General features: G+C 35.8%; 1 protein-coding gene across 1 annotated transcript; it reads left to right on the top strand.

Moving 5' to 3' along the window:
• The first annotated feature begins 34,944 nt into the window (after nucleotides 1-34,944).
• On the top strand, nucleotides 34,945-59,035 carry LOC129265089 (inositol-tetrakisphosphate 1-kinase-like). Its single transcript, XM_064101759.1, has 9 exons — nucleotides 34,945-34,964; nucleotides 38,032-38,157; nucleotides 44,349-44,466; nucleotides 45,232-45,336; nucleotides 50,406-50,449; nucleotides 52,259-52,418; nucleotides 52,873-52,946; nucleotides 53,733-53,901; nucleotides 54,460-59,035. Exons 2-9 carry the CDS (start codon nucleotides 38,140-38,142, stop codon nucleotides 54,774-54,776), a joined length of 1,005 nt encoding a protein of 334 aa, XP_063957829.1. The 5' UTR covers nucleotides 34,945-34,964; nucleotides 38,032-38,139; the 3' UTR covers nucleotides 54,777-59,035.
• The last annotated feature ends 13,054 nt before the right edge of the window (nucleotides 59,036-72,089 follow it).

The raw sequence follows: 72,089 nt of genomic DNA, 5'->3' as shown, positions 1-72,089 counted from the left end.
CACGCCTACTTGCCGAGGTAACCAACGTTGATTGACGGCCCATTTAGTTTTTTGAGTAGTATGAAAAAGTACAGGCATGTATAAACTTCATTTTAGTTTGAATTCATTAAAAAAACACATTTTTCTTCTAATATAGATGTTTCAAACATATTCCATATGGAAAACATAATTTTTAAAACATTTATTGCTATATTTTTATCATGAAAAAAGGATTTCTTACGCAACAACAAGTATGATATGTGTGGGCAAGAGAACTACCGTTTTAGCCATAAAGCATATTTTTTATGATTTTATTGTGAGCCTACTCAAGGATTTTTGTTTATTTTTTATGAATTTCCAGACCAAGTTCAACAGCGCCGTCTCGAGCTTGCAATAACGCATGCGATCGCACGCATTTTTCTCCATAGCGAATACACGCGACGAAACTCTGTGGATTTCTCGTGGATTTAACCTCCAAACGTCACTTTCGATACCACATGAAGGTAAGACACTTCATCCCACATAAGTAAATTTAAATATAAAAAACACAGGGCCTAATTTTTTTCACTAAGATGAACTAATTTGCTGAGGAAAAGCATTTCAATGCTCATTTTTGCCGTCGAGAACAGACGATGGTGGCAATGCACACTGTTTACGCACTTGCAATTGACTTTTCATTTGCCCATAGCAATGTAGTAAATTTGCCATGTACCTGTACATGTATATGTATTAGTCTGTGTATTAGTCTATGTATTGACCTATGTTCATGTATGTTAAGTCTGTGTGTGTGCTGTGTGCATGCGAGGAGCGTCCTGATTGGAGGAGCCTTTGTATGCTCCTACGCATGCTACGTGTGTGCGTTGCACAGCACGTACACAAGCTGGTGCAAGAGATCCAGACAAGACACCATAGGGAGAAGACCCCGAGACGCCAACGAGTGTGGACGCACGCAACCCAGCTGCATCCCCACCCGGCGCCGTGGTCTGTTATTAGAAGTCTTATAAGAAACCTGTTATCTGTATCTACCGTGTGGCATCGTCAGTACAAGAGTCAGGTAAGTATTAGTTGTTGTCACTGTTTCGTACCGTCGGTAACCCACTCGTGTATTCGTGAGTCCTAATCCTTGTCAGTGTTGTACTTGTCATTAATAACCACTCGCCATCGTTTATCGCATCGTGTCTGTGCCATCGTTAACCAACATCTCATTTTTACAACATTGGCGATTGCGAGTTTTCGGATCGTCCTGTGCGCCTGTCATATTTATTTTCATCATTTCATGTCCGTTCATACTTCATATTTGCTCATGAAAGTCATTTGTGAGTGATTTTGAAGAGTACAACGAACGGAGAGTGAGTGAGAAGTTTTCCGCTCTACCGAGAATTGGAAATTTGCGTGCCGTGATTGCGTGGATTCGCATGCATCTCGCACACACCTTGTTTTAGTTCTACCATTTTTCCGTACATGATATAATTTCTTGTTTGTTACAAGTGGATTTTGATATATATTTGCCATATCTAGGGAATTTCATGTCCACTACGTTCATTTTTATTGCAACGCACGTGGTATTCTCTGTGCACACGCCCTACATTGTTTAGTTGCACTTGCATTTTTTATCGCATTCTTCGCGAGTCTCTTCTATTGTTTGGCTCGCCGTCGCGGGGAATTTCGTTCCTTGCATATTTTTGCGTCGCTTACCATCTTGTTGCTTTTGTTTGTGAATTCTTTTGAAATCTGCATCTAGGCTTGGATATTTTTAGTCCGCCATTGTCTTTAAAGATTTCTTCCGAATTCGGAACATTCACACCACACCACTTCCAAAAAAAAAAAAAGTCGGGTGTGAGTATTTGGTGGATTTATTGGATTGGAAAAGTTAATTTGAACTTGAAATTTTCTCTCGATCCTCAGTAATTATTCCAGATGGTATAAGTTTCCTAGAATTTCATACTCTTGCATATCGGGCAGTGCACCAATATTTTGAGGGCGTAGAGTTGCTGTTCATATATTTCTATAAAATTTCCAGTATATATTTTCTATCGACATTCGGCAAGTGTTTTTTACAGCCAGTTCTGTACACATTGAGTGGCAGAAAGAGTGTTAGAAGTTCTAATACTCCTGGTTGCCGAGTTGAGTAATAGTCTGAATTTACTTCAAATTTTTACCCAGCTCGAAATTACACTTGTGTCGGTGGTACGTTAGAGGTGGGTTTTTCTGAATTTCAGATCTTACCTGTTACTAGAAAATAGGTGGGTTTTCTGAGCTTCGGATCTTACCTGTAACTTGAAAATATACTCTTGAATTTTGTTCTTAATCAATACACATCTTGTGAATTTTCTTTAAAGCATTTCATTCATCACATCTGATATTGTGATTGTTTCTCTTTAATAACTGTGATTGTCATTGTCTTAAATTCAATCTAAAAGTTATTGTTACTCATTGTTGCTAATTGTTCACCCACTCGGTAGATTTGTGTGTGAATATAATAGACTTCTATAAATAATTCCAGTGTGACCCGTTGGGACTGGAGAAAATAGACGTCTGAATTATTTGTGTGATAAGACGTCTTCTGTATAATAATTCCAGTGTCAGACCCGTTGGGACTGGAAAAAGAGAAGTCTGAAATATTTGTGTGAATAGACTTTTGTCAATACCAGTGTCAGACCCGTTGGGACTGGGAAAGAGAAGTCTGAATAATTTTATCTTCCATATCAAATAATTGGTAGTTTGGGCTGGTTGGGTGTAGGCTCCATAATTTTTTGAAATTGTGTAGTTTGCAGAGAAACCGGTAGGCTATTAATTTCTTGATAATCTAGATAAATTGTTCTCTATGTTCTTCATGTTTACATGTTTATATGTCGTTTGATTCGAAGTAAATTGAATCATCACTATTTATAAATATAAGTGCTTATTTTGATTTTCATTGATTTGCAAGTCAAAAAGTAATAAGATTGTTTTGACCAAAAATTGACAATCTACCTTCGCCTAGCTCGCTCGGCGAAAGACTGCTGAGCCGAATCACGTGACTTGTATATTTTTTTCACTTGATCGAGACTCTCGTATAAAACACAGTCGATCAGAGTTAGAAGTTGCTAAACTCTGATTTTATACGATTATCGCGATTGAACGTTGATTTATTCTAAAGAGTAGTTCCAAGCAGGAACTCGTAGAAGTTGTTTTTGTAATTTGATCATTCTTTATTAGTTAATTTTAGGTCTAACGTCGCGCAGTTTCCAAACCAACCCCAGCGCAACGCACCTCTCTATCTGGCCCGTAGCTCCAGGCAGGGATAACGTTCACGAGCCGGCTATCGTCGCAGCTTCGTGGAGGCTGATTCTGAACGAGTTTTCATTTCGTCAATTTTTAATGATAATTTGCTGGATTTAGCTGCCAATTGTCTCTTGACTTAATGTTTACGCGAACTGAGCTAAATTCATTGATTTCATACTGCCATATTTCGTGTTTGTTAAATTTAACTCCCCAAGCTTGGGCCTCAACGTTAGATTTGTATGGTGTACCGTACCGGTACCTCGAGTTTATATTACCTGTGAGGTACGTGCAGTAGCACTTTGCAGTTTTGTATCTTTGAGATACAGTCAGTTCGTGTCTTACTGGAAACTCAAAAGAATTTATTTAATTAATCTTATGAGCTTACCTTCAGATTTAACGTTAACAATATAGAGGTTAAAATTAACGTTAGTCTTTTTGGATCTTTAATTTACTTAGTGGATCAGTAAATAAGCACTTGTCCTGATTACTAAAAATCTTGGAAGTTCAATTTCTAACCCTAACGCTAAAATACTTAATTTAGTCCAGGTTAGAAAAATTCAATTGTCTTAATTTTATATCAAATCCCATTATTACTTAGGATTTTTAAGGATCTTTGCAGCCGATAATCTTGTTTAATCTCTCAGGTGTTTGTAGTTTCCTGACAGTGTATACCTGGAGCCAACAAGTGCAATTGTTTTGCTTTGCCTTTTGACTCGGTGTTAACTTGTTTGAACGAGGACTTGGAATTTAATTTCAGGCCCTTAGTTCTTTGTAGGAAATTTTTCTTGGAGGTTATCCTGGATTGTCTTTCTGTCTGTTTGAAATTTAGGTTTTCTTAGTTGATTAATTCTATCAAGCATTGTTAGATCAGGAATTTTTCTTTGGAATAATTCTTGCTTGTAAATTTAACTTCTAGATTTTAAGGAGAGATAGATCTCACTGAAGGTACAAGAAGTACTGAATTAAATTTTAATAAGGCTCTTGAAGATACTTATTTTTAATCAAACCAACTCTTTACTCTGATTTTAAGTGAAAGTACAGATACTATCAATCTTTGATATCAGAATCAATGTTTGATATCAACATTCTTTAAAAAAAAAAAAAAATACAAAAAAAAAATCAATTTATTCATTCGGTTTGCTCTGTTGTATTTTTGGAGCATCATTCTTGCGCTGAAAATTTGCAAATTTCTGTTAAAGCTCAAGAATTCAATCCTTCAGTGAAATACAGAATTCACTGCTGTCATTTTGCGCAAGTGAATTTCAAAACAGAGTCACTTTTAGGCTCGTTACCATTCACCTTCATTTTTTTAATTGGTGACTTATCCCCATTCTAAAAAAAAAGAAAAAAAAAAAAAAAAATCGGATGTGGGATAAATGTGTGTTTGACATTTATATATTGTATTCATCAGGAATAGACAATTGTCATGATATTCCTGTAATCGTTGAGGTTTCAATAAGTTGAATCCTTGTTAGGTTCTTTTAATAGTTGTAGAGTAAGTAGGGCCTAAGAGTAAGTAAAACTTATTGACACTTCTGCGATTACTCAGAGTAGTAGATGTTTGATATTCTATTCTACAAGTGTAGTTTCTGAAACTGGAAGCTGCACTGTAATTTGTAAATATACTTTCACTGAATACATCCATTGCTACAGGAGTGTGTACATACATTTATTATTCAAATATTCAGATGCTTGTTCTTGGCAGTACAAGTATTGCAATACTTCACTCTTTCCTTGGCAGTAAGTGTATTCAGTGACACAGGATTAAAGAAGTATATCAAACCTACCGGTAGTTAAGTTCTTTCACTGATCTGCAAGTTTTATTCTGTTAAGTTTAATACACTGTAGATCGTTGAATTTGGATTTATGACAGTTAATAAATATGTTTAAGAATATGCCTTTGAATCACCAGGGTGATCATCAATAATACTTTTCTGAATTTATTTGGAATGCATAATGATGCAAAGTGATATCGCTAGAGCAAAACAAAGATTAGTTGAAGACATTTTACACCTTCGTACGAGAAACAGATACTTAACTGAGGGTTTACTGGCAAGGAATCTATACAAGCTAGATTATCCTGACAATTTTGTAGTTGAGTTTGGTACTACGTTTGATTATTCACAGGCATATGGTATATCCGATTTCCATCTAGCAGATCTTGTACTTAAATGTGCCAATAAATGCCGTTATGATTGTGCAAAGCCTCCCCCCTTCAATCGAGGTTGTGGTGCCCACAGTTCTTATTCTCGTGGGAGTACTTCTGGTGCGGGGGTTTCCTCGTTGCCCAAGTTCTTGACCTTCGATGGCAGAGGGAGTTGGCAGTCTTTCTTATGTAAATTCCAACTGTATTCTGAGACAAATGGTTGGGATCAAGCCCAAGAGCGCAATCAGTTTTGCTACTGTTTAGAGGGAAGTGCAAGTGAATTTCTGGCATTAGTTCTTGGTCGTGAACAAAACATTTCCTATACAAATTTGATCAAGAAGTTTGAACAAAGATATGTTTCCCAGGAGACTCCTGAAGACGAATTGATATTCAATTCGTCAAAACAGGCTACAACTGAATCTGAAATAGATTGGGCACGTTGTGTCTTATCTCTTGCCGCACGTGCATTTGAAGGACAGCCTGAGGAGATTGTTGGGAAGAAAATCATTTATAAATTTTGCCAGGGTTCCTTAGACCACGAAGCGGGACAATATGCTCTTAATTCACATCCGCAGACTCTTGAGGAAGCCATTTACAGAGTTCAGTTGTTTCAGTGTAAGCAGAAGTATGCAAGACAAATGCCGTACGATACTGTTGAGGAGGATCCCAGAATCAACCGTATGGGTGTTTCCGGGCGCGTTTCTAATGCTCAGCTGCCCTCTCGTCTGGACAGGCTGGAGGACCGTTTGTCAAGTATTGAGAAGAAGGTCGACAACCTTCAATCTCTAGACACACAGATGAAGTCCTTACAGTCTACAGTCCAGGCATTGGTCACGGCTGTTCAAGACCTGAATGAGCTTACATGTTCTCCTTCGACAGAAGACACTGAATCCAAGGTGTCTTGTCGTGATGTTTGTTTTGCATGTAACAAGTCTGGACACTTTAAGAGAAACTGTCCAGAACGTTTAGCAGTAAAACATGTAGATATCTTAAGTGTAGATGATATAACTGTAAATACCACATGTGTAGACGATGTAACTGTCAATACCACATGTGTAAGTGATGTTACAGTTAATACCATAGGTGTAGATAATATAAGTCTTGTAACTGTATCAGAGGACAGTCGAGCCTCTACTGAGGATGCCAAGCACGGGCAGAGTTACCTTGTGCAATTACTTTGGGGAATTACCCCTCCTAAGTTATCTATCCTTGATTTCCTCAGTTCTCTCCTCTGGTGGAACCAGAAATATGTCTGTAGTGTAAGTAATGGCCAATTCCATTTATCTTGTCCATGGCTCCTTCCTCCCTGGCCACCACCCCAAGAATGGAGTAGTATCTCCTTGATCGATTGCTGAAAGTCCTGCAATTGAAATTTCTGTTAGGCATTATAATTCATTTTATAGTCACTGAAGGTGAAGGCACACCTCTTATTTTTCAATAGTTTTTACCTCTTCAGGTGACATATGAAGTAATAGGTGCAAACACTGGTTATGCAATAGATAATTCTTTTTATCATATTTGTATATTTTATACTACATAAAGATATAGATATTTCAACCATAGATCTTTTTACTTTGTTTGCAAAAGCTTTATAAACAATCCTGGAAATATTGTCATACAGGATGTTGAAATAGTAGTAGTTTTTTCTCAAGGGAAAATACTATGTATGTATGTCAAGTCCAGGCTGTTATATCTATTTGCACCAGATCTGGTTGAATTATCCTTACATTTTTATATGTTTTTAAGAGCTCAAACATATGACCAATTATATATCATATCTGTAAAGGTCACATTGTACAGGCCTATATTAATTGGTAATAGAGCTCCAGCCAAATTGGCTTTATTCCATTGTCATTATTTTAATAGTACAATATACAATTTAATATAAAGCACTGACCAAGAGTCAACTTTAAGAATCTTTGTCAAGTAGTGCACTTTGAAGGATGAACATATCTTCTTTCAGTCATTCAGACTTGCACTAAATGAGAAGATAACCTTTGTATCAATACATAGACAAGACTGGGCCAGAATGGCCGGATTAATACTTACCATTAACCTGCTCTTGTTTCTCCAAGTGTATATTTGCTGGTCTCAAGTGATGATATGTTTAATTTTGCTGGACCAGCAATGTTTTTAATGAACAAGTTGTTTAGTATAGTTTATGTCCTCAGATTACATTTTCAATGTATTTGAGGTATTTTATTGATGTTATGTATTTAATCAGTTTTAATCATATAGGCATATATTACATTCTTCTGTCAGAGTTCCTCATATCTGTTTATATATCTATTGAGATTGCACAATATAGCCAATTCATGGATTTGTCAATATATGTCGCAATCTGATGGAACCGGGAGGAATGTAGTAAATTTGCCATGTACCTGTACATGTATATGTATTAGTCTGTGTATTAGTCTATGTATTGACCTATGTTCATGTATGTTAAGTCTGTGTGTGTGCTGTGTGCATGCGAGGAGCGTCCTGATTGGAGGAGCCTTTGTATGCTCCTACGCATGCTACGTGTGTGCGTTGCACAGCACGTACACAAGCTGGTGCAAGAGATCCAGACAAGACACCATAGGGAGAAGACCCCGAGACGCCAACGAGTGTGGACGCACGCAACCCAGCTGCATCCCCACCCGGCGCCGTGGTCTGTTATTAGAAGTCTTATAAGAAACCTGTTATCTGTATCTACCGTGTGGCATCGTCAGTACAAGAGTCAGGTAAGTATTAGTTGTTGTCACTGTTTCGTACCGTCGGTAACCCACTCGTGTATTCGTGAGTCCTAATCCTTGTCAGTGTTGTACTTGTCATTAATAACCACTCGCCATCGTTTATCGCATCGTGTCTGTGCCATCGTTAACCAACATCTCATTTTTACAACAGCAATTTTGCTCAGTGGATCGGCCGACCTTTTGGTAACTCTATTACTAGTCTAGTCGTACTTGGCTGAGCTGAGGCCGCAATCACAACACAAAAACACATGGTTATGCGTCATTGGGAGGGGGTTCAAGGCCTCGTGATGAAGAAGTATATGTCAAAATATTAAAATATATCATCACGAAGTCCTCAAGGCTAGAAACGTGTACTATTTGTCAATGGCAAATATGTACATTTCCGCGCAAGCGATTTGTTATGTACATATTTGCCATTGACAATAACACAAAAACGTGTTACTTCCAATGGCAAATTAGTTCAAAACAAGTCGCACGCGCAGACATGGTAATGCTCGACACTCCGTTCACTCACTTCACTTACCATCTTGTTTGAGATTGATTGACCGATGATTCTGGCAGGAAATCGAGCCAATAATCTACAATGTGAGATGATTTGGGAAGGCATTTCCTTGCACCAGGTTCGGCGAAAAGGGGGCGAAACAGATTTAGAGACGAACTGCACGACTACGGACTAAGCTATCGGGTACCGGGTAGTGTCGAGCGTGCTCGTACTTTGCACCGCGTAAGCCATCAAAAAATTATTCCCGGCAGTAAAATTGATAAAATCTCGTTCGAATATCGGCCTTTTCATATCAGTGAGCCAAAAGTTTTGAGGGGGCTCGATAATATGGCGTATCGCGTAAAATGAAAAAAATTGCAATCGAGCATAAATTTCGACCATTTCATTACAAAAATCCAAGTTTAATTGTGACAGATTTTCGCATAATATTCAGGAAATGATATCATATTTCACCCGTGCCCCATTTCTCTTTTTTTTTCTTGGTCGTGAAATTGGGGGAGGGCAAGAGCCCCCATCTGTACACAAGTGGGCCTAATGGTAATTGATTAATTGATTGATTGATTGGATGGTTGGACGATTGATTGATCAATTGATTATGATCGATCGATTGATTGGACGATTTGGATTGATGGTTGGACAATAATTATTGATTGATTAATAATGGGTAATGGTTGGCCTAAGACGATCCCGGGGAGGGGGGGGGGCGGGGGAGGGTAACTCGCGTGTGACTCATAGAGATGTATTTCAAGGAAGATCCTTAGACTACCAAGTGACTTAGTCCCATTTTTCAATTAATTATAATACCACCAAGATCAAAGCAAAGTTACCAACATTCTATGTTGGAATGTTAAAGGACAAGTCCACCTCGACAAAAAGTTGATTTGAATAAAAAGAGAAAAATCCAACAAGCATAACGCTGAAAATTTCATCAAAATCGGATGTAAAATAAGACAGTTGTGACATTCTAAAGTTTCGCTTAATTTCGCAAAACAGTTATATCCACATCCTGGTCGGTATGCAAATGAGGAAACTGATGACGTCATCCACTCACTATTTCTTTTGTATTTTATTATATGAAATATTCTCATTTTCTCTTCATTGTCAAGTGAAAAAACAATTAATTCCTCCGTGAACATGTGGAATTAGCATTGTTTTCAGTCAAGTTTTGTTTTCAGTCAAGTTGGTCCGATACTGTCAAATCTGTAAAAAAATGAAATATTGTATAATTCAAACAATAAAAAACAAAAGAAATGTGAGTGAGGAACATCATTGACTGTTAGCATGTCACTGAGTTGTGCATATCACTGTTTTGTGAAAAATAAGCGAAACTTTAAGATGTCATAACTTTCCTATTTTACATCCGATTTTAATGAAATTTTCAGCGTTATGCTATTTTGATTTTATTCTATTTATTCAAATAAACATTTTTCTGGGGTGGACTTGACCTTTCAGAGTTTGGCAAGGAATGGAAGAATAATAATAAGATTATCAGTAATAATAACAACAACAACGACAACAACAATGATAATAACAATAATTAAAATAGTAATGATAATAATAATAATGATAACAATAATAGCGATAATATAATGAATGGTTCTTGATAACATGAAAGTATTAGGCACTACTTCGTTCTCAAAGTTTGCATGTAGAAATGCAGTTATCTAATTAATGGAAATAGAAGATAAGCACCTTGTTTTGAAGCCGGTATTTTATAGAAATTCGCGATCAATGAGAATTGTAATCATGGGCTCAAAAGCTACCTTCACTAAGCATGCCCCTACTACAAATAAATGAGCCCCCAGGTGGCACCATAATTTTTTTATAAACTTTATTAGATTTAAATCAAATCGATTTTTTTTTAAATAGATTTCAATGAAATCGAAAAAAAAAATGATGTAGAAGTATTAATTTAAGTGCTGTTAGTTATAGATCTACGAATTCATCACAGATCCGACTTCAGTTTCTCTTCACTCAGACATGTCAGAAAATTTCCAACCGCTTCTTTTAAAATGTAAATGTTTTCCAATCATGTATATGAATGTAGTCTATGATCACGTTATCATAAATTAAAAGCAAAGGGAGAGAGAGAGAGAGAATTCTGACATTAACGCACGTCCAAGTAATCATTTTGACTACTATAAAAATCAATATACTATAAAATGTGTAAAATCTTTTTTTTAATCAATTTTTAACATTGTGTTAAACTGACAAGTACTGTAAGGTTTATATAACAGTAAACAGCGTTGCATAAAATTTTGAACAGAATTTTCGCTGTGTAAGGACTAAAAATATACTTCAGTATCAACAATGCGCATAACATTTTCGGTGATTATATGACAAGAGTAAAGGATGTAGAATGCCGAGCTCAAGGGCTTTAATTACCATTTCTGGATTCGAAGCCCAGTCTTTCATGTCTGCAATCTGCCTTAGACCAGTCAGCATATGCAGGTCCCAATAAAGTGGCTTCTTTCATCCAAGTGATATGACTAGAGAGGTTTTGCATATTTAATGAGCTTGATGCGGACCAAAACACCTCTTTTAATTCGGTCATTGCTGCTCTGAATATACATCAAATATCATGATTTTGGTATCATTGTAAAAAAGAAGAATAATTCTTTCAGTTCATGTATTTGAATTTATTTAATGATTTTGTAATCATCGGTAGGTGAAACTTTTGATCTGAAATATGCTACAAAATAATTATTTTCACCTGACGAAAGTGGTTATTTTTATACTTTATTTCTCTTCGAGCCCAAATGATTTTTAGATCATGGAAAAGCTGAATATCTACGCTTTAAAATGGTATAGGTTTCAAAACAAGAACTGGTTTAATCGGGTCAAGATCACACTTTTCATTGGCCAAGTACATTAAGCAGCTTGAAAACAAGAATACTGCACTCCGATTGGTCAAAAGACCAGTGCTGGGTTCACGGCAAGGTGATGAGATTACCCCATTTGGTAATCTCATCAAATTACCCGCGCTTGATGTTTTGAAGCCTTATCCAGCTAATCAGAACTCTAAATTTTTTAAAAGAAATATCGTCTTGTACCTTGTTGGGAAAAGTGTGATCTTAACCCGATTAAAAGGTGCTGCATATTTAGAGTGACATTGTGAGCAGGTAAAGAAATCCAGCTCTGTGGTGATATAGATATCTTTGAGGCTAAAAATAAACAGTTTTGCACAATTTGCAAAAGAAAACAGAGGAAGAAAATTACAGTTTTGATGCTCATTTGCAGGCCTGAAATTCACTTATTTATCAAAATATTTTGAACAAAACAAATGACCAGTATGAAAGAGAAACATTTACTCTGTCCGATTGTGAAAAGATATTTAATTTGACTTGAGGATAGATGGGCTCCACGGAACCCCTGCACCAAAAAGTTCTATAGCGCCATCTTTAGTTTGAAACATTATAGTGAAACATATGCGTACATAAATTCAATTACATTGTAATTCTTTTCCACGAAGTGAAGTAGCGCCATCTGCGGTCTACACATTATAATCGTGGCTATGTGAGTGGAGTAGGCTCAACTCATAGAGTAATTCCAGTCTACTCACTTAGAGTTCAGTGGGTTCAATCCCAGGTTCAACACTGAATTTTAGTTTTATCCTATATAGTTCTCTCATTCATATTGAGACAACTCTGCATGCTGAGTACTTTTCTGTGTATTTCTTAAAACATGTTAATAGCCACTGATGTAATGTGGTGGTTACTGCCCCCTGAAACTTTTTTTATCCTCGAGCCTATTTCACTGAACTTTATTCAGTTGACGAAGGAGTTTTCGAAGGAGTTGACAGGAGGATCTGAAACATCGCTATCAGGAAGACAATTTTTTTTACAACTCTGCTACTGAAAAATTACTTCCTAATACCAAGCCGAGAAAATGTCTTATCCAACTCCATCGCATGACCTCTAGATCTCCTCCGCGACAAATTGAAAAGGTCGTGTTGTGTGTCATTTCCAGTCGAGTAGGCCTATTTGTAGTTGAGTAGGGGTTCTTATGCACCATCATGATATATTTTAAAGGTGGAGTGAACTGTGTGTGGTTTCTCATTGACTGTGTGTTATTTATACAGAGTCTTAAAATATACGTTTTCAGATATATACTAATACTACAGAGAATAAATTGACCTATAATTGTATTTGTATAGAAAAACTAAAATGTTTTGAGAGGAAAAGTAATTATTTTGCTACTTGGTAACATAATCATTGCGGTAAAAATGTATTGAGAATTTAATTAGCATGTTATCATTCAAGTGGGTTTATTAATAGACTACACTAGTTATGGGTCAGGAAACTGGTCAGGTATGAATAGTTGAGGACTCGAGATGGCGCTGTTGGTTCGTATCTGCTAGTGTTCCTGTCCTTTTTGTATTGCCTGAAGTGTCTAGTTAATGAATCTTGATGTTCCATGGGGTTCGAAATTGGCAATTTTGGCGGCCATCTTATTTTTCATGAACATCGATTATTTTCATATCTTTTCCACAGACAATTGGGAAATCTCAAATAAAATACTCGTTTCACTTTGGTTTAGATGGTAAAAATCAATTGCAAGAGGTCCCTTTATCTTAGCAAATTAAGACATCAATAAAGCTATCATGAAGCATCTCAATATACTCATTTATATATCCTCTTTCGTGCCGAATGCTGATATTTTGCATTATTTATTGCTGTTCATGATAAAACAGAAATATATCAAAGGACATGCAAAACTTTGCTCCAAAACATTGAAATTTTAGCATAAATTCTCATTTTTTTCCTCAAAAAATATTAACCGGTGGACTGTCTAGAAAACGATTGCAAGAGTCGATTTCTACTATCTTAATCTAGTGAAAAGCTTTTCCCATTGTCTGTGGAATAAAAAAAATGAAAATATTTGATTTTCATGAAAAATCCAAAATGGCCGCCAAAATTGCCAATTTTGAATCCTATGGGACACGATTTTGCAAAGGGAACATCGATCAAGATTCATCAGTTAATATAGACACTTCAGGCAATACAAAAAGTTGGTTAAAATATATATATCATGATCGAGCTTATAGCCGAGTATGATAGCAGGGCCCGATGGGAGAACAGTTTTCGGAACTGAAGTGGCTACCCTGGCAAAATATAACGTTATTATTATTATTATTATTATTATTATAGTGCAGGTACGCGGGAACCCCCATTTCTGACTAGACTATTGTAGACATAAACAGGGGCCGCGGAACGGTTTTCAAAGTGGGGGGGCTGAGCCAAAAGTGGGGGGGGGGGTTGACCATGCTAAAAATCACAATCATATGGTAAATTTTACGTTTTTGTACACGGTTTTGGATAAAAGTGGGGGGGGGGGGGGGGGCTGAAGCCCCCCCAGCCCCCCCCCGGTTCAGCGGCCCCTGATAAATTGTCACCTCTCCATCGCCTATGAGCACGAATTGGCAATTTGAGTTTCATGAGACGTTACACCTTAACAGATTTCTAAAAAAAAACCTGGAATCATTTTGTGGCTCGCCTCAGATTATCGGGGGTAATCCAGACATTGCTTAGAAGCACTATCGTCTAGATGTGATGTCGCTTCCGTGCAATGTGCAATTTACTCTGGTGAATGACACCTATCGAGATATGATTTGAAGGACTGTGTAGAATTGAGGTTTTTTATCCCTGGTGCATGGGAGATTGTTCCAGTCTTTTATTTTAGTGCCTCTGTGCACTTTCTAAACTTATTTGTTCACCTAGTTTATCGACCAAGCGGTTATAGCTTGTTCATACTCTCGTTCGTCTATTTCCCCATATTTCCCCCTCTTACAATAATTTCTGCTTCGCAAAGGCCTATATGTACAAACAGTGGCGTACCTAGGATTTTCCACAGGGGGGGCAAAACCGTCCGCCAAAAAATTTGACAAGCAAAAAAAGGTCTTCAAGCTCGTCAGGGGGGCATTGAAGGTCTTAAAGCTCGTCAGGGGGGCAAAAAAGGTTTTTCAAGCCCGTCAGGGGGGTCAAAGATACGTTTTTGCATGGGTTGTGACTCGTCAGGGGGGGGCAGAGTGCCCCCCTGCCCCCCCCCCCCCCGTAGGTACGCTAGTGTGTACAAACAATGAGAGAAGCGATCACCCCATTCCATATCCCCTTTAGTACCCCCACCCCAAATCATGATTCCTGCTACACGATAAATTTTTGATGGCCTATGCGGCCCATATGCAACCACGCAGCGAGCTCGCGATCGCGCTAGTAGCAAGCATGGTAGCTAGAGCTGCATGCGATATGCATGCATATCGTAATGCAGCGCAGATGCAGAGGATCGGATTGGAACGAATATACCGATTAGGCCGCCTAGCCTGCCTATTTGCATGCTAGTCAACACATACCGTACTTGACATTACGAACACTTCTCTTCAATTTCGACCGTCATAAATTAAGTTTATCATGGAGAAAATCGGTTATTGGGTTCCAGAGAAGAAGAAGAAGAAATTAAATTTTGGAGAATTAGCGATTCTTTTTCGGTAAGTGAAGAGCTTAGGCCTTTAGGAATTAGGGGCTTGATAACCGTTGGTTGGAAGAGGGGGTTGAAATAAAATGGGTTGGGCGGCTGGGCGTGCCAGCCAGCGCCAAGTTAACCCAGCTCAGCTCAGGGAGCGGCGGCCCGCGAAGCGGGGCGGAGCCATAGAGTTGGATAAAGGAGTCGACCGTGCAAAACGAGGGAGACACGGGACTGGGGTAGATTTAGCCTGGAGGCGTCTGGGGAGTGAAAGTAATATACTCTACGTATGGTCACTCCCCGAACGCCTGGCGTTTGTACATATAGCCTAGGCTCCCACACACCGAAGAAAAATGCAACTATAAAAATGCGCCAAACTGCCAGTTATGTTTAGAATCTGAAGTTAAAACTTCTGTAAATGGGTAAAAATATTGGTTGGCAACGTTTGGCAAAAAATGGATAGTTATGTAACTTATGGTTACAAAATGACATGAAGTAATAAAAGTAGAAGAGAGTTTACTTACACTTGTTGACATCGCCATCTTTGATCCGTTGTTAATGCAACCTAGTTACTAACCCAGGGAGCTCCCGCCCGCGTAGCGGGCGGGAGCCCAGGCCAGGGGCTTACCGTGTATTTTACCATACTCACAGGACTAGGGTAATTTATGGTCTAAATATTTCTCCAAATGAATTGTGAAAACAGAAATTATGCACTTACCACGATTATATGGATGAAGGTCTAACGAGTGGCAGTTTCCTGACATCTGGGCACAGACTGGAACCTCAAATAACGAAAAGTTCTCTCCTACCCCCGTCTCGATTGGCCATTCATGTACGGTATATCGTCAAATAATACAACGTGGGGCTGGGGGGGGGGGCGCACCAGCATCCAGAAAAAGCGTCGAAAAGGGTCCTGTTTCAGGCACTCGGGCGTCGTCAACGTCTTTGGCAAAAAGGGTTGCATTTTATTTTCAGCACCATTCGCTAGTAAAATCGCTTTTTAGGGAAGCCTTTTCTCTTGCTCTTCACGCCATTTAGGGTTGCTAAATTGGTTATGAAGATTACGCCATTTAGGTTGCAAATTTGAGTAGATCTACGCCATTTAGGGTTGCAAATTTGGGTAAATTTGAGGAGACCCGGGATCAGACCTAAGCCATAAACACAATGAAAGGCGTGATTTAAGGGATACAAAATAATCCTTGCACATGCCGGCCAGTGCAGCACTTTTAATAAGAGTTACCCCCGTACAGTCTAGATACAAGTTTACTTGAATGAAGAGTACCTGTACATGTATAACTAGGGGAAATGTATTATGTTGGTAATGCTGGGTTTTGTTTTTGTTTGTCTTAAAAAAACTTTGATTCACATATTGAATTGTTTTTTATTAATAAAAAATAAAAAAAGAAGATACAGGTTTAATTAATCTATATATTTTCAACACATTAACTGGTATGGATTCCATTTTTTCAAGTTTTGATAAAATTGGTAAAACAAATGGTAAGTGATGCATCAGTCAGTCAAGGCAAGCAATATTTTTCATGTGCATTAATTAATTTAGGCTAAAAGATGGCTATTCAAAGTGGCTAAGAGAGGTGTCCTTGAGAGTAATCATGTTGGCCTTCCAATAACTTCAAAAAATGGAATTTGTACTTGTTGTATTTAACATCATTTTGAAATCAGTCATCAGTATGGTATCAAATTAATTGATTTCAATGTTTATGCCACTTAGGGTATCAGCTTAATTTGCCTACTCTTGTTTATAGACGAGCTAGGGGTGACATGATAGAGACCTTTAAGATTCTTCACAAATATGACCCTGATGTTACCCCATGTCTGCAACTTAATTCTCTCGCCAGTACAAGGGGTCATGCATACAAGCTTTTCAAGATTAGAGCTAATAAGAATAATACATGTAAGAACTTTTTATGCCCCCGCAGACGAAGTCCGGAGGGGGCATTAAGCGTTGCTACTGTCTGTTTCGTCCTTCCGTCCGTCCCCCCCACTTGGTTTCTGTGCAATATCTCAAAATTTATTTAATGGATTTTATTTTTTTTTTGGTGTGTAGGTAGGTGACACCAAAATACAAGCTAAGACCAAATTCAGAGTCCACAGGTCAGAGGTCAAAGGTCACAGCTCATTAAATATGCGAGTTGGTTTCCGCACAATAACTCGAAAAATAAAACGGATTTTAACAATTTTGGGTGTGTAGGTAGATGACACCAAAATACAGACTAAGTTCGAATTTGGAGTCCGCAGGTCAAAGGTCACAGCTCGTTAAATATGCGAGTTGGTTTCCGCATGATAACTTATGAAATAAAACGGATTTTAACAATTTTGGTTGTGTACTAGGTAGATGACACCAAAATACAGGCTAAGTTAGAATTTGGAGTCAGCAGGTCAAAGGTCACAGCTCATTTGATATGCGAGTTGGTTTCTGCACAGGGTTGTAGTAAAAAATGTTTTTTATTAAAGAAAACAAATGAAATGTTTTTTATTGTTTTGAAACGTTTTAAATCGTTTTAAAACATTTTTTTTTCACCGATTGATGAAATTTTCTGTAAATCAATCGAACTATACAATACAGTACAATTTAAGCTCTTGATGTTTTAATTAAATTTTTGGAGTAAGTAAGAGATAACTGTAATTTTTGTTACTCAAATTTCCAATAGAAAAGTTCATATTTTCCCCCAAATTACTAAATCATTGAAATTGAATGCAAAAAAATAAGTTGACATTTTATAAGTTTATTCCTCATACATGTACATACATACTATTGAGTAAATTACTATTGAGTCTTGTCAATCTAGGGGGTGAGAGGAATTTGCACAATGTAAGAAAATGGCATAATCTATAGACTGGGATTTCAAAGCTTAATTTCATTTAATCAATATGCTTTATTTCATTTTAATCAATTATAACAATTTTAGTGCATGAAATACAAGTTTGGGTTTCAATCTATAAATAAAGCCCTTGAACTGCTTATTTTTTTAATTATTAACTGATCAAAATGTTTTTTTAATATTTGTTTTAACTTTTTTAAAATATTTCTTATGTACATTTTTTTGCTTAGTTTTTGGTTTTCGTTTTTTAATGGAAATTATTGGCAATAATTTTCCAATCATGTACAAATATTGATACAGATCCAAATGATGGCGAAAAATTTGCATTGGCTTTATACATGAAATCACGTTATTGAGCAATTCGGGGTCTGACATGCACTTGTGTAATATCATAAATTATCCCAAAAATAGTCTTGAACAATATGGCGTGGCCCCGTTGTGCTTATGGATTTATCATATAAAATTTCTAGGGGGCCATTATGGTCCCCTGGGATTCTTAGGGTTGAAGGTTAAGTCCACCCCAGAAAAATGTTGATTTCAATCAGTAGAGAAAATTCAAACAAGCATAATGTTGAAAATTTCATCGAAATCTGATAGAAAATAAGTTATGACATTTTAAAGTTTCGCTTATTTTTCACAAAACGGTAATAACATCTCAGTGATATGCAAATGAAAGAGTTGATGATGTCCCTCACTCACTATTTCTCTTGTTTTTTATTGTTTGAACAATACAATTTCAATTTTTACAGATTAGATAAGAATGACCTACTTGACTGAACCAAAAAATGTTAAAACAATGGTAGTTCCACATTTCAGGGAGGAATAAAACTTAATTTCACATGACAATGAGAATAACGAAATACAAAATAAATAGTGAGTGAGTGATGTCATCAGTCCCCTCATTTGGATACCGACCAAGATGGGCATATAACTGTTTTGGGCATTTTCACCACAGATGGACACAGAGGCAAAAAAATCAAATTGATATTAATGTCAAATACTTTATGTTTTTAATAAAACAAGACCTGAAGTTTCTGGGACAATTTTTTTCCGACTCTGGCAGCCATTTTTGTCTCGCCTGCATAGCAGAGCGAGACTATAGGCGCCGCTTTTCCGACGGCGGCGGCGGCGTCAACATCAAATCTTAACCTAAGGTTAAGTTTTTGAAATGCCATCATAACTTAAAAAGTATATGGACCTAGTTCATGAAACTTGGACATAAGATTAATCAAGTATTACTGAACATCCTGCCTGAGTTTCAGGTAACATGACTATGGTCAAAGGTCATTTAGGGTCAATGAACTTAGACCATGTTGGGAGAATTATTTTCAAAATCTTAACCGAAGGTTAAGTTTTTGAAATGACATCATAACTTAGAAAGTATATGGACCTAGTTCATGAAACTCGGACATAAGGTTAATCAAGTATTAGTGAACATCCTGCACGAGTTTCAGGTCACATGACCAAGGTCAAAGGTCATTTAGGGTCAATGAACTTTGGCCAAGTTGGGGGTATTTGTTGAATTACCATCCTAACTCTGAAGGTTTATGGATCTAGTTCATAAAACTTGGACATAAGAGTAATCGAGTATCCCTGAACATCCTGTACGAGTTTCAGGTCACATGACCGTGTTGGGGGTATTTGTTGAATTACCATCCTAACTCTGAAGTTTATGGATCTATTTTATAAAACTTGGGATATAAGAGTAATCAAGTATCACTGAACATCCCCTGTGAGTTTCAGGTCACAAAACCAAGGTCAGTTAAGGTCAATAAACTTAGGCCATGTTGGGGTAATTGTTGAATTGCCATCATAACTTTGAAAGTTTATGGATAGAGTGAATAAAATGTGGACATGGGTGTAGTTGACAAGTCTTAAGTCACCGTTCAAATGTCATCTATGGTCAATGAACGTGGTATTATGTCATTATATGAATGGTGTTTTTGTGAATGATTATTTTATAGTAGTTTTCAAAGTTAGCACTGCTGCTATATTGAATCGCGTAATGCAGGTGAGACTGCCAGAGGCGTTCCACTTGTTATTTCAAATGGCCGCAAAAGTATGGATACAAATTAGTGTTGAAAATGGTATATTTACACATATTTTGTTTTGACAGGTTTGATCATGATGTTTTCCCCTGTGATTTAGCTTGCTATTATAACACTTTATTATAAAATCCCATAGAAAGATATACCAGGAATTTATTTATCTAATAAAAAAATATTGATGAAGTATGTGATATGGTATGTAACACTGGCGTAAATCCCGGGGGGGATGGGGGGGATATATCCCCCCCACTTTTCGAGGAGGGGGGGATGGCCTGTACAAACATCCCCCCCCAGTTTTTACGAAAGAAATGAAAAAAAATCACAAGAGATAATTGTTTTATTGGTGAAAATTCTTTCTAAAATACCGCTTAACAAATAAAACAATATTATTGAATCATAAAATGCAAATAAAGAGCCAGTTCACCATTTCCAAACGAAATACTTATGTCCTTACTATAACATTGAAGAGATACCCCCGTTTCTTCCAATTCATCAATGTTGGGGTCTTTGGGAAGGGATTAATATGGAATGTCAAAACATTTTTAATGTAATCTCTAATAAAACCATTAACCATCAAGGGGTAAAAAAGATAATAATATTGGAGGGTATTTGCCATATGGACATACAGTGGCGTAACTACGGGGGGCATGGGGGGCACATCCCCCCATCGGCTGACAAAAAAAACCCGGGGAAAGTGGGAAAAGGAGAAAAGAGGGAGAAAAGAAGAGAAGCGAAGTGGGAAAGAAGAAAATATTATTCATTATAATGTTATATTATATTATAATTATGTTATGTTACATTATACATAAGAAACATTTTTATCATAACTTTATGAAACATAATTTGCCCAGGGCCTACGTCTTCATTGTTCCTGGTGCTCGCATTGTCTGTCTAACGAGATATATAATCCTGTTGTACTAGAACATCCCGTTTTCAAGTCAATATAAACCAAATATATTTCCTAGCACTTGAGTTATCGTTGTTTTACGTAGTTACATATGCTTCTTTTTCATGTCTCAAAAAGTGATTGCCTCATATTAAGGTCTTCGTATATATGAAACATTTCCTGTCCGTGATTACGTTCGCATTAGTGGATTGGTGAGATATGTCTGCTCTTCATGAATTCCTAAAATCAGTCCTTAAAATGTCCCTTCTTCTGATCTGAATATCAAAAATTTTCAGCTCGCGCTTCGCGCTCGCATCATTTGGTTAATGAAATACGTATGGTCCTAGTTAATTCCTTTAAAGAAACCTTAGAATGCCCCACTTCAGGTCTGAATTATCTAAGTTTTCAGCTCGCGCTTCGCGCTCGCATTGTTTAGCGAGACAGGTACCTATCATGATTACACAAATTTGATTATAATGTCCCTTTTTAGGTGTGAATATAACAAAATTTCAGCTCGCGCTCGCATTATTTGATTAGTGAGATACATATCCGTTTAATGACATTGTCCTTAAAATGTCTCTATTAGGTCAGTATAACTGGCAACTGAGCGCGCTTCGCGCGCTCACTAGCGCACTCACTCAAAATGATTCAAAAATTTTGCTGGTGCCCCCCTCCCCCAATTTCGTGACCCATGGTACGCAACTGTGGACATATCAATGACAATTCCTTGCATATCTAAAAACATGATTGCAAAAAATGCCAAAATATTTCAGTCATCCCCCCCACCCATCAACACGGATTTACGCCAGTGGTATGTAACATCAGTTACCAAAAACATGAACTTTTTTTCCTCATTTCCCAGAAAAGAGGATATATTATATGAAACTTGGTTGATTTCCTCCTTAGCTAACACCCCTCCTACACCAAGATGAAAGTTAATCAATTGACAATCAAGTCATAGGGTACCATTAAATATGTGTAACGTCAGTTACCAAGCAGAAAATGTAATGTCAGTTACTGAGATGTAATGTCAGTTACCATGATAAAGTGGGTGTTACCAATAGTGAAATGCGAATGTGGTCAATTTTATGGTGAAGAAATATTGAATACTTGTTTTTTAAGCATTTTCACTTTATTAAATCACACCAGAAGGAGCTTGCTATTGACTTTTAAAAGGTATAGTTCACAAGGAATACTATTTAAAATTATGGAGGGAGTTGCATTCCCATCGTGCAAAAAAAAATACAATGACATTGTTTTGCATATTTGCATACTTACCAAGTACCTAATTGTTAGTATCAGACAATTTTTTTTCCGGTTTTCGGGGGGGAGGGGATACTTTTCTCAACCTATCGCCTAAATCTGCAGCATTTGATAAGCTTAACATTGCGGTGAATGGGGTTTCCAGGGCCCCTTTTTTAGTTCCTAGGATTCTTTTGAGCATTGCCAGGCTTTAAGTAAATTCCTGGTTTATATACCTGTAAGTAGTGTAGATGTGTGATACAATTTTCGTTTTTGGTTTTTACAAGTATAGATGAAAAGTGAAATTTGACAGTTCTGACCAATGTTGCATGGATCTACTAAAACTGCATATTTTTATATTTACATATATAGTTCAGTTTCAGTTTAGATGCTGGAGTTTATTTTGTTGACAGCTTATAAAAAGAAATTAGCAAAGAGAATGATTAAACAAATTATGAAGAAAATTGAAATCTGACAGATATGAACAAGCATTGCTTGCACTGACCAGAATAGAAATCAATAAAACCGCATGGCTGCATAAGATTCGGGGGAGGGCTAGCCTAGGGGAGGAGACCCTTATTCATTTTGCCTTTTTTGAGGGGAGGGGGAGGTTGGAGAAGGAAAAGGTTTAACAAGTCAATATAAAACTGATGATGTAAATGGGTGTATAGTCAGAAAAATCCATGTGTACAGTCAATGCAATATTAAATTACTATAGGAATGAAGCTGCTATGACCCCCCCCCCCGAGTAAGTAAAACATACATTTCTTATCTTTTGATAATTTAAAATGTGAAGTATTATGAAACTTTTATGATCGAAAAAAGCCTTTACAAGTACCAAGAAAATTATGCCTCATATAGCACTGGTAAAATATGTGTAATGTCAGTTACCGACAAGTTGTGGTAATAATAAAAATGTTCAAATCAAAGAAAAGGAACTAAGAAAAAGAAACAGTTTTTTCATTGAAATGTTCCTAGACACTCGGGTATCCTTCCACATCAAGCTCACGTTAATGTGAAGCCCTGCATAGGAGATACAATACAATGATTCCACACATCTGACTTCCATGTGTTATCTCTATGGCAAATTAAGCGTAACGTCAGTTACCGACACATTTTTTCTTGCTGATGCGTAAAAAATGTGGTTACATAGAAAAACTTAGTATCAGAGGATACAGCAAGGTTCACTTTATTAACTATCAAGAGCAAACTCCCATCATTTGTTGTTTTAGAGATACACACAATGAAATGTGTGAAAAATTGTGCTGTGTAACGTCAGTTACCGTGAAAATGCCCTTTTGCAAACTTAAGCAAAACTTAAATTTTCAGCATATATTTTTCTTGCGGTGGACTTGTCCTTTAAGGTTTGCCAGCTGACTACTGTACAAGCTATTATTTTCGCATACAGAATTTTTCGCGAATCGCGGGGGTCCCAACATTTTTGCGGGTTGTTAAATTCGTGATGGGAAGATGTACAAAACACTTCCACAGCATTTCAAAGAAGCCAAACTAGTTCAAATTATGTGCAAATATATGTTCATCAAAGTACCAATGCTGATTTGTCTTTTTTTACATAAATATGTCCCTGTAAAAACAGTTATAAAATGTGGAAAAAGGTGGCTTAAATTTAGATCTGAAAATTACACCTCTAAAAGCTCTGGTCATGTGACTTATGAATATTAATGAGTATGCAAATAGATGCCAATACGTGTGTATAGAGTCAATCAGATTTATACAATAAAATTAAATTATTTCATGGAAAATACATTGCAATATTACAGTGAGTGAATAAATATTGATAATATTACATTAGAAAAATAGTTTAGGCTCTGATTTTGTTTGAGAAATAAAAAAAGTAAAATTTTAGCTAACTTTTTGAATCACTAACTGTACTTTCTAAACCTTATTTTTTGCACATATAGAGGTGCATATCTCAAGATTTTTCAATACACAGGATGTTTTTAATAGCAAAGCTCTGCTTGGCACTGACAAATAAGTGTGCCAATATTTTCCCGTGTTGTTACATTCGCGGCCGATCGGCAATTCGCAAAATCCGCGAACATAAAACCCCCGCGAAAATAACAGCTTATACAGTATACTGAATTAAAGTACTTTTCTTCATTTTTACGAAGCTCAAAGTTTCACCTGCTTTCATGTGTACCTCAAGAATACAATGTCAAAATATTAGTATGCTTGAGCAGCACTACCATTTCATTCAAGTATATTTGAGCTCATTTTAAATAGTGTTTCTTTCCCTGTGTAAAGAGTGAGCACAACACTCAGATGTTTGTTATAATGAGAATATTCTTAATACAGGTTGATGTGCACAATTGAACAAGAGGATTTCAAGGAACATGACAAGGTGATCAGACAGACAGTGAGGAAAATGAGAGACATAGGGGAAAATGAAAGAGACCCACACAGGAAAAATGAATGAGAGAGAGAGAGACAGACAGACAGTGGGAAAAATGAATGAGAGAGACAGAGAGTGGGAAAAATGAGAGAGATAGTGAGGAAAATCAGAGAGAGATGAAGAGAGAGATAGAGAAATTATAAAGAATACAAAAGAGCGAGAGAGAAGGTTTTAGATGTTAATTGTGATAAGAAGATAAGATTTGTCTGGGTTCCATGGACTTTTTAATTGTTTTTTTAAGGTTTAGATATCTTTTTTTTGGGTGGGTCAAATAGTTATGCATTGAAATAATTGATAAAAATCTTAAAAAGTACACTGTATGTGGAATTCTTTTGTCTTTTAAAAGTTATACGGGCATCTTCACTGATTAGAATAAAATATTTCATTTCATTCAAATAAATGACAATATTGATACGTGTTTGTTAGATTATGTCTTTTTCTAATATAAATGTAAAACACAATGTATAAAATATAATCATGTTAATTAAAGGGCAAGATATGCTACAACAGTATACAGATGAAAAGATCATAATATTTGAGATGGCATGTCATAATGCATAAAAAATGGCCCTGTATGTCTGCTATAGATACTATACATGGTATTGGCTGTTGAAGCGATAAACCATTTTTACTCTGTTTTATTCATATCTACATTTTTATAAACATCTACATATGTACAACAGAGTTTTGTAAAGTACATGTATGTCAACAAAATAAAAACATGTCAATTGAAGGCAAAATACCGGTACAGATACATGTAGGATCAGAATATATGAGATGGCATGTTATGTTATTATGCTTTGACATTAAACTATCTACATGTAATATATGTACATGTACAACAGAATGTTAGACTAAATTTTCTTAAAAAGGTAAAACTTGTTTTGTACAAAAACTCTTGTAACTTTGGTAGATACATTGCAATGGTTAACAGTTGTTTTTAGCAATAAGCCATTTCACTCTGTCATATTCATGTGTACATCTACAATAAACTATCAACATTAAAACAAAAGAAAGACTTTGCAAAATTTATGTCAGACAAAATATAAAAATGTCAATTTAAGTCACGATACAGTGTACAGATTGGATCAGAATATTTGCATGTTATGATGCCAAAATAAAGGACTGAATGATAAACCACTTTTTACTCAGTATGTTCTTATCTGCTTTGACATAAAACTATCTTCATGTAATTTATGTACAACAGAATGTTAGACTAAATTGTCTTAAAAAGGTAAAACTTGTTTTGTACAAAAACTCTTGAAACTTTGGAAATATTATGTTTAATATTCACAGAAAAAACCATCAGGTACTAAGAAGCAAGACCATAAATGTCATGTAGGCTATGTAGAGACTTTGTTAAGGCTAGAGATACAAATGAAATTACTGAATGGCACGGCACATACTTTTGCAATTATTTTAAAAAAATCATGAATCTCTAAGCGACCAGTAAGATGTCTGATGTAAATACAGATATTTGAATATGAATAAAAGATAAACAAAATTGAACAAAAAAAAATCATACAGGAATCCAAAGAGTTTGATATCATGCATGTTATACGCGAGATTGTTTATAAAGTTGAATTTCAAAGAAATTGACATTTTATAATATATTGGAAAGCTTATTACAACATAAAAGTGAACAATTTTAATTTTATCATGTGAACAGAACAGGATGACTTCAATAATGCATGTATATTATTTTATGAGCTAAATATATGTTAAAGTTTTTTATTTTATTTGAAATTGTTTATAAAGGGGCTATTCCACGATGATGACATAATTCTAATTGAGAGCAAAATGTAAAGCCACTGTAAGTGCATATAAATTTTGTAGAGATGAGTTTGAGGTATTTCAAGTTTTAATATTATTTTGTGATTATATTACACATCTGGGAAAAGTTTATTTGTTACTTGTATATATATATATAATTTTTTTTTTGGGGGGGAGGGGGTATCACATTCTAATTCTTTGATGTGTAATTATGGTCGTCCTGGTGCGTTGACGATATAAAGTTTTGATTTTAACCTTGGTGGTGTCAACGCTTTCCACTAATACATGTATAATGTAAATTTCTTTGAGGTCCTACTTAAAACAATTTTTTGGTGTTTTTCATCTTTAGAACAAAAGGATGTTTGCATAGGCCCTAGTATGGATATAGGTCCCTGATGAATGTGTCATAGATTATTGGGTAAAATTTCCACAGAAGTAAAATCTACATATTTAGATAGGAATGGAACTTGGAAGGATTAATTTAAGAACAGTCAGAAATATTTTCAACAAAATTACACTTAAATATAGGAATGTACATCCAGCAAAAAAAAAAAAAAATGGCACAGTTGAAGTTAAATAATTCCTGTAAATGAAAAGAGGGGGAAAAAGAAAGATATTGGAAAGAAATGAAGAGCACTTTTATGTCCTAAGCAAAAGAGCAAGAAAAAAATTAATAATGAAAAACCCATTATAAGAACAACAAAAATGTATCACTAAGAGTTGGATCCTGTTCGTCATGTGTTATACATTGTTCAATTACTCACTTTATCATCTTCACAGAGTGGTGGAAGGATTGTTTGAAAGAGTTTTGGTTATCTTGTCTGTTGCAACATTCCTCTTGGCCTTCTAGTTCTTCATCGTTAACATCTTTGTAAAGGGCCTGGAAACTGGCTTGTGAAGAGTCTAGGTCATTTTTGGCCTTTGCCAAATTCTTGTTGGCGTCATTTAGTTCTTGTTTGAGACTATGCATTTTTTGGCCAAATCACGATTCTTGGTCATGAGATTGTTATTTTCTTTAATGTGTTGGTCTTCCATTTTATTCAGGAGTAGCTCCACTTCACTAATCGCCTTTATCTCTTTTTTCATACCGATTTGAGCTGTAAATTGTCTATATGTTGTTCTTGTATAAATGCCTATGATTTCTTGAATTGTCTTTTCAATAATTTGCTTCGTTGTGGTTTCCAGGTTTCTGTCCAAAAGATAAATAGGAAATACATGGCATTGTAAATCAACTGTACAAACTGACATTTACCTGAAGAAATCTATGAAAGAATTTCATGGAACACTACATTATCAGTGTAAACACCATCTTTTTCAGGGAACTGGCCATTTCGTGTTAGTATTCTGATGTTTCTTTTGTCTCCAACCCGACTCATTGCAACATAGAGTTGGCCATGGGAGAAGAAATCTTTTGAGAGGTACAACCCAACTCTGGAGCGTTGTGGCCCAGTGGATTACCGGTAGTCTCCAGACTTTGAAACAGAGGGTCGTGGGTTCGAATCCCAGCCATGGTGTAATTTCCTCAAGAAGCTGTGTGCGCTGTGAACGGGTAATATAGGAGCGCCTTGAGCACCTAACAAGGTGGATATGTGCGCAATATAAATACCCTATATTATTATTATTAAATAGAGTTTGTCCTTTTGATTTGTTTGCTGTCATGGCAAAACATGGCTTGATTGGAAATTGGCTTCTCTGCATCTGGAATGAAATCGAGTTGTGTCTGAAGGCAAGATGGGAATTCTAGGAATGAAAATCTGCTTCCCTGTATGGACACCCATAGCAACAGTTGCTTCAATCACATGGTCATACATGCTGTTGATCAGATATCCTGTTCCATTACAGTGGCCATTTGCAGGATCAAGATTTCTCATAAGCATGATTGGATACCCTTTTTTTTTAGACAAAGAAAGTGCGGTGGCATCCCTGTAGATATGGTATTGAGGAACTCCAGAGGGTATTGCTGATGGTAGCCAAATCTGTTGAAATATAGGATTAAATGTACGATGTGTTAATGAAACTGGGTAGGTAGGTCATTGGATTGACCTAATTATCAAGAGAAGGTAACCTTCTCATTCATCATGAAGGCTTTATCTCCCGATTTCACTGATATTGACATACATGTAGATTCTAGGCCTACAAAAAATATTCTCACTTCATTCTCACCTGATTGGCAAGCAGGTGACAGTGAAGTGAGAATGTTGTTTGTATGTCAAAGAAATCGAGAGATAAAACCTTTTTGATGAAGTTTTGCGACATGTACCGTCGCAAGAAATACACATCGCTTGTGTTACGCGCTTGCAATTACTGCCGCTGCATAGAGTGCAAGGGATGCGTGTAGCGGTATCCTCAGCAGGGCCTAGTATTGGATATAACCACACGTGTGTGGCCGCATGCATGTGGCTGTATACACTGCCTATAACATAAAAAATTTCTTACCACTTATGACCAGCATTCAGGGCTGCGAAAAGGAATGCAAAAAAGTTAAGAATTGTTACAAAAATTTAAATAATGCGACCAAAATACCACAAACAACCCCTCTCATGACAATCTGCGAATAATTTAACCATGTTTAGAAAAAAATTCAGCTCGATTGAGTGGAAAACCTCAGAGAAAAGCACCGTCAAACAAATGTCAAACGGAAGGACACTCAAGATTAGCCAAATTATAATAACGATGACCTGAGAGAATGATTCTTCTTCTTTACAATGATACCAGAATCATCAAATTTTTAATATAAATTTAGAGCAGCAATGACTGAATAAAAAGAGGTGTTGTGGTTCGCACCCAGCTCATTAAATATGCTTATGAACCTCTCTAGTCATGAATATCACTTGGATAATGAAAGAAGCTACTTTTTGAGGATCTGCCTACTGACTGGACGGTGCATGTACTGCAATGGCATGCTGTCCTTGGCTCCGTGGAGATAAGCCTTCATACTATATGAATTACTCTGTACGAGCCTCCTGGCTAGGCAGGAGGCTCCTAGGCCAGAGCACTCAACACTAGTGCGCGGTTAGTATTAGTATACTAACCTCGCACAAAGAACCGCATTTGGCAGTGAATTTCTAACTAGTGGGTTGCGCATGCTGAGACGCCACTTCTGGCGTCCACAACACACGACTTCTTTGGCTTGGTTTTTTCTGTGCGCGAGTGGAGTGAGGCTAGAGATTAAATCAATCACTACGTGCTTAATCTCCACGGAGCCAGGGATTCCACTGCATTCACTTACACACACTGTCGTTTTTCCCACGGTTAGACTCTACCTAAAAAAACTATCAAATCTTTAACTTTTGTAGCCCTAAAATATTCTGGGCTACAACTTTATTTCCCCTCTTTAGGCACTAAATTGTGCCTTTTTAAATTATGCATTTATGTTGCATTTTACAAGAAGATTGTAAGAAGGAGAGCATTCACTCACAGATGTTATTGTCGCCATCTTGTCTTCTTTGTTTTTGCAGCCTAGCTACGAGACGCGTATAGAGGGCGGCAAAATCATGAGCAGTGCTAGATAAAAAATGCTTACATTTGCCGATAAATATTGTGAATCTCACGGTGATGTATGCAGGTGAAAAGTTTTTGGTCATTGCGTATCTTCTTTTAAATTTTGATAGATGCGCGTATGGGTCATTCCATGGGGTTGGGGCAAAAATTGTGACATCAGGGTCAAAAAATAGAAATGTAATAAATGAAAAGTTTTTTTTCTTATATGTTTCATGGGACAATTCTTCAACTAAATCCACTTACAGGCATTTCATACCACCCTGCATATTTGAGTAAATTGCGAAACAAGATTTGACAAAATACCACCGTTACACGGACATCATTTATCATCCTTACTTAGACTATACTCTCCCACTGTCAAAATAAAAGGGTTGATCTCAATTCCTCTTAATTAATATTTTGCTAACAACATTTTTAGTCACTTTATTCCATATTTTCCAACATGGCATATATATTTTGAAAGATTTAGCATCAATAAATGGAACTTGATGCTCTGTGTGTATACCAGTGCCATGTTCTGTGTCGTTCTTTTTTCTCACCAGTCAAGAAAATTCAATTTATGATGGCATGTAGAACTAAATAGTTGACAGAAGTCATGCCTCAACAGAATGGAATATTCTTTTTGGAAAAACTCAACTACTCTTTCTGGCCTAACCTTCTATTTTTGGTGTTACCACCGTTACATGGACATCATGTCTCTGTAACAGAGGTATAATTTGAAGCATTGTAAGTTAAGGTCCATTAATGGTCATCACATACCAAATAACACTTTCTGCCTTAAATTATTTGCACAAGATCAATTGATTATATTAGAAAAAAAACATTTTGCATGTCAAATTCTTTGCAAATAAAAGAAATTTAAATTAGAGTTTAAACAAAGAAAAATGTACAAAATTATTGACAAATTATGTGTCGTTCTTTTTTCTCACCAGTCAAGAAAATTCAATTTATGATGGCATGTAGAACTAAATAGTTGAGAGAAGTCATGCCTCAACAGAATGGAATATTCTCTTTGGAAAAACTCAACTACTCTCTCTGGCCTAACCTTCTATTTTTGTTTGGTGTTACCACCGTTACATGGACATCATGTCTCTGTAACAGAGGTATAATTTGAAGCATTGTATTAAAGTTAAGATCCATTAATGGTCATTACATACCAAATTACCCTCTCTGCCTTAGAATATTTGCACAAGTTCAATTGATTATACTAGAAGAAAAACATTTTGCATGTCAAATTCTTTGCAAGTAAAAGCACTTTAAATTAGAGTTTAAACAAGGAAAAATGTACAAAATTATTGACATTATATTTAAAATCATACTAATCCTTAAGGTTCCACTTCCGTCTGTCTCTGGAAACATTTATGTTTCTGTCTAAAGGGGAAAAACGAAACAGTGCTATCTTACGATCTCCAAATCTTTTATTACTTTGAAATATCTCCTTCAAGATATTACTTTCAAATGTAGATACCTCTGTTACACGGACATCATGTCCTTGTAATGGTCATATTGAATAGCATTACTTGAATATTTGACATATTTTTCTAGTATCAACACACTTAATGCAAGTTTAGTTAACTCATCTTACTCAAGTGTAGTAATACAACATCTACAAGCAAGCTTCTGTAATTTATATCAATGAACAGGTAAAATGTTTTTTTTATTCATACACAATTATAACATTTTTTTATACCTTTGATACAATATTCAGGTGAAAAATATGTAGGGAAAAGGTTATAGTTTTAATAGTTCTTCTAAGCTATGGTTTTTCAAGACAAAACAAGACAAAGTTGGCATAGACATGGACAACGCATTTATACCTTACACATATAAACTTGTTCAATTTGTTAACTCTAATTTGTTTTACCTCAGTTACATGGACATCATGTCCTCAAAATGGTAGTGTAGAAGTGACATTAATTAAAATACAATCATGTCATCACTGGAACTTACATACATTAGATAAAACATTAAGTTCCAACATGCGAAAAGGACAATTGTAAAGTACTTAGTGGACAAATTTAATTAAAAAAACTCACCACCTTTATATCTTCTCAAGTTCTGTTTTTTTTAACAGAGTTGTAAGCGAGAAAGTAAAATGTACTAAGCTATTCTAATGTTCAAAAATAAAACTGCAAGAACTCTTTGGTAAACTTCTTACTGGCAAATGCAAAAAATGTTTTACACTGTACACTAAACCTGACTATTAAAATTAACATGCAATATTTCTCTCTGCATTCAGGTTACAAGTTTATGAACTTCAAGAAGACTGGTGACCCAATAAGAAAGTTTGGAAGAGGATTCTGTCAATGTCACAAAGTGGATGGAGGTAGAATTGTGCCTCGCCATCAGGCCAGGAGTACAGGTCACCAGATTGACACTTCATGTACTGAAGATATACATTTTCACCTTGAACAGAGGCTACCTGTAGTTGAGAAAAATAGTATTTGGAAGTTTGACTATATTTTTTAAGCAATAAGCAAATATTTTTTATATTATATCAAATCATTTACTTATTTATGTCTTGACATTTTCTCATTAAAGGGGGTGGATTACTAGGGACAATGAATCTGATCTGTTCTTGCAAAATACACAGGAACCTTCACTTTGTATTTTTTTCATAGCAAATAGAATTCATCATTTCATAGTTCATAAATTAAATATAAAGTTACGTTTTATAGAAGGTTTTTGTATTTGTGTTGTTGTGTTCTACTTTGTTTTCACAATACAATTACTTGCCCATTACCTTTTCATAAATTATCTGTACTTCAATTTCATTTCTCAATGGATTTATTTCATCTAATTTTATTCTGCATTCTAATCAAGGGTGGTTATCTAGACAATTCCATTTAGTTTTTTATGACCATCCTATTTAATTTTCATCGCTGAAGTTTAATTGTTCAAGCAATTACATAATATATGTATGTTTTATTGGAATTAAATGAATTAATGGAATTCAAATCTGCAATTTACCTTCTGATACAGCAAATAAACTCTTGTGAAACAAACTTGATTGTGTGACATTTTCTTTTGTTCACTTGTACATGTTTTAAAAATCTCATTATATTGCAATAAAATAAAATCACATTGAAAACAATCACACAGGCTTTTGCTTTCTGATAAAACGAACCCCCCCCCCTCTCCTTACAATTGAATATATAGAAATCAAAATACAAAATATTGAGAGAAAAAAAGAATGTGCTGAAAAGTATAACATTCAACAAGATGAAAAGTTTTGGGAAGGTTAGGCCTAGAGCCAAGAATTACTAGTAATTGGATTATGACCATGCTTCATCATACACAAAGCACATGTACTATGTGTAGGGGGTAGTAACAGAAAAATTATTTAGCCCCCCCCCCACCCCCCTTCTTTCGGATTGGGATCAGCTGACAAGCAAAAAAAATAATAAAAAAATTAAAAAATTTTTTTTTAATAAAATAAATTTTAAAAAATGGGGGGGGGGGGCCTGCCTCCCCCGTGGCGCTGCCACTGGTTCTAAACTCTCATTTTTTGGGGAAATTCAAATTCGATCATCAGGTCTTTGATACCCATATTACGTAGAATCAGTAGGAGCCAATTTAAACAAGGCGAGAAAGCCACGAGATTTTGTACCAAATCTGAGATGTCAGCATGATCATCGGTGATAGAGCAGTTTTGAGTATACCCATTGGCCTATTTAAATAACATATTTCGGTGTTTAAAAAAATCAACTAAATTGCGATTGAATCATGTCAGCTAACATTCAAAACATGTTTGCACGGAATCACAGTAATAAAAACATTATTTCTTTGGGGCCGTTTAGCAAATCTGGAACAAACACGGCGATGTCTCAATCACATATTTCACTTACACGAAAAGATACATGTGGGACTGTAGTAAAAGATTATGGAAAATTAACGAGATTTTTCAAACTTAAAAACACTTTCTGCATGATAATATAGTTTCACATTTTTAAGATAAGGTTTAACTGATTTAAAAATACGAGTATCGGGATAAATCTCCGTACTTACGTCGCTTTGAAAGGGAAAACATCGTGGAGATCCAATCCACCGTTACATGGACATTGCAGGAAGATTCCCAATTGCAATGCTGCAAAACACCCGATATCATAGCCGTTCATGTGCACGTGGATTTCGGCTAACATCCCGTCCGTCTGATACAACGACGGTCTCTTCTCCGGTCTCTCCTTTTTACATACGCGATGAAATGTGATCCACCGTTACAAATTTGGCCCGGACATCGCCCAAAACATCGGCGACCCTCGATTAATTTACATGACATTAACATTGGTTTTCAAAGCTAATCTTTTGATGAAAAGTTGCTTACTGCCTGCCCTTTATTTCTGACACATAACTTTGGAAAGAATGATTTCTGAATTTTAGTTATTTACCACTTTACCGCCGTTACAGAAAAAAATAAACGCGGACATCGCATGTAACGGTGGTATGCGATGTTGTAGGAATGATTTATGATATGAAGCCTCTTTTCATTTGCTATCCCATTACTGTTTTGTTATTAAACAAATGTTGCTTTATCAATCATGGCCATTTGAATTTGACTAAGTTTATCTTTTAATTAGATATCTTCAACTGAAAATGACCATTTTGGATGTCACACTTGGTACCCCAAAAAAGAGTCTGGACATCATCATTTAAAGTCTCACCATCAAAAATACTTGAGGTTCAACATTTTTATTTCTGCATCAAGTAATTGCTTACATAACTGCCTTCCAACAAAACCACATTGCAACATCCAAACGCCAAACACATTTTCAGGATAAAGCCAACAATTCATAGGGAACACAAAAAAGTGCTGTTGCCCCAACCCCGTGGAATGACCCGTATGCGCAGACAAGGTTCATAGCGCAGATTTGGGGCACTCTACCATAGTTTTATTGTAGAGGCTCCAGTCTGAAAATTAGAATCCCTGTTTTCAGGGATTTCTTTGTTTATCCTTGGTTTGTGCCATTGTTAAGATTTCTTTATCATAAGTTTTTCATAAATGTTTTCATGTAGGTAGTGAGATTTGATCAAATAATCAGTTGAAAAGATTGTTATGAATGATCCATGGTTAAACCTTTGTTTATTTTTGTGTCATCTTTATAAATCATATTTTTGTAAATATTCCTTTTTTTTCATTGTTTCCCTTCTCAGACAAAGAGGAACAGAGCTCGTTGAGGTAAGAATTATATTTAATGCTTTTTGTTTAAGTACATACTGGGATATTAATACTCTAATTCATATTTTTGTTCACTGTTCCCAGAAATTTATTTTAAGAATATATTCACTCTTGAATATTTCTTTATGGTGGAATAGGTCTTACCAGCTAACAATATTTGTGAAGGATTTAGGGTGTGTTTATGCTTCCATTGCAAGGACAGAATCAGCGTTTTCAAACGTCGATTCAAAACGCCGATCGTAAACGTGGTTCTGGGTGTGCTGTTTATGCTTAACTTTTCAGAGGCGAAATCACGATCTCCAGCTGGCTTCGCATCGTAATTTTCGTTGAGCAGGAAAGCGAGGTCAAATAGGGCGCGCCCTTTTTCGAAAGTTTTTTTCCCCGAGTGTTGTTATGGGGAAGGTACGTCGACTGTCATATAAACATCGAACAATTTCCGATATTTTAGTCATTGCATGGAGCTTCTTGATATAGCCATATAATTTCCACATGGTGAGGATAATAGTAAGAAAAAAAAAGAATATTAAGTATACAAAATAATAAGATATCTATTTGTTTATGCTACTTGGGCATTTGGCGATGTCTCCTCATTATAACTCATGTTCCAGGTTTTTTTGTGTAAATCCCTCATTGTTCATCGTGATGACAAATTGGAAGAGTAATACTAGTAATAGTACTATGTTACACATGCAAAACAAGGGAGATGAGAGGTAATTCCGTGGAGGTAACATGCGACCATGGAGCAATGCGACTGTATTTGCCCGCGGATTTTCATCTCACCGGAAGCATGTACCAAATGACGTCATTTAAACACGTTTACGATCGTGGTTCTGTTTATACTTCCCCAGAAAGCCTGATTCTGGTCAAACAACTCTTACAAACGCACCTTTTTGTGAGTTTACGATCGGCGTTTTGAAACAGCGTTTAAATGAAAGTAAGCATGGACGCAACCGTGTTTTGGACTAATCACGTTTGGAAACGCTGATTCTGGTCTGAAAAGTGGAAGCATAAACACGGCCTTAATTGTCCATGTGTAATATTCTCAAGTAAGAAGATTTATTTTTCTCTCTCAGTCTTTCGTCTCTTAGGCTAATTTTGAAATCTCTGAGAAAGATAGATTAAATTTCAAGATTAGAAACAATATTGTCTTATTGTATTCTACAGATTTATCAATAAAAATGTGTGTCTGATTGATTGCTTGATTACTTGTGTAGTAGATGAACTTTGTCAGGTTTCTACTGTATGTAAAAGCAGAGTAGGATTTGACATTCAGCAACACTTAGTGATTTTGCTGATTTACATATATGCATGTTTAAAAAAAAAACCGTAAAATAATTCTTCTTTCTCTTTTTTGTACAGTTAGATAAAGTCGATAGTATTTTGAAGTTTCATATCAATAGCAAATGCAAGTAATTCAGTAGATTTTAGGGGAAGAAATAATCTGCTTAAAAAACTTGTCTTTGCATAACTTCTGGAAATTCAGGGTTTTTTCCATTCCAAAATAAATACTACAGTATGACCTGAAAAATTCTTGGAGATTATCTTGGCTTATCCAACCTACACAAGTTACCTTGTGTAAGTTTGTTTGATAACATTGTGATGGAATTAGGTTACAGCATACAAAATGCAGTATCTCCTTAAAATTTGAAGGGAATGATTTAAATACAAAAATATGAATATGATTACATCTCTTTTGCATTTATGACTGAATCAATATGATAAAATAGAGATCTATTTATTCAGTACCCTTCCCATCTTAAAGTTGCCCCCTTTCCACTTACAAGTCCCAATGTTTGCAGTCCCTTATTATTTTTTTTTACCTTTGGTGGATGAGGCCTGAAGTGATCCAGTATACCCCCCAAACCCTGTAAAAACTTGATCTGAAAACGGTCAGTTAATCAAACAAAACTCTAAAATCGTACGTAACTTGATTATCAGCTAATCAAAAGCGTGCATTTTGGACTTGCGTTTAAAGGAGAATGAAACCCTTGAAACCAGCTGAATCCATATCAAAGAGAAAAATCAAAGAAACATATTGTTGAAAGTTTGAGGAAGATTGAATGAATAATAAGAAAGTTATGAGCATTTGAATATCGAGATCACTAATGCCATGTAGATCCTCCCATTGGCAATGCGACCAAGATCTGTGATGTCACACACGTACAACTCCCTCGTTACTTTAGTACTTATTTCACTTATATTCTCACTTTTATAGAGTCTATCACAAGGTGAGGTGTTCTCTTTATGAGAAGACAAGTACAGGGGTTTCACAACATTATATCATTGATGAATCGTTTGTCATATGATTAGAATGAGCAAAAAGAGATGTTTTGGGGTATATTTTCAGCGTCCAAAAGGTGAGAGTTGTTCATCTGTGACATCATAGATCTTGGTCGCATTGCCAATGGGAGGATCTCCATAGCATAGTGATCTCGACATTCAAATGCTAATAACTCTTCTATTGCTAGTCCCCAAAAACGTGTAAAAAGGATGTATTTTTTAAGATAGGCCACATTATGTACGTAACAAATAAGGGTGTCAAAAACACTAAAATAATGATTTTTTAAAATCTATTTCTCTAGGAAAGCTACATGTTTAGGGTCAAATTTGCGAGGGTATAAATAAGACTAAAATGTTTTGTAAGGATTTACTTTTCGCCCCAATAGTAAACACTACGTGTATAGAGTCCGATTTGCACGAGGTATGGGAGGTGGGGCCATACTAAACCCATTGATATAGGGATGTACATGTAGGTAAAGGTAAAACTGACGACCGACGTCCGTGTTTAGGGGTTCAATTCAAGGAATACTTGCCAAGGGTATCATTTTGTTTCCAATACTTGTTAAGGGTAGGGTTTCACACGCCAATACTTGTTATGTTACGGGTGCACTTTCAGAATATGGAAAATACTTGTTAAGATGCTTTTCGAGACCCCATGGTCGCGCATGGTATCCACTCATCAATGGAAGTGGCCCTTTTGGAATGCACTTCAAACATACACAGGATATATTTTGGATGATTGCATTTCAAGGGACATATCAGTAATAATGATTTTATTCATATACAGCTTGACCTGCAGAAGTCACTGAGTGATCAAGGGCCATTCTCAGTCATCTTTCACAAACTAACTGATGTAGTTACACAGGCAGCTAAGGGAGACAACAAAGCAAGGTGTATGATTGATAATCTAGAGGTAAGGACTGATTCCTTTAACAAAGTAGATTGTATTTTGGGTTGGGTTTGAAGAAAAACTCTTTATTAGGTGCTTTCAGACTCACTCCTTCATCACACACCTGTAAACTAGCGAGAACTTATTTTGACCCTATTAACAACCGATAATTATTTTTTCCATATTTATATAACCACCTGAAAGCTGAGCAGAAGAGACGCGCGCACTCTTTCAAAATCGCAAGTTCAGTCAGTGGGGCTATCTACTTTCTATAGCTCCCAAGTACCTTCACCCAGCGTACTAGCTGGATGGGATAGATGGTAGATAAGTTGTGTTGTAGACTTGTAGGTAGTGAGATTTGATCAAATAAATAATAATTTGAAAAGTTTATGTAATATTTGAAAATACTTATTAACTAAGAGGTATTTGTTGATCGTGGTACATTTCCTGATTAGAAAGTACGAGGTATTTAAACTTTCCAATTGGGTCTGAAAGCAGCTGTTTAGTTTCATAACATGGACCTTTATTTTCACCACAAATCAAATGTCTTTCATGAAATATAAACCATTATTAAAGGAATTTCCAGAAAGGAAGAGAGAGAGATATTCAAGGAAGCTGGATCGTTTTTGTTTGGTGAGATCTACATGTAAATCTATATTCTAAGGAAGATTGGATTCTCCAATGGCAGTCACTATTGTATGAAAATGAAGATCTACCGGTATATGACCCTTGTTAATGATTTGCTAGAAAAAGCAATTGGCCTTACTTTGTTAATTGGCCCATTGATCTACTGTTGCCACTTTCCACCCAGAATACATAGGGGACTGTTTGTCAGGTCATGCATGACTTTCATGACTGGAGCATCATGATATAGATACATGAAAGCTTGAAGTTTTCCTTGATAATACATCCACAAAGTGCATGTAAATTTTTTTTGAAATTCAATAATAATTTACATACATTTTTTGAATGAATATTATGAAACTTAAAGTGCTGTAACAAATGACCTAATAGCTAGTCGGCCAGTGGTAAGACAAACACATTGAATTTCATACGTTCATGTAGGACCTAACCACAAACTAATATGAAGGACTATTTAAAGTAAACTTGTTTTTCACTTTTTACCTTGCCTCTTACACATATTTAACTTTTTTTTCCGCATTAGGGTTTGTAAGCATGAACTTAACTGGGGCAACTATTTTAGTTTGTTGGGTCATTGATTTTTACTGCACTCATTTTATGATGAGCCAAATTGGCTTCAAAACACCAAGAAATAAACAACCCTGTTTCACAAATTATTGAGTGTGATTTTATGCAGTATTTAACTCCATGTATGTCTATGTGCACTTACACACGTAAGTTCATAGGTGACACTGCAGTAGTGTACTGCCACTACCCTCTATCTAACCAATGTGATGGGTACTCAAGGCTGAAAGTGATATGATTTGAACAGATAACATAAACATAACACTGAAAATTTCATCAAAATCTGACAAAGAATGCTTGTGGAAATCCTGGATCCGCCCCTGTAATGAATCCCTAATAATGGGTACCTTTTAAGAATTTCATTATTTTGGTGAAACAGTTCACTACGTATGTATTTCTTCACAAATATGCAATGAGCAAGCTGATGATGTCATATCAGTAAGTGCCACTTAGTCTTTTGTATTATATTATGTGAAATATCATATTTGGTCCTCCAAGAATAAAATAACAATGATTGACTGCTGATTTATTGTGCATAATACTAATTGCTGCAACTTAAAGGGAGAAATGTCATACACACATGTATGAAAATATGAAATTATGATTTCATATACGGTAATAAAGAAAAGGGAAAGTGGGGACATGACATCATCCTACCTACATGTATTGCATATTCATAACTGCGTGCATATAATTGTTTTAACAAAATATTGCTAAACCTTTTTTTCATTGGTTATCACATTTTAACGAAATTCCAGCATTTTGCTTTTTGAAATTTACATTATTTACATTTAGATATGATTATTTTTTTGTCCGGAGTACACTGTAGGCCTACTCCTTTTTTGAGACTCCGACAGATGATGCAAGATTTGTTTACCCCTCAGCAGTAAAGTAATGAGGCATAACATTTTACTGAAGCAGTGCATAAATGGCATTTGAATTGATCCAGTTACAACAAAGGAAAGGAGTAAGAAATCACAACCCATCTGTTGTCAAGGAAGAAAATACCTATAGAAACTTTTTTTTTTGCATTTCAAAGCGACTAGATAGTATTAACGATAGATACATACATCTGTATATTAGGTAAGGTATTAAAAAGGCTAACAAAGTCTTGCTCTAAAGTTATTCAGCTTCATGTACATCTATGAACAAACATAGATTTCTTAGCGTAACTCTTATGATTGTTTGTAAAATGTATAATTTGATAACTTCATTTTGTGTATATTGGTTTTACTGAATAATCATACAGTACATGTAGGTTTTAATCATGTTGGTGACAGATTTTCAAAATCATGTTTGGTAGTAAGGATGTTTTCATGTGGATCATCATTCCTGATGACAACCAGAACATGCTGGTCGAAATATCGTCAACAGTTCTTTTCAGAGCTAACATCCCGGGGGGGGGGCACTCAGTATATAATGCATAGTGGGTATGTGCCGCGGAGGGGACCCCCATTTTTACACTCAAATTTCCGTTCCAAGGCATAGCATTTCTGTCTTTTTGAGAAAAAGAACAAAGAAAGCCGCTCCAAGGCATAGCATTTCCTTCTTATCGAGAAAAAAGAAGAAAGAAATCCGCTCCAAAGCTTCGCATATTTTTCGTTACGCCGTTCCGGTCGCATTGATAAGCGGCCGTAGAGCGCTTTTCGACCATCGCCTAAGCGCGAGCGCACCGGCAGAGGCCGCGCTAGCTGCGTCATGCACGATTGCCCGTTCCATAGGGATGTATACGCACTCACAGAGATACGGAGATCCGTTCCGAGGACCCCCGTTTTCACAAACATTTGTAGTTCCGAAGCCCGTTCCGAGGACCCTCCTTTTTACAATAAGCCCGCTCCAAGGCCCCCGTTTTTTGCCTCGCCCGCGGCACACCCCTACCACTTTTTTGGTCGAGTGCCCCCCCCGGGGCTAACATACAATCAAGAAAGAATGACAAACAGTCCTGTTCAGGACTACATACATGGTGTTTACCGTGAAAACCTCCATTATTCTCTCTACCACTGAAACCTTCAAAGATCATCTTAGTTGGGATGTTTTAAATATGTTTCCTGCCCTTTTTATCTCTGATATGAATCTCAAACTTCAATAATTTTTAGTAAAGTGATAGTTTTCATTTCTTTCGCAAATAGATTTAGCTACATGTACACTGTATGAAATGTTTATTCCTGAATAGTTATATGTGCTAAAATCAAACATGGAGCACCGTCCTTCGCTTGGCTGGAACTCATTTCTCATAGCGACTCTTAATCCTGGACTTTCACACTTAAAAGTAACATGGCAATTGCTTGGCTAACCCTGCTATTTTTGCACACTCAAATCGGTAGTGTGTGTGTGCCCACTGTGAGAAAAGAAAGTGGACCAAGCTATAACCCTGTAAGTTAGGTGAAGGCAGCTAACTTGCAATTTAACCCCATCTATATACTGGGTTAAGGAAAATTTTACATATGAAACAAAGGTATCTGAAATAAGGAATATTCGGCTACAGCCACAGGTATGTCTACTTCTCATTTTCTAAAACCTTTTTTTTTTAAGTGTTGTAGTAGGGATTGTTTCTCACACAGTTTGGATTACACTATATATATATATATATATCTCAGTGTACACTTTTTTGGAACTTACATGTTGTTGAAGTTGTTCATTTGTTATTTGGGAGATGAGATATGATGCAGATTAACATTAGGGTCTGCAAGTCCAGACTATTAGTGATTGTGAGTGATTGTTTTCAGGTCGACTGGATGACCACCATGTATGCACATGCTGCAGGTACAGAGGAATGTTCAACAGATACTAGGTTGTATATTACCCCTTTCATACGTTCATGGAGCAGACTTAGTGCAGACTATTTCTATTCATGAAAGGTTGAGTACCAGAATAGTACAGACTAATTGAGTGCCGCTGATAGGACTTGGTCCGCATAAGCAGCATTTGTTCTCATCTTGAAATTCATGAACAGGAATTTCAAATTGTAAAGACTGTGACACTGCGCACGTTTTTTTAACATGATAATAATCCGGATATATATGTATTTCCATTCTGCACTCTTACCAAGCAATGGGTACACACTTAGCTGATCCAGACTATTAGAGGATGAATTAATGATAGCTCGTAAGGTTTAGTATAGGAGGATGATAGGGTCCCTACACTTTCATGAATGGACATTGTTTTAGTGGCAATTGCATACCACATGTGCTGACAGATGGTTGTTGATATGGCCTTTGTAACACTGATGGAACACTGATGTGTTAGCCCTTGAAAAGAAAAGGTTTGGGAACACAACCCTGGGCTGTAGAGGGTTGCATCCTAGGTTGCTTTAACTTGCGTTTACTTGTAAAGATAAATGTTACTGGATAGTCTATGGGCCTGTATTCAAAACTTTGGTTTAATTTAAACTCTGGTCTAAAGTTGTGATTTAACTATGGATAGCCAATTGAGACCCAAATCTCCAATATCACAGGTTTGATTTGTATAATCTAATCTGTCACTTGGGTCATTCATAACTCTCTGGGTACAATGAATCAGTTTTCTTCATCATTATAGCATGGTTAAACAACATAATGAGCATAAGAAATATAAAATTACAATGTTAATACAATGTTTCCCATAATGGCACAGAGTTAGACCATGGCCTCTAGAGGTTAATCAGACTTCAGAATACAGGCTTGTGAGTTTATCATACCTGTACAGTAAAAGAGAGACATAAAACAATGACATTTTGATTTATGGTTGATTCTGATATAAATTGCAAAAATCCAATAGTTATCAATAACCTAGTAATTTTCCTGGGAAAGACCTGTCTGGCTGGTGAATTATAGACCTGCCTGTAATATAGATGATTTTATACACATTCATGACTACTAGAAGTTTGAATGTCCAATGACTTGTTGATGCCAACTCAGGAGCCAGGTTTCCAAGCTGAATGCATTGTGCTTTTAATGCACAATTTTAAAGAGCCATGCAATGTTTTTTCCTTTTTCCCAGCAGAAAATTTGAATATTTATAAAAATGATAAGAAAAAATGGGCTTTTAAAATGATAAGCCCATTTTAATGATGGATAGATCTTTGTTATTCAAATACTGGTATTTGAAACAAATGCTGTATTTATGTCATTTTTCATCCAATTTATTTCAGGTGAAACTTCACGGTTTTGCTTGTATTTCTTTCTTTTGATTCTTTCAAATGAATTTCAACTCTTGGTGAGCTTGCCCTTTGAATTGTTGAAAAACTTATAAAAGCAGAAAATAAATATAAGGAAATAAAGTTGTTTTGGAGAGTGAGTCTACATCCCCCTTTCATACTGTTATACTGCTTAGAAGGAGATCTCTCAAACTTTACATATTCCCATATCATAAAATTGAATTGTTACATGAACTTGTTTTGCACAAAGTTATTTTACATGTAAAAGAGAAAAGGAAATGCAATAGCTTTGTCAAACTTGACAAGTACGAACAGTGTGATATTTTGTATTCATTTTAATGCATTATGAATTTTGTAGCATCTCCAATTCCTTGGAAGAACAAACTGCAAAGCTACATGTCTGTTTATTTCACTGTGTGATTGAATGACAGATAATTCTTTTTTCTTTTTGTCTCTTCCACTGAAGATGAAAGGAGACTTAGGATCCAAATGAAATGTGAAATCAAACATGGTGTACATATAATAGGGGGTTCCATGACATTTGATCTGGCGATAATTGCTCCGCTGCAAATTCCACACATTTATGGAATGACCAACTTCAACCCCGGATTTAACACTATATAGCCTATCCTAACCCTACCCTTTATCTTAGATGAAATAAAGCCCGGAGCAATTGTCGCCGTAGTAGATGTTGTGTAACCATAATAGGGATGTACATGTACTTCAGGAAACTCATGAAGGTATGGGTGGGAGGGACTCAGTCTGGCTGTTGGCTTGTTTCAAAGTGCCTTAACTGCCCTTAAAGCATATTTTAAATTACAAAAATATGAATTTCAAAAATGTATTCTTGACTATGACATTTTGTTATTTTCAGATGTACATCAAGGTTAATCCTGATGTAGTGGTCTTAGATCCTCTAAGTGCCGTCAAGAACCTGATGGATCGTAATATTAGCTATCAAGTCCTACTAGATTCCCTCCAAAGTAACCCTGGTAAGTATATCATTACTGAAAGGAGAGAGTCTTGATATTCAAGACACCAGACAATTTTGTTGTGCCTAGGTCCATGGCCAAACCCATCATGCACCTTACAATCCAAATGGTCTGCAACTACCATTCTCAAACTTGATAATGAGAGATAAGTGCTCATAATTTTTACGATCTTATTACGAGGATATGGTTTTTTGAAAGCCAGGTGCAACAACTTTCTTCATTGCATTTAGAAATGATGAGACAAATCAATCCGATTTATGCTTCAAGTATTTCACTGACCTAATGACATTGTATTGTTTTCATTAATTATTTTGCCATGAATTTGTTGTCATTAATCTGGATAATTTTTTGTAACCACATAAACAAATTTGATTGATGCACAGATTGTGTCACCTTAACAAAAAAAATGTTTCACCTATTGGTGTGTTTTGCTTTTTTAATGCCTCATATTGACTTTGTTCACAAAATAATGCTGAGCTCTCTATCTCTTGTCTGATTAATAATCTGGATTGTATTAAAAGGATTGCAGGCTCAATCACAATTCAACAGAGTGATTAATATAACCTGATGAATAGACAAGAATTATTCAAAAATTGCAATCCCCAGTACAGTGCATCACAACTCCTACACCTTTCAAACTGTCTTTCCTCACATTTAACAGCTATCATGCTTCAGTATGCATTATTAAGAAATTGCTCGAATGAAAAGAAAAAGAAAGAAAAAAGTTTGATTGTATATATCATATATTTACTTATTTATTCTTAGATATTCATAGGAAAGTCAAAGTACCCAACTTTGTTGAAATCCATACAACCAAAGAAACGGAGATTATGCAGCTTCTACGCAAGGCTCAAGTAGGATTCCCTTTAGGTAAGGATATGAAATTGAGGAACAGTTGTGAATACCATTTGCATATTCTCTCTGTAACCATATATGGTAGTGAGTGTCCTGTGGTAGGTATATACATGTTTTGTACTGTCATTCTATTTTCTATGGTATTATGATTTGGTAGTAATGATTGATAATGATAATTCTCAAATTATTATTTTTTTATAATGATGATTATGATTTCACAATCCTCATTCATTAAGTTGTCTCTATCATGACTATTATATTATCATTTGTAATTTTAGATAAACAAGATTGAGAAACAATTAGAAGTATGAGGACGGATAACCAGAAAGCACTTGTAAATATTTAGAAATACACACACACTAAAAAGGATTAATTTGGTGTTTTGTATCAAAGAAAGGATTTAAAAGGATTTTAAGGCCACCGCACATCTTACGACCCGACTGGTCTGCGACTGAGTAAAGGGAGATGAATCGCAAGGTAGTAATAAGCCTCGACACCACACACCTTGCAATCTGACTATGCTGGTCTGCAACTCACGCATGTGCTTTTTGCTTTTTGCCATAGCAACAGAGATATTGATGCTTAGTACTGCGTGTGCATGTTGCATATCAGGTACGCGTCAGTATTTAAAGGCGACTCTTCTGTCTGACAAGGGCTGTGACTTAACATTTTCCCTCACTCAGTCGCAGACCAGTTGGGTTTTAAGGTGTGCGGTGGCCTTTAAGAAAAGCTACATGTACATGTATAGGGGAGTGGACCTCCACATTGTTATAGTGCTATTTACTGACATGCTTTACAAGGTATACCGTAACATTGAGGCAAAACACTGTTTAAAATTCATGATGTATTGATCCGATTTTAAATCCAATTTTAAGTCACTTATCATTTATTTAGTCAGCTCATGTTTATCATTTATTGGGTTTGCCTTGAGGAGCAGCTTATCTGAATGTACAGTATGTTAAAACACAATGTATCATTATGGAGATTTGTAAAGCCACCCTTTTCAAGTGGAGGGGGAAGGGGGGGGGGGGTCATGACAGACCATTTGAGATTTGCTGCTTGAATAGCCACCAGTGCAGTAAACAGGCCATAGAATGATTGACCACAAAATCCTCTACAAATTTTAAGCTGGTATTAAACAAAACCCTTTGCATGTAGCCCCCCGGGGGGGGGGGGGGGGGGGGGGGCTATGCAAAGGCTTTTGATTTATTTTAAAATGAATTTTCCCTTTCTTCTCAGGCTCAGATCAGAGCACTATATTTTTTGACAGTCATGATGTATCCAAATTCAAAAGTAGTAGGTATGTGCTGCGGGCGAGGCAAAAAACCGGGGCCTTGGAGCGGGCTTATTGTAAAAAAGGGGGTCCTCGGAACGGGCTTCGGAACTACAAATGTTTGTGAAAAAGGGGGTCCTTGGAATGGGTCGCCTGTGTGTGAGTGCGTATGCGTCCCTATGGAACGGGCATACATGCATGCAACTAGCATGGCGGCACAGGCGCCGGGTGCGCTAGCGCATAGGCGATAGTCGGACAGCGCTCTGCGGCCGCTTTTCACCAAAACTGCGGCTCATTTTTGTAGCAGATCAATGTGGCCGGAACGGCGTTACAGAAAATATGTGAAGCTTTGGAGCGGATTTCTTTCTTCTTTTTTCATGATAAGAAGAATATGCTATGCTTAGGAGCGGCTTTCTTTGTTCTTTTTCTCAATAAGACACAAATGCTATGCGTTGGAACGGAAATTTGAGTGTAAAAATGGGGGTCCCCCCCGTGGCACATACCCACTATGCATTATATACTGAGTGCCCCCCCCCCCCCCCCCCGGGCATGTAGCCATGTAGGCCTACATGTAGAGAATTTTTTTGTTGTCATACAAATATATCCATGTATTGCAATACCCTAGAATATTTTAATGCTTACAGTGTGCCTTGTTAGTATATGAATAAGGTAAATTGTACTTGGTACAGAGTGCATTTATAAATACTATCTACAATGGATTTACAGTGTCTACAATGTACACTACATACAGCAATGCAAAATGAGAATATGAACTATGTTGGAACCCAAAAATTCCTAGGTTGGCCATCATGAAATATAATAAATTTATATCATATGAAAGAGGAAAGTGTAACCATTGTTTTGCACCTCCACTAGTTGAAAATCGTCATCGGTCATGCATGAATGATAATGAATTATGAAATCCAATTTGCATTCTTTCAGACCTTGCTGTGATTATTGAAGCATAGCACAAAATGCTTCATTGATAATGACTTATTTTCTATTTTTCCAAGAGATGAGATGATATGCTTTCATTTGGTATACAATTCTTAATATTTCAGTCGGTTTTACAGAGTTTGTTAATGATTTAAAAAAAATTGATGTCCAACTGCTGTTGCCTCATTGACTTTTGTAAATGGGTGTAATTAAATTAATTTTTCATATTTCATTTCCTGTCAAACTGAATATAAAAATGGAAAAGAAAGAATGGCCTTTGTTTTGCAACTACTTCCAAATAGTGATCAGTAATGCATGAATGATTCTGAATTGGTATATGCAAAAATGTATATTTTCAGACCTTTGCTGTAATTATTGAAGCAAAGTGTGCAACGCTTCATTGGTCATGGTTTATTTCCTTTTTTTCCCCTGAGAGATGAGATGATATGCTTTCATTTGATATACAGGTCTTAATATTTTAGTCGGTATTACATATTTCATAAACAATTTTAAAACGAATTGATACCTGTCTGCTGTTGTCCCATTGACATTTGTACAGGGGTGTAATTCGATTCATTTTTGTCTCGCCTGCATAGCAGAGACAGACTATAGGCGCCGCTTTTCCGACGGCGGCGGCTTCAACATTGAAATCTTAACCAAGGTTAAGTCTTTGAAATATCATCATAACTTAGAAATTATATGGACCTAGTCATGAAACTTAGACAGAAAGGTTATCAAGTATTACTGAACATCCGGCCTGAGTTTCAGGTCACATGACCAAGGTCAAAGGTCCTTTAGGGTCAACGAACTTTGACCATGTTGGGGGTATTTGTGGAATCGTCATCATAACTTTGAAATTTTATGGATCTAGTTGATAAAACTTAGACATAAGAGCAATTATGTATCCCTGAATATTTTGTGTGTGTTTCAGGTCACATGACCAAAATCAAATGTCATAGGGTCAACGAACTTTGAAAATGTTGAGGGTATTTGTGGAATTGTCATAAATTTAAAAGTTTATAAATCTAGTTCATGGAAACTTGGGACATAAGAGTAACCATGTATCCCTGAATATCTTGTGCTTGTTCCAGGTCACTTGACCAAAATCAAAGGTCATTTAGGGTCAATGAACTTTGGCCATGTTGGTGGTATTTGTTGAATTGGCATCACAACTTAGAAAGTTTATGGATCTACACATGTAGTTCATTTAAAGTAAACATAAGGGTACCAGTAATCGAGTTGTTTTGCACATGTCTGAGGTCACATGATCATGTTCAAAGGTCATGTTGGGTAAATGCACATAGTATTTTATTATCTTATGAGTGTTTTCTTTTATGAGTAATTATTTAATAGCTGTTTTCAATGTCAGCACTGCTGGTATATCAAATCGTGTAATGCAGGCGAGACTGCCAGAGGCATTCCACTTGTTGATATTTCATTTCCTGTCAAAATGAATAAAGTGAGTGAAAAGGATTTGAATTTTATATGAAATGAGAGCATATCATCTCAGAAAAAGTAATAAAGTCATGATCATCGAAGCATTGCGAGTTACACTTCAATGATCACAAAAGGTATGAAAATATGCATTATCAGACTGATTTGAAATACAATCATTCATGCGTGACCAATAACAATTTGCTACCAAATGGAAAACAAAGACTATACTTTTCTCTTTCATGTGATATATAATTCATTAGAGTTTATGAAAGCCAGGTTACACATTTTTTACTTTTATCATAGTCCATCCACTCATTTTTCAGTGTTTTTGTCTCACCTGCATAGCAGAGTGAGACTATAGGCGCCGCTTTTCCGACGGCGACGGCGGCGGCGACGGCGACGGCGGCGGCGTCAACACCAAATCTTAACCTGAGGTTAAGTTTTTGAAATGACAGCATAACTTAGAAAGTATATAGACCTAGTTGATGAAACTTGGCCATAAGGTTAATCAAGTATTACTGAACATCCTGCCTGAGTTTCATGTCACATGACCAAGGTCAAAGGTCATTTAGGGTCAATGAACTTAGACCATGTTGGGGGAATCAACATCAAAATCTTAACCTAAGGTTAAGTTTTTGAAATGACAGCATAACTTAGAAAATATATGGACCTAGTTCATGAAACTTATACATAAGGTTAATCAAGTATCACTGAACATCCTGCATGAGTTTCCCGACACATGACCAAGGTCAAAGGTCATTTAGGGTCAATGAACTTTGGCCGAATTGGGGGTATCTGTTGAATTACCATCATAACTTTGAAAGTTTATGGATCTGATTCATGAAACTTGGACATAATAGTAATCAAGTATTACTGAACATCCTGTGCAAGTTTCAGGTCACATGATCAAGGTCAAAGGTCATTTAGGGTCAATGAACTTTGGCCAAATTTGGGTATTTGTTGAATTACAGCCATAAATTTGAAAGTGTGTTGGTCTAGTTCATAAAACTTGGACATAAGAGTAATCAAGTATCACTGAACATCCTGTGCGAGTTTCAGGTCACATGATCAAGGTCAAAGGTCATGTAAGGTCAAAGAACTTTGGCCACATTGGGGGTATTTGTTGAATTGCCATCATATCTCTATAAGTGTATTGGTCTAATTCATAAAACGTGGAAATACGAGTAACCAAGTATCACTGAACATCTTGTGCGAGTTATAGTAGTTTTCAAAATCAGCACTGCTGCTATATTGAATCGCGTGATGCAGGTGAGACGGCCAGAGGCATTCCACTTGTTAATTTACAGTGTACAAGTAAATTTTACAAGTAATTCTTGTAGACACTGTATGTTTGATGTAAACATAATTTTTAGAAGACAAGCTTTCTGTGAAAAATTTAAATCTCAGTTTGAGCAATCTTTTATTTCCTTTTGTACAGTTTGTAAGCCATCTCAAGCCCATGGATCAGTAATCTCACACAAGGTAAGAACCCAAAGTAAAGGATGAGGATGATATGAGGCAAAGTTCTGATCAGAAAAAAAGACAGTTCATTGTATTTGAACCACCAGAAACTGTTTTTCTACAAATTAAAAAGTTTTCGATTAATATTTTAAGCAATTATAATCATTTCCATCCTTCATGTTATGATCAGAAATTCCTTGGTATTATTAGCATGTAGATATCAGGTAAATAGATGTGAAGGTTGGCCAGAACATTTTTTTTTTTCAATTGTTTGGTTTTCACTCTACCTTATAGCCAGACACAATTTAGAAGACACTTTAGCAAATGAAAATATTTATGGCCTTACGCAGGAATTTTTTTCTGGAGGGGAGGGGGGGGCAAGCAGCATAAATTTCTTTAAGAAGCAAGAGAGCAAAGCGGCTAAGCTTGGGGGTGCTTTTGCATTTTCTAAAGCGAAATTGAAGGATTTTGTGCATATTTTTGGTGAATTTAGTGAAAATTTTGAAGTTTTCAAAATTTCGGGGGGGGGGGGGGGTCATTGGGGCAAGAGGCTGTGTACAACCATGAAAATACTTAATTGAAATTAAAAAGTAATTAAATGCAAGTGATCTAATGAACTAAAAGGTAATGAATGAATGTGAAATAGTGAATGTAAAATGTGCTCTGTAATCTTCATGTAATTTGTGTTTTGGGAAATTATTCTGTGGTATGAATCTTTTATTCATGATGGAAAAAAAACATTTGAGTTTGATAGGTTGATAAGTATAATTATCATATTATAAGGAAGAGAATTAATTGATATCAAAGGATCCAAAGAGGGAAAATATTAGCCATACTTTGTTATTCCACCATGTAATTATCAACATTCATTTACAGAATGTTAAGACCATAAAATAGAGGGGAAATATGTGTTGATCCAATTGATTGTGGGAATAATAAGGAAATAATTTTAGATCCTGTTCACATATTTTCTTGTGTTTGTTGCAAAAAGCTTCCCGGTTTTGTACATGAATATTGATTTATAACTACAATACTGTATGTTTTAAATTAATCCTTGACCATCCAAGACTTTCAATTGCTCTATTGAATTGGCCTCACTGGCGTTAGATATTTTTGTGCCCTTTTTAATTTTTCTCGAACTTGTGTTGTAGTATAAAAATGTGCTCTTTGAAAATTGGCCTTGTCCTAAAAATATCTACTGCCCATGTGTGTTTTCCATGACTCAAGTGTGTATCCCTCTCTCTCTCTCTCTTTTAATTTACTCTTTCATTTTAATTTTATCTTTTCATGCATCCCCTTCAGCCACCATCTAGGCATTTGATTTTAGTATTATGTTTCCTGGTTTCCCTTCTGTCCTCATTTTTTTCAGGAGAACATAAATCCATTCGATTGATCATTTTCAAACTTGGGTTATGAGTGATGGTGGTGTCAGTAAGTAGTTATTTGGGGGTATCAAGGTCAAATGTTAAAGAGGTCATTTCTCATTATACTCAAAATAATTAGAATTGTATGACATATAAGACTTTGAACTGGGCTTATGTATTCAACTCTGGAGAGGGAAACTTTTTTAGAAGATGTCATTGGCACCATGTCAAAGGTCACAGAGGTCAATAGATACTAGGAATTTGCTCTTTCTCAAGATAATTAAAGAATCCTTTGTTAGGTGAAATTTATTCCTGACGCATATTGCAAAAAGAGTTGGTCTTTAAATGCAATAGGAGTACAATTATCTGGTTATAATGTGAGGTAAAAATGTTAAAGTTCAAAGTGGTCAGTTAATTTTCATTAATATTCACTATTAGTTTATGTTTCCTTTATTTTTTCTTCAAGATGTCTTTGATATTCAATGAAGCTGGGTTAAAGGATATCAGGCCGCCATGTGTAGCTCAAACATTCATTAATCACAATGCCTTGCTTCATAAAGTGTTCATCATAGGAGATCAGTACTTTGTAGTCAAGAGACCGTCAGTTAAAAACTTCACAATAGGAGGTAAGTGAATATCTCAAAAGTAATGTAACCCAAGCGACTTCTTCATGTCATGTGATTGACACATTCCTTACAAAGATCTTTGGCAAGACTACACATTTGCATTAAACAAACATCCAGGAATGTGGAAAAGTTGCTGTAGTTTGCCAAACATTGTGATTATTTCAAGACCTTGCTGGAATACTCCCATGGTGTGGAGAAAGGTCTTACAATTTGTCCAGTCTGAAACCAGTCTGACAAATGGGATAGGGTGTTCAAGAAATTTATTATAGAGATTTCATGGTTGTATATAGCAAATTATTAATTGCAGAAATGTATTATCTTTGTCAGGAGTTACATCGTCTTTGCATGTTAATTGAATAACATGTGTCAATATTCAATTTATGATAATACATTTTACATGTATCTAGAACAAGCTTTTGATTTATTTTAAAATGAATTTTCCCTTTCTTCTCAGGCTCAGATCAGAGCACTATATTTTTTGACAGTCATGATGTATCCAAATTCAACTCAACATCATTCCTGAATGAGGTATGTCTATCATATTTATGAGATCATTCCTGAAAAAGAAATAAGGTCTTGTTCTTCATAAACATTATATGTTGGTAGTGTAGTCAATTTAGCAATGACTTTGGATAATGGTGATTATAGTTTGTGCTATGTGTAATATCTAAAATTTTTAAATAATGTGGATCGGTCTTGAAAAAGATACAAGTTGCATTACCTAAATCAGATCATATTGCTTTAGACATAGTATTTTCCCCTTTCCCTCAGTATGCCCTGTCCTTGAGCATTAATTGGGTGGAGGCATTCATGTTTACTCTAGTATGGGTATGTATCTCTCCAATGACCCCCTTTTGAGCTGAGCGTTAATGTATGACAAGTATCACAGATTGATTGCTCAGCCTTGCTGTGTTAAACAAATGTTTTTCTTTCTGTGTTTTCTAGCTCACACATACGTGAGTTTGATGGAGTGTGTGTACTTTTTATTAATCAGATTTGCTTATTCATGTCTGGGGAATGACTTTCAATGTCAACATCTATAAGATATGACCCAGAGCTTGGCTCAAAAGAAGTTTGTAACTAAGGACATGCAGCTGGATTTCATGTGGACATCACTTTATCTACAAAATCTATTTCCCCAAACCCATCTTTTTTCCTTCTCTCAACTGCTTATAGTCTCTTTACCCTCATTTTAAACAGTTGACTGTGGTACACCTCTATGAAAGCTGAATGCCCTGCTCAAATGTCATGTACAGTTTACTGATTTTCAGTATTTCACAATACTTCTATTTTTTACTGGTCCTGATTTGATAGCTTGATGAAACTGATGCTGATCATGTGATGTTAGAGCCATGTTCAGAAGTACTTAAATCTCTAGCAGACTGTTTACACAATGGTCTTCAGATGTCACTGATTGGGGCTGATGTCATAGTTGAGAACCATACAGGCCTTCATTATGTCATTGATGTTAATGCATTCCCAGGTAAGAAAAACAATTGTTGCATTCAATTTGTATGTGAAATCCCCTTTTTTGTAATTTTAGGTTGGACATGCACTGAATGTAACATAATTGGCGTTATTGTGTCATTATGCCCCCCCCCCACCTGGACCTAGATTACAATATTGTTGCTTTCTATGTCAGCTCTGCTGAGGTGGCGCCACCTCCAAGTGGCAAACCAGCAGAACAAAAATGGCTGTGCCTAACTGAATACAACAACATCATAATCTTACAAGCCAATGAATTCAAGTAAGAAAATTGAGAAGTCCTGCTTGGTAATTTAAATCCATAGCCCCACTTGTTTGATAAAAGTTTTGAAATATAATACATTATAAGTTTAATATAATAGGAAATTTAGTGCTTAACTAGTTAATTTCAAAGTTTTTGACACTGAATTTCTCATGTATTTGTTTAATTCATCAGTTTGCTCGTCTCTGCCGATGTAAATCACTGACGGGCACTGGTGAAAACAAAAATATTATGACACTTGCCTAGTGATTACCCGAATTAATCTTTATTTTGGATTTTGTTTTTTCCCTCCAGGCTATGATGGTGTACCAGAATTCATGCAAGTTTTGTTTAACTACATTGAGAGACTGATAGTTAATCCAAAGACATCAGAACATAATCCAGTCATTCCTAAGGACTCCAAAGCTAAACAAACTAGTGTGCAATTAATGAATGGAATTGCACCAACACTCAAAGACTCAATAGCAAAGGTTGAAGATTGCACCCTTCAACAAACTGTCAACAAACCTGTTAAGAGACCTCTCAATGATGTTGTGGAGAATGGAACAGACTTGGCATGCAAAAAATCTGTGCTTGTAAATGGCTGCACTCCAGGGTCTAATGGTGAATGAAAACCAAATGTTTGGAGGATCCAGTCTCTTCTATCATCTTCACATGTTCTCCTTTTTGTCTCGCCCACCAGAGGTGAAGGCGAGACTTAGGGATCCAAATGTCGTCCGTCCGTCACAAACCTAATGACACATAACTCCACAACCGTAAGTCACTTTTCAACCAACCTTGGATGGTAGATGGACTTGGGGGACCTGCATGTTATGCTGCAGTCGGAGGTCACATGGTAAGGTCAAAGGTCATTTTCAGGTCAACGTTAAAGTTTACATGCAGGTCGACGTTAAAGTTTACATGCAAGACTCTCTTATGACACCTAACTCCGCAACCGTAAGTCGCTTTTCAACCAACCTTGGATGGTAGATGGACTTGGGGGACCTGCATGTTATGCTGCAGTCGGAGGTCACATGGTAAGGTCAAAGGTCATTTTCAGGTCAACGTTAAAGTTTACATGCAGGTCGACGTTAAAGTTTACATGCAAGACTCTCTTATGACACCTAACTCCGCAACCGTAAGTTACTTTTCAACCAAACTTGGATGGTAGATGGGCTTGAGGGACCTGCATGTTATGCTGCAGTCAGAGGTCACATGATAAGGTCAAAGGTCATTTTTAGGTCAACGTTAAAGTTTACATGCAAGGCTCTCTTATGACACCTAACTCCGCAACCGTAAGTCACTTTTCAACCAAACTTGGATGGTAGATGGACTTGGGGGACCTGCATGTGATGCTGCAGTCGGAGTTCACATGTTTAGGTCAAAAGTCATTTTCAGGTCAACATTAAAGTTCACGTGCAAGGCTCTTATGACAAGTGTTACTCCATCCCAGTTATTTCACAATGAAGTTTTCTTACAATTCTGTTGCGTGCCCTCGCAATTCACAATATTTCTGGTTATTTTCATAAGTGGGCGAGACACAAAATTGCTTTTGCCTTGTTCATGCCATCATAGGACTGCCTTCTCCTTACATAACAACAAGTGGTTTCTTCAAATACATCTCACTTTCCCACTTTCAGAAGTGGATATGCTTCAGATTGTGCCAGTTTGTTCATTTCTTTTATTCTCTTTGGAATCTGAAATATGAGCACTGTTTTAGAACAGGACAAGTTCTTTTACATTGTTGCACTTCTTCAAGATATCTTTTGACCCTGTTATCTGAGACCTGTGTTGTTACCAAGGTCAAATCGTTTTTGCAATGTAAGACTTGGTTTATTTCAAGGGATTAGCAGAACTTTCCTGGCCTGTGATAGGATTCTTTAGGCTGATTTTTTTTTTTTACTTTTCCATCACCAACTCATGAATTAAAAAAACCCAATTTTCTGTCAGTTTTGTTTTTCTTTACTCTCCGTTTATAATGACAAGAAAGCCTTCATTCTTTTTTAGAGTCTGTTTATTTGATATTGTTTCTGTCGTTTTTGAGGTATCTATTTTTGCCCTGTAATGTAAGAATATCCCTGTGTAAAATTTGCCACATTTTCTTTCAAACAGTATATTACTTGGCATTAAGTCAGTTGAATATGAATTTTATTTATGGGAAGTGGTAAAGTAGTTGTGCATGAATTTACAATGACATTTCTTGACAATTCTAGGACATTATTAAAGGGTAACAGTACATGTCCTCTAATTTGTTTGAGGTATTGTAAAGGATCTGGGTGTATGGTAAATTAACCATGAAATTGGAAGATGTGTGCTCTTTTCCAAGCCTCATATTTTGATATTTAGATTAGATATTTTTAATTTCTTACTCTTTAAACATAAAGCGAATATATATTTTCTTGCTGTTGTGGCAATCGTCTTTACCACAAATATACTGAATGGCGCCCTTTTGAGTTGGATCGGGGAAATGGGGATTGCCTCTGGATTTTATATCATAGCCGACCGTTATATCTCAGTTGTTTAAAATAGTGTGATAGAGATATGCCATGGACCCAATATGTTTCTGCCACCCTGATATCCTGTTCCATTATCCTCAAACCACCCCACTTTTTTGTCATTAATCAGTATAATGGTTCATATACTACATGGTATGAAACCTTTACAATTCTTTTACATGAAATACAAGTCAAAATAAGAATGCAATCTAATAACGAATTGATTTTGTTTCGATAATAAACATTGGAAATTGAGTGAAATACATCATTGAAAAAATACTTGTGCTCATCTATTTGATATATGAAGAAAACCTTTTTTTGACGATAGGAAATTCTGGAAAATGACTAGCTGTTGTTGTTGCGAGAGATGCAATAATATACTTTTTCATTATTGTTTTTGAATTCTTGGCTTCCAATGTATAGTAAATATTCAATACATTACTGTTTGTACTGCTTGATTTTCTTTGTAATTCAGTGTGATTAAGTCCACACTTTCAAAACCTCCCAAAACAAGACATGCGGTATTAAGAGATCTGTTAAAGGCCTATTTTATGTCAGAGTATGAAGCCTGTTTTTTTTTTATACCAGAGCACTGATAAATTCTTGTACATCAAGATCATAAGTCAGTTTAGGAGTGCATAGGATATGATAAAGACTTCAATAGCAAAAATATTCTAGTAAAATCCAGTATTATCTTGTAAATTCCATGTACTTTTTATGTTTATTCAATCATGCTATCATTTGTAAAAGTTGAAGCCTGCCCATCCTATATGCAAAAACAGAGTCGATATGCCTTTCTAGAGTTGACTAAAATTAAATTGCCAAATATGCTTTTTCTACTGACCATTATAGAAAATGTGTCGTGTAGTTCTAAGACAACAGAATCATTACTGAAATGCTCTTAAAACCCCTGGTTGTCATTGAGTTTCACTAATAATAGTATTCAAAGAGGCTTTGGTTGATACTTGGCCAGTATAAATGTACATTATCAAGTCAGCTGTAAATATATCTACACATACCAGTGGCTTTCATTTTTCAGGATGTGTAAATATTGTGTCACAATCATTATCTCCATTTCTTTTATAAAAAAGCAAGTGTTTCATCTGAATTCAGACTCTGATGTGGGGGAAATTATGTGCAATTTTTGATACATAAATATGTGTTGACCGGTGATATTTTCATGATTCAAATTACTCCTGGTAAAGATTATCCATCATAATTCTGTCATGCTTGAACCTAAAAAAATTGCATTGTGTTAATGTATTCCCTCTACCGTTACTAGATTTGATGAAACATGGTATTTCAATTTGATTTGAAAGCTTTGAATTTGATTTACTGTATTTTGTTTCCTTTTTACCAGTAACTTTTCCTATGCAATATAAAAAATTGTGAACAAGTGAATATGCATGCCCAATAAATGCTTTTTTTAAATCTTAATTTTGAAGCTTAAAAGAACAATTTCTTTCAAACTTGATTGTACTGATCTAAAGTGCCTTGATGAGAACAGATTTCCATATTTTAATAAACTTTTTCAATTTTGATGTTGTCCATCAAAGAACAGTGTAAAACGTAAATAAGCCCAGAATCTCAATGTATAAGTTCATTGTCTAAACAATCTTTACGTAAAGTGGAAATATATCTTTTGGTAACTGTTTCTCTGTCATATCTCAGAGTTTATTTAAGATATTTAAGCTACATTTTTTTTTTTTTTTAATTCTACTTTGATGAAAAGCTTCAATACATGTGAATTCTTTTTAAATTGTTATCTGTGAATTGAAAGCGTCAATTGTTTGATCATGAATCAACTTCATTTCAAGTACTGTTTTTTTTCTCTTTCTCTTTGGTTTATGAATGAAAGGTGACTTTCATTTTTTATTTTCAGTTTAGGGGTCTAGAAGCCATGTCTGTGACTGCAAGATAATTTACTTTTCTTTTATATTGATTAATATTGGGGTTTGTTTTGTCTGGTTTTTATTACTTGAGTGAATATATAAACTCATAAAACCAACAAGATAATGATACTCCAAATTACTTTAGGGATTGGAGAGAGTGAACTGATTTTTAGCTCATCTGGCCCAAAGGGCCAGATGAGCTTATGCCGTGGCGTGGCATCCGTCCACAATTTAAAAATGCTTCTTCGCCATTTTCAAGTCCGATTTCAATTCTGTTTGCTTTATATGATAGCACTAGGTGGGGATTCGAAACTTCTACACAGAATTTTGACTCAGTTAATATGCTAATTTATGCGCATTTTTCAAAATTCACAAAAAATGCTTCTTTATTTGTTGACCGATTTTGAATTTTTTGCTTCCATCTGGTAGAGGTTCACCAAACTTCTACACAGAATTTTGAAATTTTGACTAGAACAATTTTTATGCTAATTTATACAAAATTAATTTATGGATATTTTTGAAAATTCACATGAAATGTTTCTTATTTGTTGACTGATTTTGATTTTTTTTTTCTAATTTATGCAAAATCTATTCATAAATAATTTTTTTTTTCTTTTTCATTTGTTGATCAATTTCAATTTTGTTTGTTTTATATAATAGCTCGAGGTGGTGATACAAAATTTCAACAAAGAATTTTGAAACTCATTGAATATGCTAATTTATTCATACATTTAAAAAACTCACAAAAAATACTTATTTATATGTTGATTTTTTTTTGGTCCATCTGAGAGCTACACGAGGTTTACCAAGGTTCTACACAGTTTAGAAATTTTGACTAGAAAATTATTTATGCTTAATTTATATGAAATTTATTCATAGATCACAAAAAATGCTTCTATGTCATTTCTTCATCAATTTTAATTCTATATCCTCAATTTATGTCACTAATATAATTTACTAGTGTCAACTGTGCTGAAATTAAAATTGTGTTAAATTTTGTTGCGAGATGCCGGATGAGCTCCAAATCATTGATGTGGTAGTGTTTAAATATCCTTTCATTATGATTTCCTGTTTCATTCAAATTGAAGAATTAATATGTACAATCTATGTCATGCAACAAAAATATAAAATCAATCTTTTAATCTTAACTTAAAGCTTGGGAGTTTTTCAGACTTACATTCATTATCAGTTGTGTAATTGATGTTACAGGACATACAGTTGAGGCCAGAAGTTTACATACACCAAGGAAATTCAAAGAAAAATTGACACTTGCGAAGCATCATAAAATTTACTGTATCTTATAAAATATTTGTGCTAACATGACAAATTTGATATCAAACAAATGAGTATGCCATGCCCCTTCATCCCATTGCTTTGTCAGGAGCTGAAAAATATCTTCATATTTTAGTCAAATTAAAAACTTGACAAAAACATTTCATATTTGTGCTAGTTACTTCTCAACACAAATATTTCAGATTACACTTTTTGTTCAGTGGTGACATGATAGAAAAAGTAATATAAATCATAGATTTAACATTTATATATTTCTATGAAACGATGTTTGAAAATATAATAACAAACAATAGAATACATTGGGCACGAATATTACTTGTTTTCATCAAAAAAATTCTGCCTGAAATTTACTTTAATCCCAGCGGCATTCCAATCATGTGAAAGAGCTTAATATGCTCTTTTATTTGACACCAAATTCGTCATGGTAGTATTTATATTTCTGAAGATATAGTAAATTTTACGATGTTTGGCAAACGAACAAATTTAACTAAATTCCATGGGTGTATGTAAACTTTCGGCCTCAACTGTATATTACAAAAATAAAAACAATGAAATGCGATATTAGTGTATTTATTTAACTCGGTTTGTATGTGTAGACTAAAAATGTGATGATCTTGTTTTATTATGTTTAACCAGCAAATATTACTCAGTAGAAGTCATGAGCAAATAACATTAAATTTGGGTGAAAATTAGGGCACATTATATTTCCTATAGTTCTTGCACATCCAATCCATTATTGAAATAGAAGTATATAGGCCTATACTTTTTGGTTGAGTCATTTTATTAAATTTCAGTAAATATATTTGTAGTTCTTCATCATTGTTTGTTGGTAAATGAGATGGTCATTTTAAAATGAACAAAAAAATCTCAGCAAGGGGCAGATTTACATTGTTTTGCATATTTGTTTAGTTTAATATTACTCTAGTAGGATGAGAGAATCATCACACTAATAGGTCAAGGGACAGTTTTTAGTCCATATGTTTGTTTTCCCTAAAAGGTATGGGTTAATAAAAATACAGAGGCTGACATCCAAAGCTTTAATTTAAAGAAAATGAGTGTATTTGGTGTAAACAAGTATTCCAGTATTAAAGTTTGCTACAAATTCATTTGAAATTGAAACCCCAGGTAAGTTTCACTTTCATAAATGAGTTTTTGCCATGCTACTCAATAATTGACTTCCAGTTCTTGTTTAACAAACTGTATGTAGGGTGGTATACATGTATTCCATAAAGCCTGGCTCACACCTTCGAGTTTTGGGCTTGCGTTCAGTTGCGGATTGCCTGAATGCAGACAAACGCAATGAAACAAGCTAATGCAAGCTCAATACACAGACTAATGGCGAGGCCTTGCATTCTAGCTTGGATGTTTGTAATTTTTTCAAACATCCACAACACTGTTAATGCCTGCCTTAGCCGCTTGCTGTTGCTCGTCCTTGCTTGCATTTGCTCATTGCCACTCGTATGAATTTTGGTTACGTTCCCAAAATTCATATGAGCGAAGATGAGTGGCAATGAGCAAATGCAAGCAAGGATGAGCAAAAGCAAGCGGCTAAAGCAGGCATTAACACAGTGATAGTGCTTGATTTACCTCAGCTTACAACATGCAACTCTGTACAAACTCGAAGGCAAAAGTGATTGCAACCAAATATTTGAAATGAAAGAGACATGAATTATGTCTGTATGATTTTGTATCTATATTATGTATGTATATGTCTCGATATATGAATACTAAAATTATGATAACATACAATGTATATCAATATATTTCATCAAAAGTTTTGTAATTGATTTTTCTGGTGATTTATATGCAATAAATTATAACATTTTATTTCATTTGGTACATGTATGTGCAATTTTAATGTGTGATTGAGTAAAAAAATATTACAGAAAAATTTTAGCATAAAGGCCAAATCTACTGTAAATATCATTTGAGTTGAATGAATTCACTCAAATTATGTAAACGATATGAGGATTTCATCAAAATTGGATCAAAGACTTAGCGTAATTTTAAAATTGGAATTAAAAAAATGAGACTTTGCCTTTGGGCCTTGTCCAAAGGCCTGGTCAGTCTGTTAAGGAAACCCACAAGCCAAGAGGTGACTCCTTATGAAAGCAGTCCATATTTCACTTATTCACCAAATTGTTAATCAGATGTAGACCTAATGTCAAGAGAACAGCCAACTTTGGCTACCAAATAAATCAAGGATCATGATGAGCCCTTTGCAGTGTTCTTCTTGTCAGCAGAGTTCAATAATTCAGCATGTTTGATTTAATACAATAGATCAGACTTGGAATATTCCCTTTAGATGTTTATTCCCCAAACTTGCTTTTTTTACACACAAGAATAGACTAGATGTTGCAGAAATACCAGGATCAGTATAAGTAGAAGTCAGTGTCATCACATAATAGAATAGGCCAATTTTGTAGAAAGACCAAGGCTCCGTAACACAAATATTAGCAATCAATTGCTAAATGCACTGACCAATCAAGATCAATTTTACACGAAATTTGGCGCAAAATACTGACCAGGAACCAATCAGAAGTGTTCTTTCATATTTGCAATTCATTGCAAACCTTGGTGTTACTGAGCCCTGGTGGGTGTTTCATAAAGCTGTTCGTAAGATAAGAGCGACTTTAAGAACGACTGGTGATCCTTTCTTTTGGTAAATGGTATAGAAGTCTACACAATTGGCGATGGTTTAGCACGTAGGAAAGGTTCACCAGTCATTCTTAAAGTCGCTCTTAACTTACGAACAGCTTTATGAAACGGCCCCCACCTAGTAGTGGCTCAGTGGTAGAGCGCCCGCCTCATTAATGGGAGTTCTTGGGTTTGACCCCAGGCTGAGTCATACCAAAGGCTTTAAAGGGGAAGTTCACCCTGAAGAAAACTTTGTTGTAAAAATAGCAGAAAAAATATTGGTGAAGGTTTGAGGAAAATCCGTTAAAGAGTAAGAAAGGTATTAGAGTTCAAAGTTTTGGATTTGTGACTTCATAAACGAACAGCTGCCCCATGTGTTATGTAATAAAAAATGCATGAATTTCAAATTTTGTATGGTTCCTGATGACTTAATTTTGTTTTCTATTCATGATCGGGTGTGAAATGATTTGTCTATTGATATACAAAAGGTACAGTGAAAACCATTTTCAATTTTCTGAGAAAGTGACATTTCATAGATTTTTTACCATTTGCTATGTAGGAATGCTGCTCGCATATGACGTCACAAATTAAATTTCTAATAACTTTTTAATTATCTGATGAATTTTTCTCAAACCTTCGGCAATATTTTTAATTATTTTTTCTGCTTTTTTTACAATAATCTTTTTGTCAGGATGAACTTCCCCTTTAAAGCAAATTTTTTAATGTAAATCTACAGGAATCCTATCTCCATGAAAGGTGTGCAATCTGCATTCAATTGGGTTCCAATTGGTATGATAGTACAAAGAAAAAAGTTGTTTATATACAATTGGGGAAAATTTTCCCCATTTGGTAAGCTTTTGCTAGCAATGCTGCAATCTTTGTCACACCAACAGCCCCCTCCCCTGAATAAAGACTTGGAACAATATGCTCTTTATTTACTATCTATTGCCCACGGCAGACGGCATTTGCATATCAATGAGTCAGAAAGAAGAGGATAGAGGGTATTTGTATTCTAGTTCATCGTGACTTAGCCGTGAACCAGAATAGCCTGGTGGTCGAGTCGCTGCCCGGCAAGCAGTAGATGACAGGTTCGAGTCCCACTGGTTCCAATTTTTTCTGACTTATGATTTTCATTACAGATCGAGCATGCGATCTTAAACACATCGGAGTAATGCCGAAAATTTGTTCACAAATATGCTCTTCCTTTAAGTTAACATATGACTATGATCCCATTTTAGTGCTTGGTCGTGCTGTATCAGAAACTGTCATCTACAATGTCTGATGAATCACAGCATTACATGTGAAGGATTACAAGCACAGATTTAAACAGAACTCTTTCTTAAATATTCTCAAAGCCTTTGCTGCATCTATCATTTCCTGAAACAATGAATTATTTACACTTTTGATAGTTTAATTTCACTGTTTTGATTGAACTAGACTCAGATTCTGGGAGTCTTAGCCTAGATCTGGACATTAGTAGTTATTTGTTTGGAAATCCCTTAAAAGATGGAGGACTAGGCATATTGGTGTGTACACTACACGTGAATAATAAATGAATGCAGGTTTTCCAAACATGTAACTTCCAGATCCAGGGTAGGCTTGGCATTGAAGAGAACTAAAAAGGTAAATACATGGGCATCAACGTAGAACATTTTCTTTTGTTGGGGGGAATCTATTGTTACGTTCCCCCAAAACAAAAGATATTCTCTGAGCTGATGCCCATGATATAAACATATAAAGAAAACAAAATATATTAAAAAAACGAGATGTTTCCCAGCATTGCAATCATGTTATGAATGCTGAATTGTCGTTATATTGTCTAATTGTTTACCTCACTCTTCTACTTAAAAGTAATGTACAGAGCCATTTAGCCCTTTGAGGAAACTCCATTGAGGAGACGCAAATGGTCAAGAATGATGTTATATTTATGATTCCCAGGTAGTTTTAATATATTTCATAGCAAATAAGCTGATAAATTGGACAGCCAAGCTTGGTTACCCAGATAAAATATTGGCTAAACTTAGTGCATCCTTGTTGATAACAGATAAAAATGGTGCCAAAGTGCCAAACATGAGTAAGGAACCAGAAAGAACATTTCATTAAGAGGCTTTTGTCAAGGCTCTATTGGATTTCACTTCCCAAATTCTGCATTGAGATTTACAAACTTGGATAATAATTTAATCTACAGTGTATAATGTGATTTTTTATTCTTGGTCTGTTTTCTTTCATTTTGCCATTCTTTATTATGATCTCTGCTTTCATGTCAGAAATTATTTCAAACAAATTTACAACAATACACTTACAAAATCTGATATTTAAAAACAAATTTATTACAAACTGTCGTCAAAGTACATCATTACATAAAGTATCTAAACGTATTTGAAATATATTCAATATTTGAATTGATCTGAAATAATAAAGAATGAACAATGATATATTGGTAAATACACATACTGGTTTCATTTCAACTCCCAGTGGCCCCAAAATTTCACCCTTGAATCGGCGATCATCCACTCCATGTTATAGATCCAACTTCCAATCACTTGCTTCTTTTCTTCAAAGGGTAGACTACACAGATGGAGAATATCCTAATTTCTCATCCCCAAACATCAAATATGAAATGAATTCTTGTCAGCAATGATCTTTCAAATTCTTTCACAAGGAACCTTTACCACAGCTCATCAAGCAGTTCCCCAGCTCACATAAATGACCAGATTGTTCTGTCATGATCGTAGCAGACGACACGCCTCTTCAAACTGCTTCTTTGCTCTCCCAGTGTTTGGTTCTCTATGAGTGTATGTACAAGCCAGAGTCCCATGGGGTAAATTCCCTACCAGCAATCCAATATGGCTTCCTACTGATGCTGCATACAAGCTGCAAGTGGAAATGAAAAAAAAAATGTCCTCCATAGTTTAATTGAGTAAGGTTTTACCAAGGACTTCCATGTGATTTACGGTAAAAAAATATTTCTATAGGATTGATGAAATAAAAATCTTTGCATAACATATTTGTTGTTCACGATTCTTCCAATCATTATCTTACAAGGTACCAGGTACTTTAGCTTTTTTTATATTTAGGAGAAATTCAACATGATATCACTTTGTTTAAAGCAGAACAACCATGAGAGGAAAAGATCTGTTAAATTTTCCAAAATTTCTTATTAAAATTCAAAACTAATATAATGTCTGAAGTAGAAACCCATCACATGACTTGTGACTTATCATACATGCTTTATTTACAATATGCACCCTGTGTCTTTACAACTATGTTGGAAGATTTCAGTCAAATCTATGATGACAAAGACAATTACATCAAGATATTACAGGTTAGGAAGGATGCTAACAGAATATACTACTGTTGACAGTGTTCACAAAACAAAATTAATAATTTTTCCTTTTACTACAAAAAAAAATCTTCTAAAACTTTGTATATTTTTCCTTCTCTTAGACAAAAACTGTCTCATATCAAGATGGAATTCTCTTAATTACAAAGGTGGGCATAAAAAACTTGCGTCTCTTATGCAGAAATAAAATTGTCAAATACCCCCCATAAAACCCCCTAAAAACAACATATGGTGCATTTAAGGGTGTGTTTATGCTTCCATTGCAAGGACAGAATCAGCGTCTTCAAACGTTGATTCAAAACGCCAATCGTAAACGTGGTTCTGGGAGTGCTGTTTATGCTTAACTTTTCAGAGGCGAAATCACGATCTCCAGCTGGCTTCGCATCGTAATTTTCGTTGAGCAGGAAAGCGAGGTCAAATTGGGCGCGCCTTTTTTCGAAATTGTTTTTTCCGAGTGTTGTTATTACGCGGAGGTAACATGTGACCATGGAGCAATGCGACCGTATTTGCATCTCACCGGAAGCATGTACCAAATGACGTCATTTAAACACGTTTACGATCGTGGTTCTGTTTATACTTCCCCAGAAAGCCTGATTCTGGTCAAAAGACGTTTACAAACGCACCTTTTTGTGAGTTTACGATTGGCGTTTTGAAACATTGTTTAAATGAAAGTAAGCATGGACGCAACCGTGTTTTGGACTAATCACGTATGGAAACGCTGATTCTGGCCTAAAAAGTGGAAGCATAAACACGGCCATAGAAGAATCTGGAGGTCTGTGATATACATGAACCAAGTCAAGCAGACCTATAACCTATATCAAGATATAATACCTGCAAGTTGTCTGTTGATGGACCTGAAAAGACAATGACCCTTGACCTCTTATATGAACATGAAGTGTGTGTGTCTTCTGTTTCTTGGAACTATCAAAAAGATGGAGAATCTGCTTCTCATCACATGTCTGTGAAAATAAACAGAAAACAGAGTGAAATAAAGAGGGCATAACTATTTAGGGTATGAATTTCACATCATAAATTGGGAGGATTTTTTTTAGGAAGAAGAGTGCTAGATGTAAGTTACATCAAGCACTGCTTGGAAGTTGACACCCCCCATTTTTTCACACCAGTTGAATTTTTAGGCTGAAATAGTGTAATAATTTTTCAACATCATACATAGATTTCATTGAATTTTCTTCAATATCTGACTGATAGGATTCATTTACATGCCAAATTTAACCTTAATTGATATTGTGGCCAATAGGGGTTAAGAGAGTAAAGAAAAGATACAAAGATAGGAATAAATCCCACCGCTGCCACTGAATGTGGCAAATTAGGATGTGAATTTATGATGTGGAATTTGTACCCTAAATAGAGGGAGTGAGGAAAACAAAAAGCTGTTGAGAAAAAGACGACTGATTTTTCTTTCCTATCCACTTTCAATTTATATATACATATAATTTTTCCCCTCAGCTCTTTTGAATAGTTACATTATAGTTTCTTACTCTACTTTCCTCCCATATCTCATACAAGCTCAGCTCCAATTTTTCCTTCCTTATTCAGGCGATATAATAATTATTATATATATATATATATATTTGTTTTTTCTCCACTCACCTCTTTTAGATTTACCACATTTGCTTATTTACATGTATACTATGGTTTCTTCATAATACACCCCCTCTCTTCTATATTTGCTTTTACCTTTTTAGGCAATTTGCTTCCTCTTTTTCACATATACAGGTTTTTTTTTTTTTTTTTTTTTCTTTCCTGCTATATAGTCCTATGTTTTTTCCCGTCACACCTAGCGGATTACCATATCAGTTACACCATATGTGTATATATTTATATATTTTTTCATATACATTTTTTTGTTGTTGATATATTTATATACATATCACTTATAGATACATATTTACACTTACCTTCTTCTCTTAGTTTGTTTAATGCTTTATCATATATACTTTTTTTTTTTAAGAGGGCGCAACGGCAATCTCGGAAAAGGTTTTTTCACCGCTGCAAATTTTGCTTAAAATTCCGGATTTGGCCGCGTCCACCATCACTGTAAATGTAATCATCGTTTTGGTGAGTGACTCAGTATTTCTAGCAGTCGTTGATATTAAAATATTATCAGCCGTTATTGGAGGACCCGATGTCATATTATTTTGCATTTCTCATCCGAATACTGTAACGTAAATAACGTGCGTCCAAGGCGTTGAATCGGGGACCTTCCCCACTAGCCGATCGTCTACAATCCGCTGGCTTTTCAGCCGCTATTAAAGTTGGCGCCACCCACTGACCACGTGATCACCAATCGTAAGCCAATGGGTTCCCACGGTATAATGCATCTCTGCTTTTGGCTACTCATTGTTCACCTCGCCCATTCAGAAGCTTTTACCCGCTTCATCATTCCGCAGTACGTGAGAAATGAATGGCAGCAAAAGAACAATGAATTGAAAGAACGGATAACGCCCATTCACGAGGACTTAAACCATCGTATCCTGACCCCAAAGAAGGCCGCCGATTCTTTCAGCCGTACCGTCTTCGATTACTTCGCTTCGCAAACTGACTTCGTTCAAGAAAACAACTCCCACGAATATGTCGAGCATGAACCAAAAACCCTCGCCGATGCGCGGAAAAGAAAAAACTTTCTTCGCCGAAAAGCATTCAGCAAAGAAGGCACGGACGAGGACAGGAAAAATTTCCGATCGGCCGTTAAAGCAGTATCTTTTCTGAAAAAGCGATCTGACAAGAGGAAAGCCGAAAAGACCGCAGCTTACCAAGAAAAAAGATACAGAAATGACTTTTGGAACTTTTCGAAACAAGTATGTAACGGAGACTTTAACAGAACTACGCCCACCATTTCCTTCTCGAAAGAAATCGCGGATGAGTACTACCCACGAAAATATTCTCAAACAGAGCATATTGACTTTAATAGATGTATTTGGTTTCCCTACATTGATGTTAATGAATCAAACCATGATTTCGATTTGACCCTGGTTACTCCTAAGCAAGTGAAATTGGTATTAAATGCCAAGAAGGCATCTTCTGCTCCCGGGCCAGACGGCCTTATGTATGGTTTGTTAAAAAATACTCTGTGTGTTCATCATTTTTTGGCCACCCTATTTTCTCAACTTCTTCTCGAAACACACGACCCCCCTGAGAGTTGGTCCCGTTGCCAAGTAACGCTCATACACAAGGGCGGGGATACCAATGTACCAGAAAATTTCAGAATGATCTCGTTAACTTCTTGTGTAAGTAAAGTTTTCCATCAATTACTAGCAAATCGTTTAGTTGACTACTTGACTACAAATAATTACATTGACCATAACGTTCAGAAGGCATTTATTAATGGTATCAATGGTTGTGTGGAACACAATCAAGTCTTACATGAAATAATGTCACATAGTAAAGCTAGGAAACGCACTGTACATGTCACGTTCTTTGACTTAGCTGATGCTTTTGGTAGTGTATCTCACGAGCTAATTTCCCATTCTCTACGTCGATTTCATGTGCCTAATAATCTGTCAGCGTACATTCGTAATCTATATGGTAGATTACAAGGCAATGTAAAAGGCAATAAATGGTCATCTGAAACATTTAGGTTAAAAAAAGGTGTGTTCCAAGGAGATCCCCTTTCACCTATCATCTTCTTGTCATGTTTTAACCCCCTCATTGAATACCTCGGTCAAATGAAAGATAGTCTGGGATATGACCTGAATGGTACCAGGATCATAACAACCCCGTACGCCGACGATTTTAATTTAATAACCAATAATAAAGTACAACATCAAAAGATAATTGATCAGTTACATTCATACACATCGTCGATGGGACTCAAATTAAAACCTGTCAAATGTTGCAGTCTGTCAATTTGTGGAGGTACCCCGAAAGAAATCAAGTTCTCAATCGGCACAGAAAGTATTCGTTCAATCAGAGAAAAGCCGCACAAATTTTTGGGATCAAATATTTGTTTCAATGGCAAACCAGCTGAAGTATATGATTTTGTCCATAAGGAAATTGCTGACAGAATACAAAGAGTAGACGAATTATCCGTACGTCCTGAGTTTAAAGTTGCCATTTACTCACGATACGTACTCAATTCTATCCGCTTTTTGCTCACAGTCCATACATTACAAAAAACCCATTTGGATAAACTCGACGTGCTAACCGATAAATACCTGAAAAATTGGTTAGGTATCCCTTCTCGAGGTGCCAACATTGCTATGGTCCACTTACCTCAAGGTCTCAATATCCAGAGACTATCCGACATTTACCGCCAATCCCAATCTACCGCTTTTAGCAGATCGAGAGTTAAAGCGGATTCAGTAGTTAATCAAGCGATTGACTCTGCTATTGAAAGAGAGTCACAATGGTCACGTAAACAATCAACTGTCGTACAATGTAACGAAACCCATCGTAGAGTTGAAAATGCTATCAATGTTGAGACTAGTCCATGGCATACTGTGAAGAGAACCGTTAAGAAGATAATAGAGGAAGACACAGTTAAATATTGGTCAGATAGAGTGGAGCCACTCTTGGTCCAGGGAAAATTTGCTTCCTTGTTATTACTGCAAAATGAAAACCTAACTTGGAAATCTATTATGTATAATCTCCCAAAACGAGTTCTAAGTTTTGTTGTTAATGCATGTATTGACTCTTTGCCCTCTTATACAAACTTGCATACCTGGGGTAAACGCCTAAATGACAAATGTATATTCTGTCCTGGTACCACAGGCACCCTCCATCATATACTCTCAAACTGCCCAGTCTTCCTTGAGAGATATGAGTGGCGTCATAATAACATTTTGAGGTTCATGCACAAAACATTTCTTGAAAATCTGACTAACGGGAATATTTATACTGATTTAGAAGGGCATTCAATCGCCGGGGGCACCATACCACCCCACATACTCACAACCACTTTGCGCCCAGATTTAGTAATTTTACGGGAGGATCAGAAAGAGATAATTATCACCGAATTAACAATCCCATTTGAAACCAACATCGAAGATGCACACCAAAGGAAAAGCACAAAGTACGAGTCAATCGTTAGGGATATCAAAGACAAGGGGTACATGGTGTCATTCTACGCCGTAGAAATCGGGGCAAGGGGCCTAGTAGACCGGAATAATAAACACCGCCTTAAAAAACTCCTCAGAACAACAAGCTCGAAAGTCCGACCAACCGAATTTTTCCATACCCTTTCTAAACTCGCCATACTCTCCTCTTTTTCGATATTCTACGCAAGAAAAGAGCGAACCTGGGGGGTGGTACGTCACTTGGACCCGTAACTATCCCCAAGGGCCCAAGATAATTTTCTTAACTATGTTTTCTGCGTAAGGCAAATGTACTTTACTAATATTACTTTCATAAATTTGTGATGTCAGTAGCTAATTATATTAATTTTAATACACAAAAACTTATAATGTAGTTGATTAATTCCATTTACACATCCAGCTCTGATTTAGAAGACTGATTGAGTGTTTTTTTTTTTTTTTACAACGTGATATCAACGACAGCTTTAACTAATTATTTTCCTGCATTTATGTTACCCTAAATAATTATCTATATTGGTATATATACGTATTACTTGTCTTGTAATCCATGTACTGACCTGCCATTTGTTTGGAATGGAAACGATGGACCTGGTCTCTTTATGTATATATTGTATATCAGTGTCTTTGAACTTGAATAAAGTCATGATGAAACAACAACTTATATGTCTTTTGCACATTATCAGTTGTTCCCCATTCTTTTTCTTCTTTTTTCCCCCCCACTCTTATGCACCAGTTTATTAAGCCTTTCTTTGTAACCTGTTTGACCCACCTCTCACTAATTCTCTAGTTATTCATCCCTCTATCACTGTTTTGTTCCAGATCCTGTTTGATGTTGCCTGCCTCATTATCTTAATCCCTCTTGGCCTTACTTACACTAACTTCCCTTTGTGTCTGCCTACTCCTTTTCTTTCATCCCCTTCACTAACCTGATTGGTCTTCTCTACTCACTAATGCCCCTTTTGTCTCCTTGTTTCTAGTGTTGCTGTAGCTTGTTTGTGGTCTATATTATGGTTGTTCCACTTTATATGTTTGTCATTTTGCCTCCGACGAAGATTCTGCTAGGATCGAAAGCTTAGGCCCCTTTTTGACTTTATGAGAAAAAGATATGGATAAAGAAATAAAGAAAAGGAAAATATGAGAAATAGAAAGAAAGAATTTAAGAGGAATAGGATGAAAAAAAGATAGAAAGGAAAGTAGGAAAGGGTGGAGTGAAAAGGAAATGTGTGTGTGC

The sequence above is a fragment of the Lytechinus pictus genome, chromosome 7, assembly GCF_037042905.1.
Source record: "Lytechinus pictus isolate F3 Inbred chromosome 7, Lp3.0, whole genome shotgun sequence".
NCBI classification, from domain to species: Eukaryota; Metazoa; Echinodermata; class Echinoidea; order Temnopleuroida; family Toxopneustidae; genus Lytechinus; species Lytechinus pictus.
This window is presented reverse-complemented; position numbering and strand designations above follow the sequence as displayed.

Bases quoted from the DNA above. Each gene is read 5' to 3' on its own strand.
- LOC129265089 (XM_064101759.1), top strand. The intron at 45,337-50,405 runs GTAAGGATATGA...CCTTTTGTACAG, and splicing joins TCAAGTAGGATTCCCTTTAG to TTTGTAAGCCATCTCAAGCC. The intron at 53,902-54,459 runs GTAAGAAAAACA...TTTTCCCTCCAG, and splicing joins TGATGTTAATGCATTCCCAG to GCTATGATGGTGTACCAGAA.